Raw genomic sequence first — 71,444 nt, 5'->3', positions numbered from 1 at the left:
GTTTAGAAATAGTATTACTTACACATTAACTGCAGCTATTAGTAAGCACTGAAGCATAGTGTGTCTGTGCTATAGTTACACATGGCTATGTGACCCAATCTCTTCTTTATGTTCCTCTCTTCTCCTCGATACCAAGCGGAGGACTCTGTGTCTTGCGAGAACCCAGGGCTCCCGGAGAATGGCTACCAGATCCTGTCCAAGAGGCTGTACCTGCCAGCCGAGACCCTCACTTTCATGTGCTACCAGGGCTACGAGCTGGATGGCGAGTTCGCCATCAAGTGCATTCTGGGAAATCCCTCATTCTGGAGCGGCCCACTTCCTCTCTGTCGAGGTAAGAGGAGGAGGAGGAGGAGGAGGAACGGAGCCGTTAACGGCAGACTCTTGCATGGGTCTGGCTCAATTCTGCCACAGATGCCGTTAGATTCCTCCCAGGTGACCTCTGTGACAAGACTACACACTTTGAGATAACTTCTTAAAGGCCCTGACAGTGCAATATGCTCACGTAGCAGCTTCTAATCTTGGGTTGTATTCAGTTTGGTTGTTCACTTTAAAATGTTGGACTGAAGAGAAACCTTTTGTGACTTTTTGCCAATCTGTGTCTCTTGCAGCCAGGCCAGACTGCTTTGGCAACCATGCTCTGGAGGGTAAGTCTGTTCGGTTGAAAATGCTACCTGCACTGCAGCCACTGATTCGTTTATCCCTTCCTGTTCATTTCCTTGAAGATATACTGAATCTATCTGTCCTCTATTGTTTCTTGTTGCTCTCCTCTTTCCCGCTCCTGCCTCTCTCGCCTCCTTGCGTTCTTCCTCGCCTCCTTGCGTCCGTCTCCGCTGTGGCGTGGGCTAGTGGCAGAGGCGGCTGCTAGCTCGTCTCTGGACGGGGGCAACATGGCGCTGGCCATCTTTATCCTGGTGCTTCTGCTCTCCGTGCTGCTGGGCGGCGTCTATGTCTATGTGACGAGGTCAGCCTTCCTTCTGAAAGCTGGGAATGTGTGTGTGCGTGTGTAGCGTGTGTAGCGTGCGTGTGTGTGTGTGTGCGTGTGTAGCGTGTGTGTGCATAAGAATGAAAGACAAGAGAGTGACAGACAGTGGGCTTTACCTTTAATGGATCACAACCTTAGCCTCCAAACATTTCCAGATAAAAGTATAACTTGTTGTTGTTTATGTCTATCTATCTATTTGTCTATTTATCTGCCTGCCTGGGTTTGTCAGCCAGTCTATCTATCTATCTATCTATCTATCTATCTATCTATCTGCCTACCCACATCTGTTTGTCAGCCAGTCTATATATCTATCTATCTATCTATCTATCTATCTGCCTGCCTGTGTTTGTCAGACAGTCTATCTATCTATCTAACTGTCTGTCTGTCTGTCTGCCTGACACTCTATTCATCTCCTACATGCTCTCATGGTTTCTTTATCTGTCCTGCAGGTGTCGCTATCACTCAAACCTGCGCCTGCCTTTGATGTACCCCCACCCATACAGTCAGATCACCGTGGAGACAGAGTTTGACAACCCACTCTATGAAACAGGAGGGGTGAGAGGCATTTTTCTCAATCCTGCCCCCACAGAAATCTCCTAAATCAGCTAATCATTTTTATTTCATTAGTGTAACTGAAATAAGAACTGTATATCGGAGTGATACACTGAGTTGTTCAATGAAGGCTTTGGTCTGTGTTCGTCTCTTTCAGGACACAAGAGAGTATGAGGTGTCAATATGATGAGCCCACCAGAGGATTGGCCCCAGCCCATCGTGATTCCACCCCATCAGATGATTTGTAAATAGCCCCGCCCCTACCCTGTCCTCAGCCTCATAAAACATGTCTGCAGTATGCACAGCTGCCGCTAGGGGGCAGACAAACACAACGTGAGAGGGATGCAATGACAGAAAACAGGAAGAGAAGTAGTCCCAGTGAAGAAAGAAGAACTAGGTGAGAAGTGACAAGTACAAATACAGAGAGATAAGAGTTTTTGTGTGTGTGTGTGTGTGTGTGTGTGTGTGTGTGAGAGAGAGATAGTGTGTGTGTGTGTGTGTGTGTGTGTGTGTGTGTGTGTGTGTGTGTGTGTGTGTGTGTGTGTGTGTGTGAGCGAGAAAGAGAGAGAGTGAGATGAAGAGAGAGAAAAAAGAAGGAATTGGTGTGGTGATGGAATCAGTTAAAGTCTTTGCGGTATTTGTGAAACTTGAGGGTGGCTTACTTGGAGCATAACTGTGGTTATGATTCTGAAGTGATAAAAAAATTAACATATGCACTTGATGTAGGAAGGCATCCATTTCTTATTCAATCATTCAGTGAAAGAGAGAGAGAAAAAGAGAAAGAGAGATGTGTCACAAGATATAGTTTATTCTGTAGAGTCCTTGACATGCATAAGTGGCACCTTACGATCTGTAAGACGCCCAGAAATTCAACTTATCAGTCTGTTTACACCCCTTCCTGCCTGCAGTCATTTTTACAGCTTTGTACTTCAAACAGTTTTTAGAACAGGTTTTGGTAGTCAAACCCCCATGCAAGTAACATAAAAACAGGAAATCCACATGAAAAAAAGATGTATTTATTTTGATGTAAATGTGATGTTTTCTGCTGATCAATGTACATTTTTGGTTTTGAAAATAATAAAAGGAACATGAAACTGATTTCCCTAAATAAATGGTAAAATAAATACAACAATAGATTATTTCTTACGAAACAAGAAGTGTCCTTATTTTTTTCACTGTGTTGATTGAGATTGGGAGTGTTTCTTTTTTTATTTTACATTATATTTCTTGTATGGTTTTTCTTCTGAATCTATACTCATACAGCAGTGTATGTGGGTAAATCAGTTGTGACTTTGGATATCAAAGAGTGTACAGTTGTACAGGAGGGGTATGTTTGTGTATTATCATCACACATCTGTGGTTCCTCTATCGCAATTTTGTAATAGAGCGATTGTAAACAAGAAGGCCTTTGTGGTGGTTGTCTGTACTTCGACTCCCCAGGGAACTCCATAATGAACATACCTCTATTCAGATCTGCAGATACACACAGGCTTTTTAAATTGTTAAGGGGTGCCAGACTCCTCCGAGGCCAGGATCATAGAGTTGCGGCACCGAGGTCGGCTCCAGGCACTGTGAGAGTGACACGTTGTTTTGTTGGGGAGTAGGAGCACTGCTTGTGGCCTGTTAGATTCAACTTCAAATAGGCTAGTGACAGGAAGGAAGAAAAAGCTGAAAATACCAACTAAAATTTGGCTTTATTAATAGTTCCCTGCAATCTTCACTTACTCAAATGCAACCTTGCTCTTACACAAATTGATGTTACAGTAATCAATGTAAGGCAAGGATTATGTATTAGTTCACTACTTATTCATTGACACTTGATAACCTGATTTACTTTGCACAGAGCACATGTAATCATTGTATGGTCCATCAACAAATTTTAACAATAACAAATGGTTATACTTGTTTTATACACAAGCTTATGTGTAGATCTGGCCGTGCTTTTGTACTATTGCACCTTTTGGAGACCGCCTTTGTTCAGTCAAAATATCCATCCTTTGTGTAGTCTATATACTCTCCCTAGTGTACTATATACAATGTATGCATCACCAATGTTCTCTTCAACTAGATGGCTCTCTTCTCCGAGACAATCTCACAGACAATTTTAGTGTAGGTACGCTTGAAAGGTCAGGGTAGACATAGGAGTCCCTTTTCTGACCTGTTTCTCATAGTGTTTATTAATGGAAGAGATTTAGGCACAGCAATCCACCAACAAAATCCTCCACTGAACAGTTCTCACTCCTTAACTATGACTGCGACCAAAATACTTTAAAGGTACAGTGTGTATGGAATATAGTTATCATTATTATGTTTTCATTAGTGTATCATTTTTTACCTGTAACTATGAATCGTTCGAGCCCTTCGTGTCTACATGGGGCAGGTTTTCTTCCGCAGAGTCCATCATTTTGCACCGCCATGTTTCTAAGGTAGCCCAGAACAGACAAACCAAAACACTGGCTCGAGATTGCTTGATGGATTCTTAAAAAGGCTAACTGCCTGCTTTTGATTTCACATTCAAAGTAGGCTATAGGTTTTCGTTAGTTTAGAATGAGCCCTTCGTATAAGGAGCGGGTCCTCTTCCACACAGTCTGCCATATTTCTACAGAAGCCCAGAATGGACAAACCAAAACACTGGCTCAACACCAACTTTTGCGTTGTTATGGCATCTGACAACCACCGTAGGTACTTACATACGCTTGTAAAGGGAAAGGTATTTAGCTGGTTGCAATTCAGAAACCTCACCACTAGATGCTACTAAAAACTACTCACTTTACCTTTAAATAAACAAATCCAAATAGCACTCAGGTTTCCTAAGAATCTATGCATTTTAAATCTCAAAACTCTGTCTACAACATAGAAGTCGACAATTGTAAAATTCATGAAGTATTAGACAAGTGAACCTCACCACATAAATATGATTTAAAACAGTTAACTGATTAATATTTTAAGTGGCTTATAGAGTATATATCTCATGGTACTGTTTGACACATGTCCCATTACTGTTTCCTATTCGGATCAAAGTTTAAGAAGATAATCCCTTATTACAACAGCAGACCAAGAGTGTGGTTTGAGCCTGGTTTCCTCTTCACTCTCCATTTCTTCATTTCTGTGAACAGGAAGTATTGTGTGTTTAGATAAAAGGGGGGTTCGAAAAACTGACCTTTGTAGATAAGCATCCACGTAGTGGGAGCCAAGTTTTTTTCCCTATTTTGACCTGCTCCCGTACAGAGCTTGGTTTGTTGCTGATGTCAGTGAATTGTAGAGGACTAAACGTGATCGTCAACTGGCTGAACTACTTCCTTGCTTTTCTAATCTCCTCTGGCAAGGAACGTCAAGCTACTGGTTGCACTCTGCCTTCTGGTTGAGGCTCGCAGCGCTGCAAAGGTAGTATCATTAAACTATGTAGTTTCTTTGCTTTCACTTTGTGTCTGTTTTGTCTGTTCACTGTTCTGTCGTACCCTCTACCCTAATACTACCAGTTTCAACAACTAATGCTCACAGTAATTTGACAATTAAGTGGTGTGTTTGTGTTTGACAACCTGAACTCTGTTTCACATAGCCAGAAATGCTTGAATCTGGACTTTGAATGCTGAATCTTTTGAACTTGGTGAACTTGAATTGTTTCAGTGTTAGATTGTAGTAAATGTAGTTCCTGTTAGATCAGCTGTGCTGGTTTCATACTTTCAGTTTCTGTCAGAGTAACTGATAATAGCAGGTATTGTCCTGTAGTGATCTTTGCAGACACACACATATCCTGGGGTAATTATGGGCCCTCTGAAAATGTCAATCTATATTGTTTAAATGTCAACAATCTATACTACCTGCCATGTTTCAGAGCCACTGTGCAGTGCCGGGCCCCTTAATCTTTCAGGCTTTCCCCCCTAGCTTCAACCCTATAGGTAGACCTCAGTCTGCATTTACCTATGACCCTGTAAACGTTCACAGCAGTGTCTTCTCCCCTTCTTCATCTTAGCATGTGTTTGGAACCTTAGCCCCTCAGCCCCTTGCTTTGGATCGGTCAAAGCTGATTGGTGTGATGTGGAAGGCAGCCATGTTGCTGTAGCGTGATGCGGCTGTCCCTGAGGCGTGGCGCCACCTCTCTGCTCTGGCTGCTGTTCCTGGGGCTCCTGCTGAAGGTGCTCCAGTGGCTTCAGGACTGCTCCAGTGGGGCGCACGGAAGCAGCAATGCCTACGTGCTGGTGCGGGACAGGCAAAATAAGGTGCACGGTTACAACCACAGCTCGCCGCTGGTGTTTGTGGGTGGAGTGCCGCGCTCTGGCACCACCCTGATGAGAGTCATGCTGGACGCCCATCCGGATATCCGTTGTGGGGAGGAGACGCGCGTCATCCCCAGGCTCCTGGGCCTGAGGCAGGGTTGGGCAGTGGACCGAGGGGAGAGGCAGCGTCTAGAAGAGGCGGGAATTACCCAAGAAATACTTGACACCGCGGTAGCGGCCTTCCTACTGGAGGTCATCGCCCGCCATGGAGAGCCGGCCCCGTTGCTATGCAACAAGGACCCTTTCACCCTGAAGAGCGCCGTCTATCTTTCTCAGCTCTTTCCAAAGTAAAATGCAAATACTGACACAACAGAAAGGCATTTGGTCACTACATCCCACCTGTCTCATGCCATTACTTTCAAATACCAGTTTCATGATCATTACTTTTTTGTATGAATCAGTGTTATCAGTTGCTACACCTGAGTCTTTCCCTACTAAATTAGCTGTATTTGTATACTATGGCACAGTATCTATGCAAACAGTGTAGTTCCATAAACTATATATTTTAACACTTTATCCTTCACAATAATTACCCACTCACCATCTATTCTCTGCCCAATATTGTTTTGTTGTTATTTCCACGCCGCCATTCTCCCCTGCCTTTACTATCCTCTCTCTCTGCTGTCCATCAGCTCCAAGTTCATACTGATGTTGCGGGACGGCCGGGCTACCGTGCACTCCATGATCTCTCGCCGGGTCACCATCTCCGGCTTCAACCTGTCCAGCTACAGGGACTGCCTGACCAAGTGGAACCGGGCGGTGCAGAGCATGTTCTCCCAGTGCTCGCAGGTCGGTTCCCACCGCTGCCTGGAGGTGCACTACGAGGACCTGGTGCTCCACCCGCGTGCTACCCTCCAGCGAGTGCTCAACTTCCTGGAGATCGAGTGGCATGAAGGGGTCCTTCATCACGAGGAGGCCATAGGCCAGCCAGGCGGTGTGTCCTTATCACGGTAAAATGAATACATGAATATGATGGACAAATACATACAATACATGTACATGCACAATACATTAATGAATCAATAATGGACTCTTAAGTTAGTAATTATTTACTTCTAACTGTGTGTGTGTACATGCCTATTTATGTGAATAAAATACATATCTACATGACAATCCAGAGAGTAATGCCTTTTGGTGCAGGAAGCAAAGTAAAGAGGAAGTACCTTGTGGAAGTAGTTTGAAACCAGGATGTTTCAGACACATATCCTTTTTCAGCTCAGGGTTTCAGTTGCAACTGTGTTTACCTTTGCATTTGAAATTCAGTTATGGAGAGCCTTTTTCTCTTACTGTGTCATAACAGCAACTGAAACAGCTCTCAGCAATGTGAGGTAAATAATTGATGGTTATCAACGACAGGACTTCAGAAAAGTAAAAATGAAATCATTGATACTGTGTTGGCCACTGTTCAAATGCAGGGCAATAATTAAAACAACATTGACAGCACTGCACATGACTCTAAATGCATCTGTTGCTGGAAGAGGATTGGGTTCAGCTCATGCATTCATTAAAGTCACCAGAGAGTGAATATAGCGTTTTTTGTAGAGATGACCTTTAACATTTCAACATATAGAGATAGAGATATAGCCACACATTGTGCAGGGATGCGAAACAAGTCAGTAAAGAATTTTCCACTGTCTACCTCACACAAGAAAATAACATTTAGGTTGGTCAGTTACATGTCCACTTTATGTCAACTTGTGGCCTAAAGTAACTTTTGAATCAGTGAAGGTAAGAGTAACTAGCCACAAATATGTAAGGGTTTTCTCACATGAGCTCATTTTGTTTTGTACATCACTGAATTAATGCCTGTGTGTGTCCAATTACTACTGCAGCAGGAAGTCTAACTGAAAGATGAATGTGATGTGCCTTACTTGTATAGATGAGGTTCATATTTGTGGTTCCTACTCTTTGTGGTTTGTGTTTTCAAGCATTGAGCGCTCCACGGATCAGGTGATAAAACCGGTTAACCTGGAAGCTCTGACTCGCTGGGTTGGACACATTCCAGAAGATGTCTTGGCCGACATGAAAAGCATCGCACCCATGCTCAGGAGGCTGGGCTACGATCCAAGCGCCAATCCCCCCAAATATGGCAAGCCAGATGCCGTAGTGATCAACAACACAGATCGGGTACACACACCTCACTGCCAGAATTTCAAAGAAACTGCGTTATTGTCATGCTGCAGATCAGTGCACTACATTTTAAGACACAAGACTGTACACTGAGAACCAGCAACACACCACAGTATGGGCTTGGCATGGGTATGACTGAAAACAAACCACTTTGTTGCCATGTTAAACTGCAGACTTACAAACTGTAGGCCTACAGTAGGCTACACTGGGACACATAAAATCGTTAACATATAGGCTACTATATTCATCTTGATTTTCTATGGAAACATGAACTCAGCTTCATGTGTGTCAAGAGCCCTTAATCTGAGACAGAACTGATCTCTCCTTAACCTGTTGGTGTAAAGAAGACAACCCCAGTACAGTACAACTATACTAACTTACTATTTCCTCAAAATCCAGGAAAGTTTCTGTACCTTATTGGGATTTATATAATATAGTTTCTTAACAAGATTACATATATCACTGTTTACACAATGAGAAGCTATTTTCAAGTTATTCTCCTCCTTAGGTGCTAAAGGGAGACTTCAAAATCCCATCAAGTCTGAAAGGCCAACCACAAGTAAGTATAAAATACTTTTTGATCATGTTCATTAACTGATAACCTTGAGTCACAACGTTATCTAGTTGTTAGCAAAATATTTGCTTATGAAAAAAATCAACCATTCACTGTGGTCAAGAGACATAATGTAAAACATAAATGTTGATATAACTGCAGAGTTTGAGTGTTGGTGACATTCCAGCAGGTACACTTTAATGGGACTGTCCCAGGGAGGTGAAAGAGAATGTGGGCCAGGTCATAGCTGTGCACGGAGTAACAGACTGACAAAATAGTCTACAGCGGGGAGGAAAACATCACGCCACGCAAGACCATCCGTTCAGAGTCCAACGGAGACCAACTGTTATGCCAATTAGAGATCGGCCTACTTAAAGGCAGCTTACCTGCTGTTCATGTGCATGTGATTGCAAGAAATCTTTTAAATAAATCTGTTCACCTGAAATGTGACTGTTTGACTCAACTGCAATATTTGTGTGTAAAAAACTGGACTATGCTGGAACATTTGTATGTCACAGATAACAATGTAGTTTCTGGAAAGGAAAAAAAAGCTATTCAGAGACAAAACTATGAGAGAATGGCTGAAGAGTGAGTGAGTGATTGGAGAGAGAAATGTAGCGGTGAATTTTCAACCTTAATAAACCAGTGAGGTGAGGCACAGAAAGGGTTGCAATTGCACAAGAATAATCTCTGCGTTCAACGTGACTAACTTTGAGTACGTTTTGTTTGCCTGAAACAACTGACAATAGCAGGCTGCTTGACAGGAGAATGTTTCTCATTGTTATGCACAGTGTAGAGCATTCATAGTTAACACCTGTCGGAGAATACAGGCGTATGCAGAGCAGAGTGCTGTTGATCAGTGATCAAAACTGATTTAAATAGCCAACAGATGGCAGACAACCACAGGACAAAGGTACAACTTCATGTGAATACATCGAAAAGACGGCTACAATGTAATAATCTACAATACACAATGAAATTATCGCTCTGTCCGGTACAGTCCTGTTTGACTGGATTTCGGCTACTGAAACCCTTATGAAACCGGGTAGCTGCAGTAGGTGCAAAGTACAGGACATATCTATGCTGTTAAGAGGGTAAATCAGCTGTGGTTGGAGGACTAGGTTTTTCAACTCTCGATACATGAAGCTAACATAGTAGCAATAATACACGCCTACAATGACCCTCGAAATATTCTTCTAGCTCCCCTTAAAACCCTCATCCACCTGTTTTGTCGTCCAGACAGTAAGATCACAAATGAGAAAGATTTGGGTATCGCCGATTTAAATAAACGAACTGAAACCAAACGCCGATAATCATGTTATGGGTAGATGGTGCTGATATTTTCGCGATGACGTTATGGTTGCAGCAAGTTATGCAGGGGTAGGTGTTGCGGCAGTCACGCGAGCCAAACTTCTCCAATCCTGTTGTGGTTAACATGATTTGGAATCAGTGGCCCATATTTACTTGATAACAAAGTTTACAGTACAGAAACTTTGTCGTAACTATTTTAGTTATCAAATACACAATTTCACATCACCTGAAAATTACATAAATAATAACGACCGTCATATGAAGACTAAATCATGATCAGACCTGAAGCTTACTGTACATTTGCGTCGTATTCTCGAAAAAAAATAGTAGGCTAGTGACTGAACTGTCACATCATGTTGTTTACATTAGGTTATTTACATTATGTTACATTATCTGATCTGTCATTACATTTAAAAAAAATAGTTTTAGTATTTGTTTTTCCCTGCACACTTCGTGGATTTTATAACTAGCTTGAGGACAAAGACATGCTGCAAACTGAAAAGCTGCCCAATTTCTAGAATCCTGAGTCATTTGCAGAATGACTATGTTTCCTCAAAACGACGACTCACTTACCTATGGGATTTCTACATCCGCATTTTTCGACCCACATTCATAATGGAAATCCCTTCTTTCAATCTAAACTGAACAAGAATATGTTTTCATTTAACTAAAGGTTTTTGTAATGCGTATGTACACAGGATGGGATAAAATTAATTTAATTCAAAACAATACAGTCGAAAACCGCAGTTTCTAGTGCGATGGGTGTAGCGGCGGAGGGATACAATAACAGCTTGGTATAAATACAACCGCCTTTTGTTTTCGACTTCAGACTCGTTCCCTGAAGACAGAAGAAGTACTGCGTTTGTCGCCACCTTAAACAAAGAACATTTGTTTGTGAGTATTTGTCAACACAAGAGCATCCCAAATTTGAACATGGCCATCTACTGTATAGTCTTTTATTATTTTCCGAATTGTTATGTTGAATGTACTCGCTCGCCACCGGCTTTAAAGGCGTCGAAGCAACTAAACAAAGCTAATGCTATCCAGGCTTATGTTCTTTTTGGGTTTTGCATGCCAGCTTGTTTTGTCAGGTTACGGGAATGGGGTAATATGTTGTCTTCGGAGGTAGTACACTGCAATTGGAGTTATGTATTGTCTCTACAATAGAGAAACACACGTCCGATGATTTTTCGTTAGCTGACGTTCACTGGCTAACAGGCAAAGCTAAGTTAGCTGTCGTTAATTAGTTGGCGTCAAATTCTCTAGTATTGGCTGCCCTACCATATAACCGACGAGTTAGCTGGTGGGTTGTTTGCTAGGTAGCATAACTAAGCTAACGTTAGCAGAGTTCGGTAATGCTGGCTCGGTAATTGAGTAGCATTCGACCCTTTTAGTTAAGCGAACATGACACTACTTCAGTGAGAATAATTCTTGTTTGTATTAAACGATTTTTGTGATTTTCAGTGGGAAATGTACAGTGCATTACTATAATTTAATAAGAGATATCAACCGGCTTTCGAGAGGCTTGCTAACATTGGCTAAAAGATGGAGTTTCAAAATGGCGTAGTGAGGTTACCAGGAAACGTCAGCTGTTCTCTCGCAAATAGGGTGGAGCTTCTGGTAATTATCTGACAGCTAGTCGCTGCCCTATTTTACTGGGGAAAATTAGCTGTTATTGACTGCTTGTGTTCGGTTCAGTTAGGATAATCCTCAATTTTGTTTTGATAACACATTGTATGCTTATGTTTACTGTATGCACCTATACATCAGAACAAATTCCAGGTAGGTGTAAACCTACTTGGCAATAAATACTATTCTGATTCTGATGTATATGTAATGTTTATCTTGACATGATTTGGCATTATGTCTCCTTTCAGTGTAAAGATGCAGATCTTCGTGAAGACCCTGACTGGCAAGACCATCACCCTTGAGGTGGAGCCCAGTGACACTATTGAGAATGTCAAGGCTAAAATCCAGGACAAAGAGGGCATCCCCCCTGACCAGCAGCGTCTGATCTTCGCCGGCAAGCAGTTGGAGGATGGTCGTACCCTATCCGACTACAACATTCAGAAGGAATCCACCCTTCATCTTGTGCTGCGCCTCCGTGGTGGTATGCAGATCTTCGTGAAGACCCTGACTGGCAAGACCATTACCCTTGAGGTGGAGCCCAGTGACACCATTGAAAACGTGAAGGCCAAAATCCAGGACAAAGAGGGCATCCCCCCTGACCAGCAGCGTCTGATCTTCGCCGGCAAGCAGTTGGAGGATGGTCGTACCCTATCCGACTACAACATTCAGAAGGAATCCACCCTCCATCTTGTGCTGCGCCTCCGTGGTGGTATGCAGATCTTCGTGAAGACCCTGACTGGCAAGACCATTACCCTTGAGGTGGAGCCCAGTGACACCATTGAGAACGTGAAGGCCAAAATCCAGGACAAAGAGGGCATCCCCCCTGACCAGCAGCGTCTGATCTTCGCCGGCAAGCAGTTGGAGGATGGTCGTACCCTATCCGACTACAACATTCAGAAGGAATCCACCCTCCATCTTGTGCTGCGCCTCCGTGGTGGTATGCAGATCTTCGTGAAGACCCTGACTGGCAAGACCATTACCCTTGAGGTGGAGCCCAGTGACACCATTGAGAACGTGAAGGCCAAAATCCAGGACAAAGAGGGCATCCCCCCTGACCAGCAGCGTCTGATCTTCGCCGGCAAGCAGTTGGAGGATGGTCGTACCCTATCCGACTACAACATTCAGAAGGAATCCACCCTCCATCTTGTGCTGCGACTCCGTGGTGGTATGCAGATCTTCGTGAAGACCCTGACTGGCAAGACCATTACCCTTGAGGTGGAGCCCAGTGACACTATTGAGAACGTCAAGGCTAAAATCCAAGACAAAGAGGGCATCCCCCCTGACCAGCAGCGTCTGATCTTCGCCGGTAAGCAGTTGGAAGATGGTCGTACCCTATCCGACTACAACATCCAGAAGGAATCCACCCTCCATCTTGTGCTCCGTCTCCGTGGTGGCAACTGAGTGGCCTGTCTTCAGCCGCAAGCGATGTCTCACTCCCCTGACCTTTTAACCTTTCCCTACCCTGCACCACTTTGCCCCACTCATATCACCCCCAACACCTTACTCATCCACAATCACCCTCCCATTACATTCCTTTTTTCATTTGAATAAAGTTCAAGCATTCCCGCAAATGTTTGAGTCTTGTTTATGTACAATTGTCCAATTGATACTGGCCAGTTTCATTTAGTATTTATTATCATTTGACCACTTCAGAAAGGAAAGCAGGATGTCATGATGGCAGTTTAAATCCTAATGCGAGTTAAGAGGCCCACTGGGTTCCTGAGATGACAGCAAGGTGCCAGTGATGAGTTAGCATTTGGCACCTAAGAAATGTGTGCTTTATGAAAAGGAGTATGTAACCTACGCTGAAGTAAATCTAGAAGGAAATCATGTGCTGAATGCTCCGAACGCTTCTATTAAATGCATGATTATAAATTAGCCTGTAAGAGAACCAGGTTTTTGTGCAGTGAGAGATGAAAAGGGTAGCGGTGTAGAGCAACCAATGGCAAAATGCTGTCCTATGAGTCAACACTGACCGCCAGGTGGTGGCAAATTACTAAACAATCTAAACAACTCGAGTTTGTTCGACCTGCGATGAATAAGCGCTTGAATCTTATTTGTACACAATACACATGTGGGTCACTCAAAATACGATAAAAATAGATCACACAATATACGTTAGAGGCTTCAACGCAGACGAATGGGGTGACTCCATGCGTTGCCGAACTGTGTTTCCGTTGCGTCGCATGTCTTGCAGTAGAAAGTTGAGGGAAGATCAACTTCTCAAGCAGCAGCACAGGCGTTAGCCAATCAAATCGCGTTTATGCTAATATCCAAAGAAGGCGAGACTGAAAAACAATGGCGTACCACTCCGTAAATAGCCGTGTTTGTACATACATTTAATTTATTCAGCATTTCCGTGTTTTGTGAGGCGTCTGAGCCAACTATATAACGTTAGCAAGGTAACCACTCACAAGATAAACAGCTCGCTAGCGATATTACACATCGATCAGCAATTCATAACGGCGTGATGGTTTGTTGACCTGTCAACACACCCAGTAAGGTCGGACAAGCTCACTGTCGCGTACGTTTTGTGTGACACCTACCGTCTCACAGAGTGTAGGCTATCGCTACGTGAGTATGTTAGTGAGAGTATACAGTTCTAGGTCATATAAAAGTTCCATCTTTTGACTCCGGATAGCGTATGTTATAGGAAGCTCCGGAGTCAGTCCAACAAATGATCCCACTATTGCTGAAAGAGACCTTGTCCTTTCTAACAAAAACATCCAACTTCGTACTTTATATGATATAACACCTGTAAAGGATTCTTGAGATTTGAAACGAACGCAGTTCCATTAATAAATACCATTTATTAGGGTTTAATGGTAAGTCTTGTTCGTAAAATGTGATGATTTTGAAAACATTCAATTATGTGGGCAAAAAGTGACTTATAAGGCGATAGGTGTCATACTTAACACCTCCTTAGCTATAGGCCAACTGCTATCATGATAAACCTGTAGCATATATACACAGAGATGATACATTATGCTATTTAGTGAAGAGTAGCCTAATTGACGTGATTCAACTCTCAGACCTCAAACTACTACTAGGACCTACTGCAGTCTCACATGGCTTACTCCACTATAGGTCTGGATCTGCCGAATCAACAGATCTGGGACACATCCTTTTGCACCATCCGTGAACGAATGTTATTTGTGAGGTCTCCAAAATTCTCACAGTATGTGCCAGAACATTGGCAAAGGCAAGTTTAATTATATCGGTATAGAATATAGCACAATGTAGCACAGTTAATACACTTTGGTAATTTACAGTACTTTACAAAGGAACAAATACAAATAAAAAATGAAATAGGGTGAAGTGCATTAAACCAGTTAAAAGAACATAAAAGATCCAAGACCCCAAACCCTTGTGCACAAATAGATGTCTTCATTACATTTAAGTAATTTAGCAGACACTTTTATCCAAAGCGACGTACAAAGGAGAAAACAATCGAGCTACGAGATAGAGACCTAGTGTAACAGTAAATACTAGGGCGGTCAATAGATTACAAAAAATTAACTAATTAATCTCACATTTTGAAATTCATTATTCTAGATTAATCTCTATTAAACGTTTGTTTTTCTTCTAAAGACTCAATTTGACCCCATTCAATGTTTAACGTCTCTAAATAAATGATTGACATAATTATTTTTGCTTCATATTTAATTACTTTTCCTAATTTAATGGGGACAACTGCATGGTAAACACAAAATGAACACGATGATATGTTTTCAATGTCCTGTACACATGTTGTACGCATAGGTTTTGTTTGGGGTCAATTTGACCCCAGGCAGTTTTAATTGTATAAAATATATAAGAAATATCAACTTTTTTTCATCACATTGTTACTATTCCTGATAACAGAAATGTTTTTTTATTCCAAATGTTATACATAACCACAATATGTACTTAGAAATAATATGGGTATTGTTTTATTTAAAGTGCTATTTAGGTAGTCAACAGTAGTATTTAGAGGTCGGTATATGTCAATATTGATCGATTAGGGTAATAAATGTGTGATACACACATTCATAAAAAAGGTGACAAACTTAAACCTGACAACTATAGAGGCATCACACAAGGCCGCAATTTAGGGAACTTATTTTGTGCTATCCTGAACAACAGAATAACACAATTTATCCAGGTTTAAGTTTGTCACCTTTTTTATGAATTGGTGTGACGTGGCTCACCTTTCCATTGTTCTGGAAAGGGGCCTGAAGACAGGATTAAGTTGAATAATTTCAAGATTGCCTCTCTTAATTTAGGTGTGCTGTGTTTCAACATTTGATTGTACCCTCCATCTACACCACATGATTTTTTGTTCTTGAGGTATTTCAATTTTGTATTCAATTTGTTTTCTCAACTTCTCAAGTCGTTTTCTCAACTGAGCATTTAAGGCTTTTTGTTCAGAATTTAGGTTACCTTTTTGTATAATTTTCAAAAGTTCTATCGATTTTCTACCATCAACTAATGGGATGACTTTTTCTTTTTTCTTTTTTTTTGTTCTATCGAAGTTATTCCAGTGGGCCCCAAATGTGTTGTGTATACACAGTTGCTTAACCAAGTGGATTTAACACCTTTCTCATCTCTTACTGTGTGTGTGTGTGTGTGTGTGTTTGTGTGTCTTAAATGTATCACTCTGTTTTGGGATTAAACTAAAATATAGTCACATATTACACAATACCCCTGTTTTATTGTTTATAATATAACTATTAGTATACTGTGTATCTGTCTCTGTGTGTGTGTGTATGTGTGTCTGTGTGTCTGTGGGTCTCTGTGTCTGTGTGGTGTTGACACTAAAGCTTCTTTTGTTGACCTAGCATTTCATGAGCTAATGGCGTATGTGGACATCCTTAGCCGTTATGTTAAACAAAACTAAGTATTTTAGACTTGAATAAGCTGGTATCATTACCATTGATATTATGTTAAAGTGTATATCATGTTAAAGTTTGCTATAATAGAATGAAAGAATGACATATCACAGACTGACAAGACTTTGGTGTGCTTAAGCACCTGACAACTAATGACCGTTTGGGGGGCATCCACTGTTCTCAGCCCTCACAGGCTCCCCCACATCAATAGATTCTTGGTTTAACTTCGGTTTACGACCTTATTCTCCAGGTCTCTGTTATCAACCCAATGCTCTTACCTAGACCAGCCATCCATGCTATCCCACTGTTATCACACCAGGCCTGTCTCTGCAAAATCACAACTGGGGGCTTTGGGGAGAGGGGGATAGCCCTTGGTTTAAAATATGACTTGTCAGACCACCATACAGATACATCAGAAATTGACAACCGATCAGATAACAACTAAATAACAAAGGGATTCCCACCATTATCACATCTCAACTGTCTCTGAGGAGGGGGAGAAAGTGGGTGATATATTTATGACTTGTCAGAGGCCCTTCTACATACATCAGAACATGACAACCGCTCAGATAGCCACCAAACAACAAAGCGTACATCCCTCAAATATGACACAATTATCACACATTTATTACCCTAATCGATCCATTTTGACATATGCCGACCTCTAAATACTACTGTCAACAAACAAACCTAAAGTACCTGACACATAAACTTAGGTACAAAAAGTATTATATATTATAATAATGTTTTGGAGGTTTAAATTGTTGGGATCAAATTGACCCCAAGCATAAAAGATGTTAGTAAATTTGAAGGTAATAGGAGGGTTAAACAGAAACTTTCCGCCCAACAATCCCTCAGCTCTCTCCATCTTCAACTACCGTCTCGGTCTCTCCTATCTACCTGACTGCAGGCACGCGGCAGTTTCGTGTCAGGGGTCAATACACACTGGAAGGAAACAAAGTTGCGTTAACAGCGTTAAAATATTTGATCAGAATCAGAATCAGAATCAGAATCATCTTTATTGGCCAAGTACATTTTCACATACAAGGAATTTTTTCTGGGTTTAGTTGCTCTCAATGTACTTAAACTGAAAAAATATGCATTATAACACAACAGTTTAGGATAAAATAAATAAATATAATATATAATATAATAATAAAATATAATAATTTGTCAACTGTTCATTAGAGTGACGGCAAGGGGGGAAAAACTGTTCCTGTGTCTGGTGGTTTTGATGTACAGAGATCTGTAGCGCCTGCCAGAGGGGAGGAGCTGGAAAAGATTATGTCCAGGGTGTGAGGGGTCTGCAATGATTTTTCCCTGCCCGTTTGCTGGCTCTGGAGGTGTACAGATCCTGGATGGTGGGCAGGTCGGCACCAATAATCATTTCTGCAGACCTGACTGTCCGTTGTAATCTGTTCCTGTCCAGTTTAGTGGCCGAACCAAACCAGACAGTGATGGATGTGCAGATAACAGACTCAATGACTGCAGTGTATCTGCATAAAAGATGTTAGTAATTTTGAAGGTAATAGGAGGGTTAAACAGAAACTTTCCGCCCAACAATCCCTCAGCTCTCTCCATCTTCAACTACCGTCTCGGTCTCTCCTATCTACCTGACTGCAGGCACGTGGCAGTTTCGTGTCAGGGGTCAATACACACTGGAAGGGTTAACTGCGTTCAAATATTTTAAACCAGACAGTGATGGATGTGCAGATAACAGACTCAATGACTGCAGTGTAAAACTGGATCAGCAGCTCCTGAGGCAGGTTGTACTTCCTGAGCTGGCGCAGGAAGTACATCCTCTGCTGGGCCTTTTTGATGACTGTCGATGATATGATTTATCGCATTAATCTCGGCCACAATAATCTAATAGATTAACGCGTTAGCTTTGACAGCCCTAGTAAAGAAACATAAGGAACAAAAGCATTCTCTACAAAAGTTGCTGAAACTTATACCCATAGCAAATCATAATTAAGGTTTTTGTTTGTGCTTCTGTGGAGATCAGCCTGAGGTCTGATGTACCTAACAGATAGTAGCTACACCCCAGATAATATCTTCTCCTGGAATGCATCTATCCTGGATCTGAGCCCTGAGCAGGGCTGAATCTGTTTCAGACTCAGGTGATAGATTGAGTCTATATGGTACAGAGAAAGAATATATATATATATACAGTATGATGTATAATAATATAAATGATAATATATAGATGACGGAAGAGTAATTGCAGCTTTACTGTCCTGAGAAAATAAAGATAAGCAAGGTGCAAGACAACAGTGTGGTGTAGGCCTACTTTATGAAAGTTGGCAGACTACCAGTACAATTATATAAGTTAGGTTCTTATAGATTTGCAGTGTTTTAAGATGTTTTAACAGTGTAGTTAATGAAAGTTTGGTAACTGTTTGTAACTTGTCCCCATTTTATGCACTTTTTCTCGATTGACAGTTTCGCTTCTGTTAAGTGTTTATTGAAGTTAAGTAATAATGTTTTTAGTACATCAGTGTTCGCTGATTACATACAGGAATAACATACTTATATATGGTCTCATGATAAATAAGATGAACAAATAACATTTAAAAATATGATTCAGGTCATCTCTGAAATTAATTATCACAGAATAAATCAACAAATATCTGTAGAAATTAAAAAAAATGACACTCCAAAAGTTGCCGATCGAAATGGTCCAATGCTCCAATTTGTTGGAAATATATAATATATAAAATAAACCTCACTATTGGCTCAGCATCTGTTGAGCTTCCAGCTCAAACAACAACTGACTCTGGAACAGCTCTGGCACAGATCTGCTTGGCAGTCAGCACAGAATTATTCAACACAAAATTTCTATTAAAATAATTGTTTACTGGACTGGCACAGATCCACTCTGTAGTACTTTGCCGTCTAGGTCAGTCTCCGATAGCTATGTGACAGGGCTTTGTTGTGCAGTACAATTAAAAATAGTTTTACTGTACAACTTTAAAAATGTATTACTCTTTTATTATGTTGGGCTGTTTCTGGCAATATCATGTTATCTTTGATTAGTGAATTTGACTGGCCCGGGGCTGTATCAGGAGCTAAGGACAACAGGATCACTGTCAGCTTCTGAGAACTCACGTGTGGATACACACGACCACGCCCGATGAGGAAGAGAGGAAGGGGAACACCACAGATTTGGCACAGTGATCATCTGAAGCCAGTCAGATGATGTTGCATGGGCACGGTCCCTGGTTCCTCTGAATCGTGAAGGATCATGTGTTCCTGCGGTTAAATGAACTGCCATATGGACGCTTTCATTTTCTACATCCCCATAAGACATGGGATGTGCTTCCAAATGTCAGTGGTAATGTGTGGTTTCTGTGTAGGTGAAGATCTCAGTTCTCCCCAAAGAGTGAAAATATTCAGCATGACTTCCAGTCATCTAAATGTTAATCAAAATTTTCCATGCAATTTATTTTGGATCATGTGAAGAATTTATTTCTTTGCCCTTTGATTTTGTGTCTGGTTGCGACGGTATATGAATTAAAACTTTGAAGATGACTAATCTAATATTCTACACTTTTATGCCCATTACCAACTGATTGAGTGTGAGACTGTATCCTCATTTTATTTCCTTCAAATTCTTTCCCCATTCATAGCTGAATTAAAGGCATGAATGAGATGCATGTAGGAGTTATTGTTAACTTAAAGTGAATAGTTGCCGTTGCCTGTTTTGATAATGTCTGTTTAGTCATGACAGTCATGTGACAATATCTGATTTATCCAATTGATACATATCCTTCGGATTTCAGTTGTAGGTGAACAAAAGGAAAACAACACGAAAAGCTTCAGCTGAAGAAGACCAGTAGGAAAAGATGAGGGAAGGCCTCAAGCTCAAAGCTTAGTGAGGTCTCCCCATGTCTTTTTAGATGTACATAGGCCTATGGTTGTGAAAGACCCACAATTACCAGGGAGGATAAAAACCCTTCAAGTTGTCTGCAATATGGTACAGTATTATACGCATTATAGTCTAATTTACTTTAAATGTTAGTCTAGTCATTAAAAGTGGTACCTTCTTCTAAGGATATCCTTCAGTATACAAGCTCTCAAGGCTGTCAACCTAGGTACAGCCTGCATTATTGGCCTATACATCATATTTGTGATTGTTGTTTTTGTATTTGACAGACATATGTAGGTTGTTTGTCACAAATTAAGAAGTTACTTTCAACCTGGTTCTCCCCTATTATGTCCGTCCATACCTGCATCACTGTAACTCAGACCCCCTCAGCCATTGCACCTTGCAAATGGCCCTGCATACCCTCCACCTGGTCCTGGAGAGAGAGAGAGCGAGAGAGGGATGATGAGAGTTGTCTTAAATAATGAGGATAAATCCACTGGGTATAGGGGATGGATAGGGCAGTGTCATCTCTCAAATAAATTACTATTTTACTTCAGGCCAGTCGCTCTAACATCACACATCTGTAAGACCATGGAACGACTGCTACTGCACATCATCAGACCCCAGGTACGCCATGCACTTGACCCGCTGCAGTTTGCCTACCAGGAGAAGGTGGGCGTGGAAGATGCCATCGTCTACCTAATGCACAGGGCTCCCTCTTATCTGGACAAGGGGAAAGGTGCTGTGAGAATCATGTTCTTTGATTTCTCCAGTGCCTTCAACGCCATCCAGACCCTCCGACTGAGTGACAAGCTCATGCAGATCGGTGTGAACGCCCACCTGGTATCCTGGATCACTGACTACCTGACGGAGAGACCACAGTTTGTCAGGCTGAAAGACCGTATCTGAGACTGTGTTGTGCAGCACCGGCGCTCCACAGGGGACTGTGCTCTCACCTGTCCTGTTTACCCTGTACACATCAGACTTCACCTACAACACGGAGTCGTGCCACATCCAGAAGTTCTCTGATGACTCTGCTGTTGTGGGATGTGTAAGGGATGGACAGGAGGGTGAGTACAGGAGCCTGGTGGACAACTTTGTGCAGTGGTGTAGGCATAACCACCTCCAGCTGAACACCACCAAGACCAAGGAGATGGTGGTGGATTTTAGGAGGTCTCAGCCTCCTCTGCTACCAGTCTCCATTGGGGGTGTCAGTGTGGAGGTGGTCAACACCTACAAGTACTTAGGAGTTCATCTGGACAGTAAACTGGACTGGTCAGCCAACATAGATGCCATCTACAAGAAGGGCCAGAGCCGGCTCTACTTCCTGAGGAGGCTGTCCTTCAATGTCTGCAACAAACTCCTTCGCATGTTTTACCAGTCTGTTGTTGCCAGCGTCCTTTTTTATGCTGTGGTGTTCTGGGGAGGCAGCATAAAGAAGAGGGATGCAGGGCGACTAGACAGGCTGGTGAGAAAGGCAGGAGCTGTTGTTGGCACGGAACTGGACTGCCTAACATCAGTGGCGGAGAGAAGGACCCTGAGTAGGCTGCTGACCATCTTGGACAATGACCACCACCCACTACATAGTACTCTTAACGGACAGAGGAGTATATTCAGTGGCAGACTCCTGTCACTGTCATGCTCATCGGACAGGCTGAGGAAGTCCTTTGTCCCCAGGGCCATACAGCTTTATAACGCCACGCAGAAGGGGAGGGGGAGGGAGATGGACTTCTCTGCATGAGTCTACCTCAGTCTCCCCTCCTCTTCTCATCTCATTATATTCCATCCCACTGTCCATCTTTTTACTGGCTATACTAGCCCCTTGCACAGACTTTACTATTTATATCACTTTGCACTATCCTCACACACACACAAGCACAAGTACTCTATCTTTGCACTATCCACACAAGCACATGAACACTATCTCTCTGCACTCTTTGCACTACTTTCCTCGTGGACATCAACACTGTCAATGCACACTGTAATATAGGGCCAGATCTATCCTGTATCTGTATACACCCCACTCCCTGTGAACATGTTCTCCCTATGAGTATTGTTTTTTTTACTGTGATTTATGTATGTACGTTTGTGAGTTAAGTGTATAAGCTATTGGATGACCTACATTTCCCACGGGATTAATAAAGTATCCATCTATCTATCTATTTTAGATCTAAAAAAAATAAATTGTGCCTACTTCATTAGAGCAAAATAATACTTATAAATTAGACTGCACTTTAATAATATTAATTAGGATTACAATAACGTACACAAATATGTATCTTAAACATAATTTAAATCACCAAGCACATATAGCCCATGAAATGACAGCCAAGAGATACCGGTTTTTTGTTAGGCCTACTTGTCAAAATTAGTGCACAGCCTACAATACCCAGAAGCCTCAAATTTGGGGGTGTGGCTACAGTGGTTTGATAAACATGTCTGGCAAGCTGCTGTTAACGAAGTCTTATCTGCTGTACTGTGGACTTCAATATATACATCTCATAATGACAAGGGATTGCAAGCATGAGTCCAGTTGCTAACTAAATGGCAGGAGTTTTAGTTCACTTTTTCGTCTCTTGCTGATGCCTCTACACGGAGAACAAAAGCCAGCAAGTCATTCACAAGAGCAACATACAACCAAAGCAGGCTACTAGATTTCGCGTTTTACGACTAGAATTTATTCGTTGTGTCCAAACCATGGCTATATCTAAATCTAAAATTGCAGTAGGGCTTCTAGTTGGGGGGATTCTGACTGTGGTTTTTGGGACGGTTCTTGTATTTGTCGGACCTATTATTATTGATGATCAAATTGCTAAGGTAAGTCACTGTATATTCCCTCTTGACAATTCGATGCAATTAAAGTTAACCTGGTCAGAATGTTTGACAACGTTCGTTATTGTGGTTATAGGCTATAGGTTATGGTTATAGGCTATTCCTTGTAGTCTAGTTCAACAACAATTCTGTCAGATTAGATTACAGGACTAATTCGTATCGTATACCTACTTCCATTGATCTGGTAGTGGTTTCAAAATGTGCACTCTCGTGATGGGTCAAGGTTGCAAAACATTTAACACTCAGGCAGGCTAGTTGTCTTATTATTATCGGTAACTTGTGATACCAATGAACTCAGCCAGCGTAGAAGCCTATATGGCTGGAAATCCACTTTATGTAGGGCAACAGATACATTAAGGGCAGCGTCTTCACCTGCCAGTATAGACGGAGGTAAAAGTCGTCAAAAAGAGTTTAAAATGCCTGTAAACTTTGACCACGTTTTGTTGTCTTCCAGAATGTCGAGATCAACCCTAAGAACGAAATGTCCTACACTATGTGGAAGGACATCCCCGTTCCGTTCTTCATGTCCGTGTACTTTTTCAATGTCCTGAACCCGCAAGAGATTTTGAATGGCGAGAAGCCAATGGTGGAACAGAGGGGACCATACGTTTACAGGTATGAGGTCAATACGTTGCAAATCTATCGCTACTGCATTTGCAAGACCTTTCGCTCATTGTATTGTGGAAAGCGGTCAGGGAATCTGCCGATCACTTTTATCCCGTTGACTTTATTAAGATAAGCACTGACAGTGTGGACTAGTGGCCTCATGCTGTGCTCTGGTACATCCGAAGAAAGCGTCTGTCAGTGCGATGCCAACCCCTTCTTTCTTTCCATTCTTAATGTCTTCCATCTCTTTCTAACAGGGTCATTCACTTGCAGCATTCATACATTTTCATGGAGTTATGGTATTCATTAATTTTTAAAGGGATCTCAACTTAAAGATTTTTGACATTAAAGTTACTCAGACTTGTAATTATACCCCCCTTATATTTGAGATGTAACCAAAGGTTCTGTGGTGGGATCTCTACAATTTGACACAATTCAGGCTATTTCTTCAAAATAAACTATGACTTGCTGATCACCTTTCTTAGTTGAATCCTTTCCTGATTGTTGAGATTTGTTTTCAAATTGTAGTTTTATCTAAAGCAAAAGTATTGTGTTTCATATTCAGCATAATTCTTCCCTTACTGATCTACAAGGTTATCATGATTTCAATGTTTGTAGTTTCGATGTGTTATGGTGTGCATGGGATCAGACTCTCTAAAGTGTGTCGCTGCATTTAGCATGCATCTCGGGTATTGTCCTGTGAACAGGAAATCAAAACTCCCCGAAGTGGATCTGAATATAATGAGAAAAATACACTCCCAAAGTTCTCCAGAATAATATGATGTCTTATCTGACTGTTTAGTTATTTCTCAGATAATTTTGTCATAGCTTAAAAAACTGTTCTCTACTCTACTTAAGGAACTAACCAAAGACACTTTCTGATAAAGTTCTACATTTTGCTGCCACTTCTTGAAAAATGGGCATAGCTTGATATCAGATAAAGTTGCAGTTAACCACCCCTTAGCCACTCTCTAGCTTATGTGTTCCATTCTGCGTATGTGTGTGTGTGTGTGCAGACTGTCGGGGCTAAGATGGAGACATGCTGATCTACGTGTTAGAGAATGAGTGGGTGTGTGTGGAGGTGGGGTGTACATGCATTCCTACCCCATTCTGGGGGCCTCTTCACTTTTACATAACTGGCTTCAGATTACTCTTATAATTCTGGCCCCACGTGCCAGTTCTGGAACATTTAAATGAAAATGAAAGAGGGAGAAAGAGAAAAAACAGAGATTGCAGGCCAGAGAGAACAATTCTGCCATTTTGTTACAATCCGGAACTTTAGTAATTGCAGTGGAGGTGGAGGCAATTACTTCATTTGCAGCAATCGTGCAGTCCAGACACTTAACCATTTGTCCTGATCTGCTCCCCAGCCTCAGCGTGCTGATACGGATCAGCATAAACTGCACATTTTATGGTCCTTTACAGTCTTTTACAGATTCTAGTCAGAGTTATGTGCCTTGTCATAGATACCATGTCTGCATTATTCCTCTCCCCCACAGATTGCTCACTGCCATATGCTGAGAGTGCACTCTGTCACAGGAATAACATGTGGAATTATTAGGTGGAATTCACTGTAGCTGATAGCTCAGCCCTCTCTCACACTACCAAGAAGTATACACTCTCGTATGCTATTTAGGAAGCCTATATATAAGACCCTGAGAGTAGCCTTTCAACCAGGGCCTGTTTTTTGGGGGGCTCTTTAATGTCTTTATTTGGACAGGACCGTGAAGTGTTATGACAGGAAGCGAGGTGGGGAGAGGACCGGGAAACGACAGCAGGCCAGACTTGAACCTGTGACCCTGCGGGCAATGAAGCCCGTAAATTGGGGGGCTTATCGGCTTGCACCACAGTGCCCCCCCCCCCAGGGCCTGTTTTTTTGTGTGTTTTTACATGTGGTTGTGGTGCAAGGCAAGGTAAGGTGAGGCAAGGTCAGCTGTGCTTAAGGGTTGGGTCTCCCTGTCCATTCTTGCCATGCCCTGTCATGCCATACCTTGCCCTGGCCTGTCATGCACCTCCAGGACTTTGGCTTCCCGTTTTGGAGAAAAGGCCTCTGGTTTGAGGAAGTCTGTGTGTCCCCCCACCTCGTAATGCACTTCATGACAAACAAACACATTGTTCTTTCAAATTTCCTCTTTCTCCCCCAAACTTTATGCTGATGCATTGTTGTGGTCATGGCCACTTTATCAGTGGTCACGGAGCAGTGGTCACAATTCAAATATTTCACCCAGTTATCTCTAGACATTTATTAATAAAATCAAAGTGTCATTTGACCCAAAGGGTATACGTGTGCTTGATTAAGATATGGAGGTGTTTGATTAAGATACTCCAGGAGGAGAACACATGGCTATTATGTAATTCCCATTTAAAGTGGTTTCTAAGTAGGTAAATGTTAAAGAATTTCTCATCTTTTTCAGATTGTTGGAGCACTGATTTTGGCATGACGTTTGACTCACAAGTACGAACTATCATTACCCAGAATTCTTCACTGCGCTCAAATTTTTGACATTGTTTTCTCCCCTGCAGTGAAAAACGGTGGAAGGACAACATCACTTTCCATGAGAACTACACAGTTTCCTACAAGGAGTACAGGCAGTACCACTTTGAGAGGGACATGTCGGTGGGAGACGAGTCCGACGTCGTCACCATCCCCAACATGCTGGTGCTGGTAAGATCCTGTGCTCTTTTCTCTGCTCGTGGTTTGGCAGAACTATGAAAGACACAGCACGGGTTTGGTAAAATACTGAAGGTCATATTAAAAAAGAGTTGTTCTTTTTGATAGCCAAAGGTTTTAACTGGGTTACACCAGCAGGCCAGCAGAAAGAGCCTCAAAGAGCCTGTTTCTATTTAGAAGACCAAGTCTCTCTTTGCAAGGTCTTATGTCTCTCCAGAACATGTACACATCTGTCACTGTTGGCTCTGAACAGTCAGGACATTGTTATGTCTATCCAGAACATAAATCTGCTCCTGAGTTTGGCTTTAAACAGTGAGGGTGCTCGTAAATAGTAAGGGTGTGTAGAAGATGTACAAATCTATCCCTCTGCTTGGGTTATAGTTGCTGGGGAGGTCTTGAGTCTATCCATAATAGATAGAAATCCGTCCCTCTGCTTCAGTCTGGATTGGTAGGATATTGGTATGTCAGTCCAGAATATGCACATATACTGTCCCTCTGCTTAGGTTTTCAGCTGAGAAAGGTCTCTGTCTGTTCAGAGTTGACATAAATCTGTCCCTCTTCTTCAGTGTTGATCAGTGGGAAGCTGTCAAGTCTGTCCCTCTGCCTGACACTAACTAAAAGGGAGCTCTTATACCTGCCCAGAATATATACACATCTATCCATGCTTGACTCCTTATCAGCAGGAAGGAAATCCAGGATGTAATCAAATCTGTCCTTCTGCGTAAGTCATAGTTGATAGGAAGTTCTGTCCAACCTCTTTATTTAGGGAGCAGCAATCATGATGGAGAAGCTGCCCTATCCTGTGCGCATGATAATCAGCGCCTCCTTCAAGGCCTTCAAGGAGACGGCCTTCCTGACAAAGCCTGTGGGCGAGCTGATGTGGGGATACGACAGCAAGCTGGTGGACTTCCTCAACAACTACTTCCCAGGCATGCTCCCCTCCACAGGCAAATTTGGCCTTTTCGCTGAGGTGAGAACACACACACACACACACACACACACACACACACACACACACACACACACACACACACACACACACACACACACACACACACACACACACACTTCACAGTCTGTAAGAGAAGCACAGCTATAGAGTAGGCAGTAGTGTCTGATGTAGCACAGCTATAGAGTAGGCAGTAGTGTCTGATGTAGCACAGGATTAGAGTAGGCAGTAGTGTTGCCCTGCCCATTAGAGCTCCTGGAACACGAAAAAAATGTGCAAAGAGGTATGGTTCCTTTTATGTCTTTTGCTGCATTCTCTGTGGGCCTACCTGATGAGACGGGTTCTGGAACAGATGAGTGAGATGAGGACACAGCACACAGTCTGTGAAACACACATTATTGATGACCTGCTGGTCCTTGCTGGTTCTTGCTGGTTCCAGATATCATTTTGTCGTTTGTGTCTTCCGTTCGCAGTTCAACAACTCCAACACAGGCCTGTTCACAGTCAACACCGGTCAGGATGACATCAGGAAAGTGCACAAAGTAGACTCCTGGAACGGTTTGAAAAAGGTTAGTGGACACTGGTCATAGCACACCAGGTATGTGATTGAGCTGTTGATCAAGCTGTGGATAGTCTTTCACCAGGATCAAGGACTGTACCTTCAAGCTCTATTACAGATATGCAACCTGATATACTGACAGTTTGGGTCTAAACTGCATGCCTGGTTGTCTGAGTTCTGGCAGTCAACAGTCTGTCATCTCACCTTGTTGGTGAAAAGTCAACCACAGGCTCTGCGACAACTACATGCCATTTTGGCACTCAGGCTGATTATAAAAGTGTATTGTCTCTTTTGGAGAAACATTAACATGCTTTTTCGGAGATATCCTGCGATATCTCTGATAACCTGACACGATATGCCAATCATGCACAGGGTGTCAGGTTATCGGAGATAAAACATTAGCACCAGCCGCACCCTGTTGTGTTTTTCCAAAAGCGCTGCTTGATATGCAACCTGATATACTGGCAGTTTGGTTTTAGCTGGTCTCCTCCTCCACCTCCTCTGTGGTTATCTTCCTCTGTCCCAGGTGGACTACTGGAGGACGGAGCAGTGTAACATGATAAACGGCACAGCTGGACAGATGTGGCCTCCGTTTATGACGCCCGAGTCCACCCTACCTTTCTACAGCCCAGACGCCTGCAGGTAAGCAGGACATCCCTCAGCATCTCTCTGTGCTCAACCCCAACAGCCAACCATGCTGATCAGGCAGCTCTAAACTCAAGCAGGTTCATTATTAACTTATACTAATAGATTTAAATTATTTACTTATTTACTTATACGTATAGATTTTAACTATTTAATTATTTACTCATAGATTTAAATTATTTACTTATTTACTTACAGAGTTATATATGGGGGCGGTGGGCCTTTGCCAGAATGTGTTTGCAGAATATATTTACACATTTTATTGATGACGCAGTCAGTGTGTGGCTTAATTTGTCTGTCTACTATACCCATGGAGATACTGACTCTCAGCCACAGCACTGGGGGCATTATGTGCCATGTGTTGCAATAGCATTGTGAAGAATCACAATTCATCGAGTATTGGATTGTTCACCCTCTAACGTGAGTTAGGTAAACCACTGTTAGACAGGTTAGTTTTATCCAGCCGATGATGTGTTGCAATGTTAATCCTGCTCGGTACGAGAAGAACCACAGGCTCAGGGATGTAAAAGTATATGTCTTTGCTAACTCTCACACACTGTGGTTACTGATCTTTCCAGGTCTATGGAGCTGGTTTATCAGAGGCCAGGGAGTGTCGGTGGCGTTCCTGTGTATCGCTTTGTGGCCCCCACAACCCTCTTTGCCAATGGGACGGACTACGCCCCCAATGAGGGCTTCTGCCCCTGCAGGCAGTCTGGACTTCTGAACGTCAGCAGCTGCAGACAAAGTGAGCACCCAGTTCCCACTCCAACGAAGGAGACCCTCTCTTGGGAGAAAATAAAGGTTCCTGGTGTAGGCTTAAGTAATTTAGAGTAATTTAGAGGTTTTTCGTTCAATAATACCAGGGGAAATAAAGGTTCCTGATGTAGGTGTAATGGTAGCCAGTGAGTACAGTACAGTGCTGTGCAGTGAGTAAACCTCACTCCCTGACACCTTAAGAGACTTGCTAGTGACAAACTGGTTTTAGCCTCCTTGCTAGCACACCTGCCTACTATGTCTAAGGTTGAGAGTTCTGATCCAGGACTGTGCTCGTCTACACAACGTAGGTTACATAGGCATCCAAAATAAAGGGGTAAATAATTGTTCCTGGCACCGTTTTTAATCATTTGGGGGGAAATAAAGATTCCTGGTGTATCATTCATTACCTTACACCTCCCATACAGGACATGTTTTCATTCAAACCATAGTTCCTACTGCAGAAATGCATTAGGGCTGAAAACTGTTTTTGAGTGTTTACATTTTATCTGTACAGATACGGCACTGTACATTTTATCTTTATAGATAGATGATCCATTTTTTACAAAGATAGTAGCCAGGGACACTTAAATGACCGTTCTAAAGAGTCGGCGTGGTTTCATCAGACGATGTGGTTTTAAATGAGTGCTTTCTCAAGATCTTTGATTATTTTCAAGGACACGTCAACATGCCAAAACCGATGTGTTTAACTGTTACAGCAGCATAGTTTACCTTTAAAATCAATCCATTATGTTTTTTCCTTGACATTTTGTCATTAGGTAAAGGAGTCGTTTACACCTGTATGATGTCTTTGAGTGTAGAGTCCTGCATTCATCTGTTAATAAGAGGGAGTTTGAGGGAGCTTCAAAACATGCATTTCAAGATTTCTTTCCCCAATTAGACTGTAATGTGAACATATTTTGGCACACTGACAGACAGTCATGTCATAGTTTGGAGACCGCACAAGCACAAGTGTGTATTTGAGCGGAGACATTTTGAGACATGGAGCCATTTTGTGTGCTTGTGTTCACAGAGTCTCCGGTGTTCATTTCCCATCCTCACTTCTTCAATGCGGACCCTTTCCTGCTGAGTACAGTGCTTGGCCTCAGTCCCAATGAGGATGACCATGGCCTCTTCATCGACATCCATCCCGTAAGTCAGGTCCCTCAGCTACCGAGAACCCAGACCAACGACACAAGCTAGGGTTGAGGTGCAGTTACCAGAGTAGAAGGCCTCACATTGTTTTGCATCAGTGGTCAATCTATTCATTTTTTAACAGTATTTCAACCAGTCACACTGGTGTTTCTAATTCTGATATACACACACACACACACACACACACACACACACACACACACACACACACACACACACACACACACACACACACACAGTATATATATATTGTCTGTAGGGACTTAAGGGCTTTCTTTGAGCTTCAACAATTATGCATTAGCACACACACACACATTAGTTTGAACTTCATAAAAGAGTCAAATCCATGGCCAATGACATAAGAAGACTGTTATGTGCTTTAGAACCAGCAGTCAGAGGTCATTCTTGGCTGTGGTTTTCATTGTGCCTTATCACTCAAGGTTATCATGACCACAAACTCCAAAGACGGTATTATCTCCTGCAAGCACTGTAAAACTGTAGGTATTCCTTCTTATCTAAATTTGTTGCATAAACATCTCATTACCGGACCTCATTATCTGATGGAAGCTTGATAGTTTCATCAGAAGTACAACCTGCCCTGGCGTCTCCTCACTCATAGCTTTGCCCCAGCCTGGTGCTATGGTTATGGCTATGGTGAAAAGTCATTAAGGTTATAGTAGAGCCTCATTCATACTGCAGCTATCTCGTATATGTCAGTTGTAAAATGGAGAGGCGATCTGATAAGCTAATTGAAAATCAGATATGGTTGAGGATGTGTTTGCAGCTGTCATGATTGTATAGCGCCTGTAAAGTTTGATTGGTGTCTATAATGCATTAAAAGGTCTTGATTTGGTGCATCCAATCTGCAAACGTGGATCTAAACTGCTTGCCTGGTTGTCTGAGTTCTGGCAGTCAGCAGTCTGTCATCTCACCTTGTTTGTGAAAAGTCAACCACAAGCTCTGCGATTAGTTTAGGAGCAGACATGCCATTTTGGTCACTGTGGCTTTTGGTTTGTAACAGACTATGACTGCCTCTGAGAGTATGACCAGTGGGACTTTTGAAATTCCATATCGAATGTTAAGTCCGGACCTATAGCGTTTACTTCAGGCTGATTATAAAAGTTTATTGTCTCTATTGGAGGAACAATTACATGCTTTTTCTGAGATAACCTCACGTGATATGCCAATCATGCACAGGGTATCGGAGATAAAACATTAGGTAACACCAGCCGCACCCTGTTGTGTTTTTCCTAAAGCGCTGCACAGCAGTGTACAGCAGCACCCCTGACTCTGGACCAGTCCATCTCACCTCGGTCGTCTCACAGAGATGTGTTTTTAAGCCTCCTTTTTTTACGAGGCATGGTGAACACTGTAGTTGTCCTCAGATAATAGAGCAATGAGCCTGCTGTGCCAAGCTGGATAAATAGTGAGGCTCTGCAGGCGTCGCTCCCCCTCAGCAGGGAACATCCAGCTGGGATGAATTCACAGCATGACGCCAGAGGGGCCCTTGGGAGAGCAGCTACCCAGGCCATTAATCTGAGCTGGAAACAACACTTTGGTTTTGGTTTGTCCAGCGTTATGAGGACACAGTGAGCTTTTCTGTTTGTGTGTGTGTGTGTGTGTGTGTGTGTGTGTGTGTGTGTGTGTGTGTGTGTACATATGTGGATGTGTGTGCTTGTATGTGTGTGTGCTTGTATGTGTGTGTTATGTGCGTTTGCCTGTGTGTGTTATGTGCGTTTGCCTGTGTGTGTGTGTGTGTGTGTGTGTGTGTGTGTGTGTGTGTGTGTGTGTGTGTGTGTGTGTGTACGTATGTATTTGTGTGCACGTGTGTGCTTGTATGAGTGTGTGTGTGCATGTGTGGGTGTTTGCACGTGACTGAGTCTAGCATGTGCCCTGATGTGATGCATACACAGCAACACCTCGCAGCCTCTGTTTCCACTTAAGCATGGAGTTTGGTTCTCACTTCCTAAATCCAGGCTCTTTGTGTGTGTGTGTGTGTGTGTGTGTAAGTGTGTGAGAGAGCGATATTATGAAATTACAAACTGTGTGGTAGCCATGAAAAGTTCGTTTTTTTAGAATCTACCAATTGGGTCAATTTGTTGGGTATTTTGCTTGTTTAAAGCAACTGCACTTTATCCTCTAAAACTAGTGTACTAAGTAGCTAATGAGCAGCAGAATAACAACAACAATAAAGAACAACAACAATAACTAACTAACTGGTGTATTTTGGCAATATATTATTATTATATATTCCTGGAGGTAACAGCAGTGGGTTCATCTTAACATGCCCAAGTGCCATTAAAATGAACTAATAATCGAATTAAGTTTAACTTCCTCTGAGGTAATCCCTATGTTTTCAAGTTCAGTCCTACAACGTGGGATTTTTGTTTGTCTTCAGTCTTTAAAGACAGCTCTGTTTATTATCTTGAGTTAATCATCTTAAATAACCTAAAGATGAACTTTTCTCTCTGTGTAAAGTCATCTCCTAATCAAAGTCCAGGGTCCTCTACCCTGTTATTGAAAGGCAAAGCATTGTTATGAAAAGCAAAACACGAGGAAATCATTAGTTGACATCAACTATGATTTACTGAGCAACAGTGGTGTATTTTGATTTTGGTGTCTAAACACATATCAAAATCTATTATTTTTTTAATACATTTTAGGCACCTAATGTAAAAGTGCTAGTAAGCTTGTACTGTGAAAATACTGTGTGAATTACAAAAAAATGTAACTGCCTGGGCCACAGACGTGGGCATTTGTGGTAACATTATGTGGTCTGATGAGCAGCGCAGGTTAATGTGTCTGTTCTGTGATGGTATGTAATCTGTAAGGCCGTAAGGGATGCAAACATCACATCATGCCATGAACAGGAACTAGAATTTTTACATTTTCTGACTAACAGAGATATTACAGGTAACAATGTATAGCCTATAACTATAAACTGGAGAAAGAGTTCATGTCCGCACACTGAATTTGTATTGCTCTGGTCAGGTCTTCATTAGGCAAACTTGTGTGTGAGAGTTAGAGAATTGTGTGATTTTGATATTACACATTTGGTATGCGTATTTCTCTCACAGAGAAGTGTGATATGAAGAAATGACTGTGAATACAGAGCCTTGTCTCCTGTTTGACAGTCTGATTAACTGGTGTGTTGTAGGAGACCGGAGTACCCATGAACGTATCTGTCAGGCTGCAGCTGAACCTTTACATGAAGGCAGTGTCAGGAATCACGTAAGTGAGACGGCAGGCACTCACACACTCCCTCAGTCACACACACATTCACCAAACTTGTTTTTATCAAGCCAACACTGCCCATATAAAAACTCCCCCGAACAAGATATGGCACAGAGTCTGCATAGATCCGGCAGTAAGTTGGCCGTGTACAATTCTGGTGGCATGTGCTACAAACCAAATGACCAGGAGCTCCCATCCCTCCCTGCTTCAGACCACTGGCTACATCCTCTCTCTTTAACCTTCTTGGTACATACTTCGAGGTCGTGCTCTGTGTGCTATCGTGATAGACAGGGTCATAGATGACTCCTGTCCTTTCTGGTTTCGTATTTGCTCTTCTGTTTCTGCCCTTCACAGTGAGACAGGCAAGATTTCTGAGGTGGTGATGCCGATGATCTGGTTCGGAGAGGTAACTATCAGAGGGGCCCAGAAAGGGCAGAAGGGATTATCCCATTGGAGGCTAAGGGTCTATCATTGGTGTTTGAATAGCAGGGTTTAATCCTGGAAGTATCTGAACTGTTTCAATCAACCCAACTTTTTTTTTTCTGTCAGGCACTTGGTGAGGTCTAAAGTTTTTTTATTTTTTTTAAATTTTTTTATTTTTTTATTAATCAAGACCCCGACTCACAATGGGTTGCATAATCACAGTCCAACCCTGTAATTTAAGATGCTTTCTCTGTCATCATCTGAAATTCTCTTTTGTGGTTCTCTTTGTCTGCTCCAGAGTGGCTACATTGATGGGCCGATTCTCAAAACGTTCCACACCAACCTGGTGGTGATGCCTGCCATGATGGAGTATATGCAATACATCTTCATCAGTCTGGGATTGGCCACCATTCTAGGAGCCGTTATCCTGAAAACTCAGGACAAGGTATGCCGTGTGTGTGTGTGTGTGCGCGTGCGTGTGCGCGTGCGTGTGCATGTGCACGTGCGCATGCGTGCATACTGAGAAGTGAATTGTTTGTAAATGTGTTTGCATGGCATGGAATGTGGCATGGGAGTGTCTAACCAGTAACTCTTGGACTGTCAAGTCCAGCCTTTATGCATCAAATTACCCCTGGATGTGAAACTATGAACGTATCCTTCCACTGCAGTTGTTCTTGAAGACTTTGGTTCCGTCTACATGTTGTTTACAACAGGTTTTCAGTTAGACATAATAGTATTATAATGCCATTTTTAGGACTCTGTTGTGTCATTTTGATTCACAGCGTCGGACCCAATCATCCACTAACCTGACTGAAAAACAAGACCAAATGGTTTGTTACTTCTCAAAGGGGGGCGCCTTCAAACATTTCCAAAAAATTATCAAATCTAAGCCAGACGTACGCTTGAATAGAGTTTTTGTTGAACCACAGATACAAATATGCCATTGTGCAGTTCCTTTTAATTAATCTGATCCAAGACTAGTTGATTTTTGAGCATGCATACAGATGTTTCAGAAATGAAGCTCTCCGTGGAATGTCCAAGAATTCAATTCTACTTCTAATTCTGTTGTTTAATTGAAGACATATGTTTTCAATTTTCAAATGAAACACGATCAAGATTTTGTCAAAGACCTCTCTCTCCATCTTAAGCATGTTGCAAAATGTCGGGCATGCAACCTCTGACCAGCCAATCCCATTGTTTCAAACATGTACACTGCATGGTTTAACTAACATAACATCACACGACATTTAATCCCTTACGTTTGACTGTCTAATCACAAAGCAAACGTTCAGCCCTCTGCCTAATTGAGCGATGCTTGGTCAATCGCGCCACCGTTCCAATCATGTCTGCCCTGCCCCGCCCCAATGAAGTGCTCAACGAGGTTTGACTGTTTTTTAGGACGACATAAATGAGCCAAAAGCCAGCTCGAGTGGCAGTGAGAGGCAGGCGGAAAAATATGTCATAAACGACTCAGGTGGGTTTCCTCTGCTGCCCTCTCAAGTCTTCTCTCCTGATTTTACCCTTCAGTAGAGGAGAGTAGCTACCTTTAACTTAAAGCCGCACACACGCACACACACAAACACACACACTGGCACACCCTGGTGTACAAGTATGTGTGCACACACTCTCTTTCCCTCATGCACCAACCACACACACATTTGGGTCACTCACACACACATTTGAGTTGTTTTTTTTGCAGGTTTCTCATCCATTCAAAACTAGGCCAGATATGTCTGACCACAACACACCCTAGGAACAATGTGGCCCTGTTTCGGGCCAGATGCTAGCTTTGCCATCAGTACCGATCAGTCACAGCTAATATTTGAATTGGCACTTCACTTTACCTTGATTCCCTGCACTGTCTTTTTGTTTGGCATGAGATATGAAGCTCTTTGCCAGAAGTGTTTCTCATGTGGACTGAAGTTTATTTTTTAGGCGAGGTGGTGAATTCAGGGACTGAATGATTTGTGATCTGTGTGATTTGTAATGGGCACAGTCAGATCGGGCACAGTCAAATCAGAAGTATCATAAAGTATTCTGTCGAAGGTTTCTGGATCCCCGGTACATAAAGCACAGGTCTTGATGGACAGATCCAGATGTTGGACAGATGTTGAATACATCACACTGTAGCTAGCCTGTTGAATACCAATATGCTGGTGAAGCAGTTTAGGAGATCCCTGTAGACGAATGAAAGTTCAGTCCTGTGTTGTAAACAGAAGCATGGATTTTATCAGATATTGTCACTTTTGTCCTCAGTCTAGCCCATGGTGCGTGGAATGTGTGTGGTTTGGGTCTGAAACTGGGAAGGTAACTGTCATTTATGTGGTTGTGTGGAATCTCCATGGGTCTATGTTTACAAACCAAGAAACACATGCTAAGTCTGCCACATCACTAAGCTTTTCCACAGTGCATCATTGGGATTTTAACACCTACTGCACATTATTTAATGTTTTTTCAGGGTATGGAAGGCACTGGGTGTGCACTGTTGAGGCAAATTATGCAATCCGTGTTCAGAATTTTGACTGGATGTTTTCATTGTCCTTGTGCTTGAATGCATGTCAGTAAAAATGGGATGGGAAGGGGGATGGTATCCTACAAAGGCACAAACACACACACACACACTCACACAAACAAACAAAGATTTAAGTAAGACTACTTAAGACTACTAAATAACTGTCCGGTTCTGCTCAGCAACGGATCCAAAGCTCCAACAGGCTTGTGCATCTTTGTGAGAACACACCCCTTCCCCCTCAGACCTCTGTGTGTGTGTGTGTGTGTGTGTGTGTGTGTGTGTGTGTGTGTGTGTGTGTGTGTGTGTGTGTGTGTGTGTGTGTGTGTGTGTGTGTCTGTGTGTGTGTGTCTGTGTGTGGGGGGGGGTGTGTGTGTGTGTGTGTGTGTGGGGTTTCCGGCTCTAATACCCGTGTCCTTTTGTGTGGATCTCCTACCCTCTCTCTGTCCCTCACAGAGAAACCCATGTAAGAAGAACACCCTGCCCTGCACGCAAGAGGAGCCAGACTCGTTAGTGAACGAAACCACCCCTCTGATTCAAAGTTGATGTGGGATTGGATGCTCCCTCTTTTCCTCCAACACTTTTTCTCTCTGTCTGTCCCTCTCCTCTTCCTTTTCTCCATCAGTCTGCCCTTCTCTGTCCCTGTCTCTCTTACAATATCCATTTTTCGCTCTCTCTCTGTCTGCCCCCCCTGTCTCTCTGACACACTCCTCTTCCTGCAGTTATATGACAGTTGCCAAAGTCAAAGTCAGGTACATCTGTAGTTACCAGGCACTTCAGACTTCAGGTGACCTCAGCTAGTGAAGCTGAGCCTTTTCTTTTACGGGCCTTGAACACTGTGAACACCATGAAACTGGACTCACCCCTCAGACGAGAACACAGCAGTGAGGAGTCACAGGGGACCCAAAGGGGACACACCTGGGTCCCTGCTGTCTTGGACAGATTCCGTATTACTGCACAGGCCACTGGAGCAGCACTGAGTTGCCATCATTGCTTCCATCCACACTTCCAATGACGTTCATGTTCGCAGCAACGGTGATTAACTTTTAGTCCTGATACCGGTTCTGAGTCTAGAACGGATCTGACCCTGAGGTATGGCAGATTCAGGACACATCGGTTCTAGTCGGCTGCTATGGGATTTCCACAAGTTCTCCTTCATCTCCTTCGTTGAGAGATCCTCAACACTTTTCAGTAACACTCCAAACCTGGATGGTTTACTAAGACAATGCCTCATCTGTATTTCAAGACCACTACACTGTTTACAAGAAAAAATCCCAACATTGGATGTGCCTTAAATGGTTGATGTATATATGGTTTGTAAGAATGTGCACAAATTCAGAATCTGAATTTCATTAGAAGTATTTTTAATTTTGAAGTTTTCGTTGTTCTGTCCGCAAGAATCTGTCATGTAATGGCGTGGGATTTTGGGGTGTAATTCAGTAAGAGAACCTAAGCATTAAAGCTGTGTTGAGTGTGTGATAGCTCCTCTGACATTACTTGCAGAAGAGCTGTCAAAGAACTTTAATGAAGTGGATGAATACACTCATGATGTAACCTAAAATGAGTAAAGAATTCTCATGTTATAAAATTTCTCAGAACCACCTCATGTCTTTCTAAATCTCTTGGACGTTAAACTCCACCCTGAGCTCCCTCTGCTGGCTGACAGGGGTACATACCTTCACAGTTGTATCGTTCTGCTTTAGAACAAACAGGTTATAAGGAGCTATCTGTATTCCGGACACCAAGTGTTTACAATTGGTACTGCATTCCAAATTCAAAATATTGGAGAGGGTCATCTCCCCCTTCCCCCTCCTCCCCAGACTCGAATCTGACATGGGTTGCCAGGTTTCGGCCACTGAAACTAAACAAACCAGCTCAACATTAAACTTTGACAATGGCAAGCAACGAGTCCTACACACTATAAATAGATCAGCCAATGTATACATTTGCAGAGTTTCTATTGTTTGCAAATTATAAACCAGCTCATATGAATTTGTTAGCTAGATGTATGGCTGGCTATGTACGTTAGCCAAAGCTCAACCTATTTTCCCGAAAACAAGCCCACTGCTCCGAAAATAGGCTACACACTGGACAACACCTCTTTCCAGGTCCAGATAATAATAACATTTTTATCAATTTAACAGATAATGTATAAATAATTTGACATCTATTTAGGAGTAGTAGCCTACTGTTCTTCCTTGTTGCGTCCTGTGTCAAGTGAAGCCAGTGAGGGTTTGTCAGGTGCCACTGATACGAGAGGCAGAGCGTGGACAGGATGAGCTAGAGAGAGGAGGAAGAGGAGAAAAGAGTGCAGATCCTAGTGGTACAAGAGGCAGAGGATCTAGACTGTGGACCCCCAGAGTCCCTGGAAGCCCCTATTGCTTGAGGCCCCCAGAAACCCTGGAAGCTACCCTGGTTCTAAACACAGATTAATTTAATCAAAATATAATATAAATCTCTCGCTTGTGGCCAGTAACCAACAGTTATTTACTTAATTACTTTTATGCACACTTACCGAATCCAAATGGAAGGAATGTTTTACATTTAATCAGTATGGTTGCTTTTACAACAATGACCTCTAAGCATCTGCTACTTCTTTGCTTCACAGCTACAAGTATTTAGTGTTTGTGTTTTGCAATACATGTTTGATATTAGCACCTGTAGTAACATGCTGGCACAGTAGAGAGCAGCAGAGCAAAGCTTTTAAGAATCTGTAGTTAGGCTCACCAACATATAATACACAAAGAGGTAACAGCCTACAGCATTATGTATGGTGAGGTTTTTATTGGAGTAACAGAATTCACTGTCTTTTCAGTGACGCTATGAAAGAGTCTGAATTCCTGCGCACTGAGTTTCCGTCCATCCAAAAGGCCACGCACAGGAAAGAGGAGGAAAGAATGAAGGCAAATGTCAGAGACCGACATGTGAATGGAAAGGTAAGTAAGAAGTGATAAGCCAGTCATCCAAACCAACCCCCCTCATCTTTCTCTCTCGCTCACTCACACGCACGCACAGACAAACACACACACACTCTCTCCACTCTTGATCAATGGTGACAGCCCAACGCAGCTGTGACCTTTCCAGGGGAGATTGAGGACCCCCACGCATCCCCCCTGGGGAGACATACATCTTCCAGTGTCCTTCTCGCCTTGGCCCTGGGTGCCGATGGCTGGACCACTAGTGAGTGGTGACTGCTGATAAGAGTGTGGGGATGCTGGGGGCCAAGGGCAAGTAGGGATGGTGGGAGGTAGCAACACAAAGATTACAAATACAGCAGGATGTCTTGGTATTTGTTTTGTTTGACTTTCCACTCAACTCCGCTAAACTCTTGAGCTTCATGCTGACCCCAGTATAGGCCTCAGAGTGGTTAACACATGTCCATTAGTCTGGTATATACACCCCTTCATTCCCAGTTTTCTTCTGTAGGTTGTGGAAAATGTGTTGTGTTGTAGTGTAGTATAGTGTGGTGTGAGTTGAGTTGCGTGTTGTGTTGCATTGTGTGGTGTGTGTTGTGTTGTGTGGTGTGGTGTGTTGTAGTGTAGTGTAGTGTGGTGTGTCTTGCAGTCATTCTGCTAACTGTTAAAATATTAAGCAGTGTGTATACAGTCTTATAATACGACTATAACAACAACCTCTGCTCATAGTTTTGAGAAAACAATACGAAAGAAGAAGGGCGAAAAAATGTAATCGTTGCTCTTGGATTTTCGAGTACCTGCAGAACCCCAACAGTACCACAAGGAAATGTGCAAACACCAAGTTGGAACCTGATGTGGATGTGGACTTTGGAGTGGTCCTGGTTTTGGTCCACCAAGATGGAACCGACTTTGGAGTGGTCCAAGTTTGGGTCCTGGTTTTGGTCTGAAGGGCCAGATATGCTCCAGCCTAGCTAGCTAGCTGTCTGCAAGGTCAGATATACACCTAGATAGATACTGATTCTGGAACAAATCCAACCTTGATGTCACAATAGAACCTTCTGAAACTGATCCGACAGCTGACGCCACAGCAGAACCTTCTTCTGAAACTGATCCGACAGCTGATGCCCCAGTAAAACCTGACTCTGGGCAGACGTAGCACAGGTAAAAAAAAACAGAAGCCCTCTCTGGAACATATTGGGCATGGATACCCAGATAGAACCAGTTACATGGCATCTGTCATACCCGTCCACTACCAAAACACGCACTGCATGGTAGATTAGTAAAACTGGTTGAAATGGCAAATGGTCATAGTGTTCAGTTACCATAGTTACCATAAAGCATGCTATTGAAAACTATTTCAACTCGAGGCTAATTTGTTTAGCTATATATTGAGGCAACAAGCAGTGGCAGACCCCATGTCATGAAATCTTCCATCCGATCCTCCAACCAGGTTTATGATGGAAACAAACCTATTTTAACAGTGACAGAAGGGGGGATTCCCTAGACCCTCAATGGCCTTGGAGGTTGCTGGATGTGACAGGGGCTGAATTAATTAACCCTAATAAGTTCTCACTCACATTGATCTTCTATCAGCTGTGGTGAATTGCCTGTCAATAGGAGATAACTCTAGTGCAGATATGCTGTGATGGGTCTGTTACTGAGTTATAGTAACTGGTTTGGGCAGATATGTGTTTCAAGAGCTGCTCGTAGAGGGAGGGTGCTCCAATGTGCTGTAGCACCTTTAGACTGTGTGTGTGTGTGTGTGTGTGTGTGTGTGTGTGTGTGTGTTTAAATTCATCAGTGGGCTTGTGTGTGATGTTTTTGTTTGTGAGTGTGTGTGGAGTTTTTTCCTCATACACACACTCACACTCTTGGCCACATACACACACACTTGCACCTTTTTAGTGGGATTTACTCGGCTATTCTTTGCTGCTTGTGTGTGTTTCTTCCTGCTGTGTGTTAGTATGATTTCAGCCTGGCCTGGTTTGTTCTGCTTAAACATGACTGTCCAGCAAAAGCGACAGGCTTTTTTAAAACATCAAACAGCAACTCAGAGGACGATTTCCCACCCAAAACGCCTTTGAAGTGGAGAGCTGAAACACGATGAAGGGAATGAAACCGAAGTGTCTGCAACAGTTGTGTGGTAGAGATACTGTGTTTGGAAAGGGAGGCTCCAGTGTTGTATGTTACGATCCCTTTCACATAGCGGTGTACAAAGATTTGCAAAATATTTGTTCTCCTCCTACACACACTGATAAACAAACGTGCACATGCATTTCGCACTCACACACTTTGGCAAGGATGATGAAATTCAACACACACACACTCACACACTCGCAAAGTCTCACACACGGTGACGAAATTGTGTCAAAGGTTTATCTCCACTGTACCACAGGGGCTGCCGAGGGAATGAACAACGGCATGTAACGTCCTTCCGTCAGTCTGGCTCCACCTGCCTCATGCTCCCACTCCTGTCTTCACTGGGATTAAACAGTGGAGATGATACAACTGGGCTTAAACATATGTGTACAGTTTATAATCAGGAAGTGAATGTGTGTTTGATATTACCAGCCTATCTTCCGTGGGGAAAATAATCTTTCAGAGGAAAATTAAATTAGAACAAACTCAATTTAGCTCTGTTTTTTCCTTATCTGGCTTTCAATGCAATGAGGCTCGTCAGCTTCCATGGAACTGTTTACTCGGTCTTAAAGGAAATATGTTCTATCCTGTAATTTTGTATCAATTATGTCAGGTAGAGCAGGGGTTTTCAACTGGTTTTGTCCCGGGGACCACCATTCTGACTAGAAAGTAATACGCGGCCCACTGATGTGCCAGTGATTCTCAAAACATTTTACAGTCCCGTACTCTTCTTTTTCATGTTTGTAACCGCCGCCGCCACGCCCCCTCCCCCTGCACACATATTCTGCCTATAACACTTAAATATGTGAAATTATCAGGGTAGATCACTAACAGCCGCCGCCACGCCCCCTCCCCGCGCACATATTCCGCCTATAGCACTTGTCAGTGTAATTTCTTCGCTGAATATGGGTCTACATCAGTATTTTTGGCAATGCGACTTGGCTATTCAGACTATTTAGATTTACACAAATATGTCTATGGGCCCATGTATATTTATAAAATAAAAAAAGTCAATGGTGAACTGATCAACATAGGCTCATGTCGCGGACCCCCTGGACCCCTGGTTGAAAACCCCTGAGGTAGAGTATGGTTCAGGATCTGTGCTGAGACCATGATGGCCAAGCTCTTCAGTGAACTTGTGTAGTCATCAGTCTGTTACACATGAATGTACACGTCTCCAACCATCAGGAATCCTCTGTGCAGGAAAGTAATTACACCAACATATGCAACAAGAGGAAGTTGTAATAGTTCATAAACATAGTTATTCAAATATCCAATACCATTGCCAGCATGTTTATTTATGAATTGATTTAATATGGCAATGGTAGTATGTCTATTTTAAACTAACCTGTGACCATGAGAACATGTTATTTTAAGTTAATTTCTTGTACCTATGAGAGAAGAACATACCTATGTATGAGAGAACATTTGTTTATTTTAAATTAATATCGCATAGCTGTGTGAGTTTGCTCTCATTATCTGAGCCTTGTGCCCCTGGTCATGTCTCACTGGGTTGTGGTAAACTCCTAGCCTGGATACCAGACCGAACTTAGCCCCGCCCATAACATTTGAAGTCGGGAAGTTCGGTCTGGCATTACTCCATTGGGGAGAAATTATCTCCGGACAGAAATTGCCGGACCAATCAAATTGTCAAGGCGGGCTTTATACGATGATGGACAGATGATCAACAGTAACGTAATCAACACACGGGTTGAATTAGTTTTCAACAAACATGGCTGCCGCTGGAGAGCTGAAATGTATAGATTCGAATCCATTTAGACATTGACAGTGCATTCATTTTGAAAGAGGAACAGAGAAACGCGATCAAGGCATTTGTCAATCGAAAAGATGTTTTTGCCTTCCTTCCTACGGGATCCGGTAAATGTTTAATTTATCAGCTGGCCCTGGTCACATACTACGTTGTTCTGATTGGTTGTAGGTAACCAATTGAGTGAAGAGGCATTTTTTCTCCTGGTTCGGTTGAAACACGCCCCATAATCACAGCCCAATCGAGTGGTATCAGACTCATATTCTGACTAGAATTATGAGTATGACATCGTCAGGCTAGTAAACTCCAGCTCCTTTGGAGGAATGTCACTCGTTCGCTCTCTCACTCACTCACACGCTCACTCACTCATTCACACGCTCACTCACTCGCTCACTCACACGCTCACTCACTCACTCACTCACTCACACGCTCACTCACTCACTCACTCGCTAACTCACACACACTCCCTCGCTCACTCACTCACACGCTCACTCACACGCTCACTCGCTCACTCACATGCTCACTCACTCACACGCTCACTCACTCACTTATACGCTCACTCACTCACACGCTCACTCACTTACTTATACGCTCACTCACTCACACGCTCACTCACTCGCTCACTCACTCGCTCACTCACACGCTCACTCACATGCTCACTCACACGCTCACTCACTCGCTCACTCACACGCTCACTCACTCACACGCTCACTCTGGAGAGTATTAGTCCCTGGGAAGTTCAGGGAGCTGTTCATGGAGAGGGTTAGTCCCTGGGAAGGTCAGGGAGCTGTTCATGGAGAGGGTTAGTCTTTAGTCTTAGGACTAATACAGGATTCAGCAAGAGTTCTGATCATTCTAAAGATTCTAAAATTCCACATTATTTTCAATGGACCCAGATATTCTTTAGGCCGTTCATTCAACAACATTCTAAACGCATCGGTGTGACGGTACCTGATAAAGGGTTAATGAGCATTAAGCACACTATAAATTTGCCTTCATCTGTAATTGCTGTTTAATTGCAGTTGATACACTTAGACACACCAACAAGTAGTGCTACAAAGGGTATATGTGAGTTAATGTAATTTAGAGTTGGTTTGTTTGCCTTTTTCTCTGTGTCTCGGTTTATTTAGGTTTTCAGGTTTGTGTGTTACTTTGTGTATTCGGTTTGCTGTGTTTGAGTTTGATAGTGGAGCCTGGCTCTGGAGAAGGCAGAGAGAGAGAGGGTTGGAGAGTATTTTGAGTCACGATCATGAAAGCTTAGTTTCAGCCTTAGAAGTTGGTGTGACTTTAGTAACAACTCGTGGGAGGCATGAAAAAAAGGAACAAAGAGGCTTTGTTTGTTTGTCAGCGCTTTGAGGCGATACTTTCTTCCTCATGGCTTTACAAGGTTTTGTCACAACAGACCCAGTGGGGATACACAAAGCAAACAGCACATTTAAAGTGCATTTTAAACACACAAAGATGGTGACAGGCTTCTCTGAGGCGGTCTCGCCTTTTGCCTCCTCGCAAATGGGAGCAGAGTCAACACAAATTCAACATATAAATTTCATATACTACATAGAACCACAAACAGCACCTCACACATATAGAACATATACATTTCATTAATACATAGAACCACAAACAGCACCTCACACATATAGAACATATACATTTCATATACTACATAGAACCACAAACAAAACCTCACACATATAGAACGTATACATTTCATATACTACATAGAACCACAAACAAAACCTCACACATATAGAACGTATACATTTCATATACTGTATATAGGACCACAAACAGGACCTCAAACATAAAGAACATTTACATTTCATATACTGTATAGAACCACAAACAGAACCTCAAACATACATTTCATATACTGTATAGAATCCCAAACAGGAACTCACACATATGGAACATACACATTTCATATACTGCATAGAACCAAGTCTTGCACTGTGTTTGAGAGGGCTGCTTTTAACCTGATTTTTGATCATACAATCAAATGCTGGTTCCTGTGAAGCTGAGAGACAGACAGAGGAAGGGGACACTGACAGCTGGCTTGGAACTGACAGAAGCTGATTGAAGCGGCTCTGTGGAATTTACCCCCTTAGGTCTTGGTTGCGGTATCTGATGTTGGATAATTACATTTTACCAAGGCTGCTTCAAAGCTAGGCAATTAGAGTGAGCTGAATCACCTTTACCTCTTTGCCATTAACATTTTCAGACTTTTTCCTCTTTCTAAATTATCCTCTTTTTTGTGTGTGCGTGTGTGTGTGTCATGTCTGCGGGGCTTCTGCATTTAGAAGAAGCTCTTTCATTCTCTCCCTTTCCCTCTGTCACTTTCTAGTTGTGTGACACACACACAGGTTTTTTGGGCCAGACGTCTCGCTGAGAGGTTGTTGGAGGTCTTTTTCTAAGCACCAACTGAGAAGCGTATGGCCGATTGATAACGAAGGCTCTTTCATGGGGCTATAACTGCAAACAGACACCTGACACACCTGAATCCAGCAGTAGGGAGAGGCTGTTTTTTATGGGGTGGATGAAACTGTTGATCTGTTGGCTTTTTGACTGCTTAAGAGACTCGTTTGAGAAGCTGGGGGAGGTTTTCTCTCATCATCGTTTCATTAGTGGCCCTTTGTACTAGGCTTAGAAGAAGCAACAGAGTTGTTTGTTAAACTTTTTAATGAGGTCAGTTAAGATGGCCATTTGGAAAACCCAAACATAAGATATTATGGGTTGGCTCAGTTGTTACTGCAGAGGTTTACATTTAATATGCATATTATAAATTGATTAATGATATTATGGGGTTCTTTGCTGTTTTGGGGGTAGGGGGGTTGTTGTATCAAGTTGCAGAGGATGGCTATGTGGTTTTAGGGGTGCCATGGGGAGGGTTTTTTAGTTGATGGGTGGATGTAAGCCTTGTGGTTGAGGGTTTTGTTTAAGTGTGTTTCAATGGTGTAACTTTGTGAGAGTATATGCTAATGGTTTAAAACCTGTTGTTAAACCTGTCTCTCACTCTCTCTCTCTCTCTCTCTCTCTCTCCATTCCCAGAGAATGAAAGGGCAGATTGCACTGGTTATTCTGTTGCTTTCCAATGTTGTACTTCCACTGTACTGTGTCCAGGTCAGCCATTTAAAGGTGTGCTCATGGATGATCCTATACTGAATGTGGCCTCAGCTGCCACTGCCATATTTGCTCATGAGGTGCTGACAGCAGGAAAGTGTTTTCCCTGAACACACTGCACATTTATTTTCACCAGTTCGCCAGTGAAAACATGGTTCCAATAGGCCGATTGTCACGAGAAGAGACCTTGTTACTGCTATGGTCATGTGACCCTGAAATGCACCTTCACAACCCAAAGGTTCAGAAGGACAGTTCTGTTAGTGATTCTAAAGTGATCATGAAGGGCAACAGAGAGAAGCAACTACAGCTTCAACTGAACCATGTATCCTAACCATGTATCCTAACCATGTATCCCAACCATGTATACAAACCATGTATCTTAACTATGTCTTAACCATGTTTGGTATGAATAGATGTTGTCTAATTAACCAGCTCTTGACGTGACGCTCCCTTTTGCACTTGGTCATTTCCACTCTGATTCCACTATCTAAAACTGCACCATGCTCCTCACTCTAATAGAACATACTTGGGAATGATGCTACATCATCATACAGCATGAATTTAGATTTTAGTATTGATGTCATTTTGTGTCAGGGTGCTTGTCTGGTGGGTGCAGTAAATAAGCTGTAGTGTATGTATATCATTAGCTTTCTGACACACACACACACAGACACGCACACACACACATACACACGCAGTCTCTAATTCAACCTGAGTAGTCAGCATCTGTTTGGAATGATGCAGAAACTCTGAAAGTGAGACGCTCAAAGACTTTCAATACAATTTTTATAATAGAGGTTACAGAGGTCCATATTTCCCTGAATTGAATTTATCAAATTTTGCTGTGGCTCCTTCAGATGTAACCATTATGACCCCACTTCTGAACAAATTGGGTAAGGAAATTACTGAAATGTGTTGTCACACCCGTGGATGCCGAATTGAAAACCTGAGATATTGGGGTCATGAGATTCTACAGGCTGACGATTCTACAGGCAGGCTCCAACTCTGAAATAACGTGGTGAATACATGCCGGATCAGAGCCACGTCCACTCTAGGGTCATTCCTCATCAGGGAAGTCAAAGTCCCAGTCTACAGTATTGCAATACATGTTGGAGAAGATGTTTGTCACAAATTCACCCAGTTATTGATTTTCAATGCAGCCTCTTTCAATTCCCATTGACCTCTGGTCCACATGATTTTCAAGAAGGTGAAACACAACCAGTCTCTTAAATGGAGGATGGGCGTGGTCTTGGAATTGGGAGCTTGTGGTTCTCCTCACCACTCTGGTGAAGTAGGGCGATGAGGAGCCACACCTGTAGGATTTGTTAGAGGCTCGACACCTCCCTCACAGGCTGAACATGTCTGCTTGTGATATTCTCCCTTCACAAAACAGGCCTCTCTGCTTGCTATGTGTTCCTCATTTTATGTGTCTGTGTTTTTTAAATTTAGAAATGGCTTTGGAGTTGTTGTGGGCATAAGCTGAAATAAGCATACATGCACTCACAATAAATACACACATGTAGGTGAAACCGGGGTCGCTACATTAGTTTAATTAAATCAGTCTCATAAAATTTAATATTTTATAATTAAATTACTAAAACAATGAAAAGCTCTAGTTGTACCACTATGCTACAGTCTAAGTATGGTATCACAATACTATAGTACTACAATATCACTACAAAGTCTATAACACTTCATGAAACAACCAGAGAAGTGAAGGCATTTGAAGTACTTGATTGGCGGAAAATGGCTTTCAGTGGAATATTGGAACAACAACAGACAAGACAATTGTTTAAGTCTAAATAAACAATTTATTAAAGGTAACAAACAGTAATTAATGGCTAATACTAATCATATAAACAACTGAGTATAACCATGAAACAAGGCACAAAGTGGAGTTGGGAATACAGAGGAGGGGGCATAAGATCCTCCTCGTCTCTGTGTGTGTGTGTGTGGGTGTGTGTGTGTGCGTGCGTGTGCAGGTATGCGCGGTTACGCGCTAACTGGAGAAAGAGGGAGAGGCTATGCGCAAGCGCACAGGCGATAGATAGTATATGCGTGAATGAATATAGTGCGCCGGGCATCACCTAGATTGGGGATGGTCAGCGGATGCGAGTGCAGATCCGAGGCCAGCTTTGCCTGTTTTAGGCGCCAATTTAAGTTGGAGGATGGGCACAAATGCAATGAGTAGACAATGGATTCTTATCTCGAGGGTAGAATCCAGGCTATAGGCCTTTAACGCAATACAAAATATATAAGCAGCACTTAAATCGCGATGTGTACGTGTATACGTTCAGATGGTGATTGAGGGAGTTAGAGAGAGAGAGATGGTACATGCACGTTCTAACAAAATAGCAAAGTAAAAGAAAGCAAGATAATGTCACGGTTACAAACCGTGCAAACTGTGAATTACAAAGTGCGCATTTAAATCATAAATTAAATAAAACAAGGATACTTTCACACAGATATTAACACACATATAAGACTAATCTCTGCCCAGATGTCAGCCTTACTTGATTAACGCTCTTGCTCAGCGTTAAACGGTGTATTACGGAATTCCAACTGAACAGCGCGGGACGCAGGTTCGGGGGGAGATGTCCGTGTCCTTCCTTAGCTCGTCAGCTGAAAACTCGTGCAGGCCTCGTTGGGCATCAGACGGTCTTGAAGGAGGTAGAAGTTCTGTTCGTCGACGTGGAGAAACTAATAAGGGAAGCCGGTCGCCTTATCTTACTCAGAACATTGCTGGGCTGCAGTATAATTTTACCGGTATATCTTAGGCTGCAACTAAACGAGTCAAAGTATTTTCGTAACTTCGGCCAAAAGTTCAATACGGTTCGTTGTTGCGTGGTCCTTTGTTCTTCTTCTGCAGAAAGGGTATCTCTTAAATGAATGGTATTTACTGTTGTAAACCCACCGCCAGAGAGACAGCTATGTGGGTTTTTCGTGGTTTTAAAGGGGAAAATGCTCACCTTATTTATCACCTTGTGGTGACCAATACGGAGTCAATGAAATGTAGACAAGAAAGTCAAAGTGATAAGAGAATTGTGGGTAATGTAGTCTATGGTGGGACATTCACTTACACACACACACACACATGCGCACACACACACACATAAAGAGCATACACTGACACATAAAAAGAGACACACACGTACACACACAGATACAGTTTCTCTCACTCTCTCTCTCTCACACACACATGCTCTCTCTCTCTCTGTCTGTCCTTCTCTCTCTTTATGTACAGTAATGCACAATACTCAAGCAGATTGAGATGCCTCAAATCAGTTACATACACATTTTTATTTTGTTCACACAAGTTATGATTAAGAATACCACTGAACTCAATACATATTGTTTTGTTGATTCTCAATTCACTCAATGAAATAGGTCCTATTAATCCTCACTCATATACCACAACAATCACTTTGGCCTTTTCCACAAAACGGTTGAATATGTAACTTTAAAACCTAAAACAGAAGGCCACCAAATTACTTTTGAATTGCAATTCATATAAACAGTTTCATAATCTGACAATGCAGTCCCATCAATTCCATTATTGCCTGTAAATTATTAATTTACTGAGAATAACATTCACATATGTTTTTCTTAAGAGTATGTTTGTCTTTTGATTCCCTTCCAGTTTTTACAGGTAGACACATACAACTTGGAAAAAGTGTAAATACATATTTCATCAGAGATTCACCCCCTGTGATGACTTCCTTTGATGAAGAAAGAAACTAAATATAAAGCCTTTCATGGTTAGAGCTGTTTGCTATACGATCCATCTCTGCGGACGTTTGCACATCATTGATGGCCCAAACAGATACACATACACACACACGCACATGCACAAACCTTTTCTCTGTCCTACGTCAGACTGCACTGAAAGATCTCGCTTAGACAATGTTATTGTTGCTACTCTGAGTGAGTCTGTGCCTGGGCGTGATGGTATTGACAGCCAGGTAGCAGCTGGTATGACGGTCAGACTGCTGAGGTGGCGACCCCCCCTCTCTGTGCTGTGGTGTGAACATCAAAGCAGCTCCAGCATCTGTCTGACAAAGCAAGAGAGGCCATTCTGGGCCTCTCGCAGCTGTTGGTAAGCTGGACTATAAATAAGTATACACTAATACACACACTAACACTCGAATGCAAACACAGACTACTGTCTCTCTCTGTCTCTCCCTCTCTCTTTCTATCTCACACACACACATACACACACACAAACTGTGAACCTCATTGTGTCCTCATAACTCTGGTCAAATCAGAACATACACAAAAGCACCCAGATGTCGATTCTCTCCAATACACTCAGAAGGAACATCCGAGCAAATGCTATTTTGAATGAGCTGCATGGCTATTTATAAAGACAATCACATCTTTGTTTATAGCCAGTCCATTACGCTGAACATACAATGATAGAGGTATTGGGGACCACATACTGAGTTCCTTAGAACACTCACAGAACAACAAAGTGGAAATGACATAAAATGATTCCATTTCACTACAGTATTTCAATCCATTCAGCTCTCTTATTACAATCATAACACGGTCCATATTTTGCAGTGCATACACACATCGTAGCTTGTCTGTTCTCTCCCTCGTACGTCGCTTTGGACAAAAGCGTCTGCTAAATGACTAAATGTAAATGTAAATGTAAATAAATGCTTCTGTACACCCCCCATACATGTCTGCCGGTGCATTGTGTTCTATATTTAAAGGCTGCGGCTGGGCAGCACGGTGGTCTGCTGAGGGAAGAGCACTCAGGCTCTCAGGGGCCGCTGGACGGACGAGCTGCTTCTGGAATCCGAATGCCTGGATGCCAGGGGCTCTTTCCAATACAGCCAGAGGCCGCAGGGTTTCATTGCATCACTGCCGGGAATGTGGGCAAGAGTGGAGGGGGGGGGGGGGGGGACAATGCCAGCAAAACAATCACCAAGATGGAGGCTGGCGTAGGCACGCACATACATTTACACTCACCAAGATCAAATCCAGCAGGCACTCACAAATACACAAACTTACAAGGATGAAGTCCAGCGCAGGCATATGCTTCTACAATTCTTCTATTATTCACACACATTAAGTTACGTTTTTAAACAGGTAATGCATATATTGGTGCAAATGCAAATGCAAATTTGGTGCAAGGTGCAAGGCATGTGTGTGAGTATGTATATTGGTTAGTCGATTGCTGGCTATGTTTGTGTGTGTATGAGTATGTGTGTGTGTGTGTGTGTGTGTGTGTATGAGTATGTGTGTGTATGAGTATGTTTGTGTGTGTGTGTATGAGTATGTCTGTGTGTATGAGTATGTGTGTGTGTGTATGAGTATGTGTATGTGTGTGTATGTGTATGAGTATGTTTGTGTGTGTGTATGAGTATGTGTGAGTATGAGTATGTGTATGAGTATGTGTGTGTTTGTGTGTGTGTATGAGGATGTGAATGTGTGTGTGTGTGTGTATGTGTATGAATATGTATGGGGATTGGTGACTTTGTTATGGTGTGAAATGCCTTTTGATTGTGCAAACCAATTTCCCCACAGGGACAAATAAAGTATCTATCTATCTAGTTAACTAACGAATTAACACTTATGAACAGACACACAAACAGAAACACACACACTGAGGCAAAATGGAACACTATTTGCCAAATGGACGTAAAACACACAGACATGAAATACATTCATGTATAACTTGGGCCGACGGCTCAGAACATGTCTGGCTTATGTAAGTAGGATCAGGGTGAGGTTATTTTGGTGGAGACCTTGGCCCGGTACAGTGGGATAGAGTGTCTGTTTGTGTTTCATGGGACAACACAGACGGGCTGTGCAGTGTGTCTCTGCTTTGTGCTCTGCGTCTTTCATCTCCTGTTCCTGGCCGTGTAAACCAGTCCTGCCCCACAGGTCAAACCCTCTTTCCCTCACCGTCGCCCCTAGTTTAACTAATCTACAGCAACAGGTGTGAATCTCTGCGCCTCAGACTTCCGTCGCTCTTGTCAACGGCTTTGATGGACAGATGAGTTCTGTTGCTATGTTTGCCCGGGAAGGGCAGACTTGCAAACCAAACAAACCGCGTCACTTTCCCGAAATCAGTGCCGTATATATCGACTGCTCATTCACTGACATCAGGATGGGTTGAGAATGCCTGCACTGCTTGCCTGTTATGATTCATGCATCTGGTGTACTGTATGTGCATGTGATGAAATGTCTTTATGCTGTAATTTGCCATGCACTTTACTATTTACAGTTGATTAACTGATCCACTTCCTCGTCAATTCCATCTCCTCACTGCGTCCTTGGAGACAAACAGCCCTTAAAACATAGACAGGGCTGAAGCTCACCAATCTCACCAAGACCTGATACATGTAGGTTATACCTAGAGTAAGGAGTCCCAGGGTGCCAAGTTAAATCACTGACTCTCAAAGCGAGGTTTTAAAACCTGCACGACCTGCTGGATGAGATTTTGAAACCCATGGCAGTGCAACACTGGCTTCCTAATAGGGTTCCTGTATCCGTGGAGCTCCCATCGTCCCAGGCACTCTCTCCCACCTCAGGGCCCCCTCAGTCCTCGCTGGTCCAGGTGGTGGTGGGGGACGGGGCAGGGCTGGTCTTGCCAGCGTTGTGAGAGGAGCCGTTGGGGGTGAGGTCAACGGTGGTGTGATTCAGGAAATCCAGTTCCTCCTGACCTGATTCCGTGTGGTCCGGGGTTCCAAAGGGCATCACCGTGGATACAGTGGTTTCCATGCGACTGACTCGATACATGCTGACCTGTGTCTGGAGGTGGCGGGTGAACTTGAGTTCCAGACTCTTGTAGGAACCTTCTGGAACACACGGACACCAGTTGAATGCCTGTTGGAATCCTGCTCGGAACCTGGAAGAATGTTGCATAAAATTCTTGAAATGAAGGCAGTCAGGAAAGAATATTTAACCACACTTACCTGTATAAACTCACAACAGTAAATCCCTCAACCATACCATCAGAAACCGCTCAACCATTTACCACTTCCCCACTCCCCAACACACACACACAAACATGCTCAAACACACACACACACACACAGACATACAAAATATGTGAACATGTTTCCACACACACACCAATACCCTATACCCATGTAGGGTTATATATTTCTCAGAGCCTGAAGTAAAAAACTTCATCAGCAGTGCTGTGCAGATGTGGGGCCATTTGCTGGTTAATGAAAGGACTGACACGTTTAGGCTAGCGCTTGCTGTAATATTAATGTGCAATTTGAGACCCCGCTCTCCCTGGTGGGCTTGTACCTCTCACTGTAATTTATGATCAGAGCAACCAATTATAACCTATCAGAATTACAGGCACACTAGACCCAGGGTCAACCAAAGATGCAATAGGGTTTTATAAATGGGCCGCACACACACACACACACACACACACACACACACACAACACACACACACACACACACACACACACACACACACACACACACAACTTTTTCTATATTTTACCAAACAAAAATCGTATTTTTTAAAAGGATCTTCCACAGACATTAGTTGGTCATTAGTCATCTAAAACTCGATTAATTAGCTTATTTAGCGTAGGTTGTTTATTTTGCATTGAAGAGCCTATCACTGGAAAATATGAACACAGAGCTTTAATTTAATTAATGATAAAATCTCAAGACTGAAATTTCCCCATTATTGTTATTGCATTATGAGGGATGTAGAGCATTAGTTCCTGCCTTGGTCTCTGTCTTTAGAAATATCAGAAGAAAGGAGACACACAGAAACCAGATGGGAACGAACTCTGAAGCAGAGAGAAATCTGCCACACCCGCATCGGATCGGAATCTGAACTAAATTAGGGCCACACCTGGGTTAGACCAGTCCCAAAGCCATACCTGGGTTTGACCAGACCAGTCCCAAAGCTATTGCCGGAAGACATGTAGGGAAGACTACTGACGAGACATGGCCTCCATTACATTTAACAAACGTTTTTCTTTAAAAAAAAATAACCTTCGTAGTTTCACTAATTCTATAAGATATAAAGTGTTAGATATGGGACTTCCTGTTGTCCAAGAAGACATTGTACTGTTTGTTTAGGGGCTTGCCATGTTTGCCTTAACTAATGCAGTCTGGCACTGTACTGATGTTGAATTTAAATTGAATATTTTCCTTCTCGACTTGAGGAGAAACATAGGCACATTCGTTTATCACAAGTCTTTTCACTGGCTGTCACCTCCAAGCTCAGCGGCAGACACAGTTACCACCATCCATCATCGTGCAAACCACAGTAAACACCACTCATTCCCCTGGATCCTCTGAGGCCAGAGAAGTTTTGGACCAAAACTTCAATAAAACATTACTGAGTACTGAGTAGTGCTGTTCACTGTAAAACATTACTGAGTACTGAGTAGTGTGTGTTCACCTAACTGTCAGTATTATGTTCTGTTCTTATGGTGACAACGACGAGGGCACTGGTTTTTTGATACCTGACTCCTCAATGCAACACAATGACAGAGATAACATGATAAATAGCTCCTATTTTTGGGGAGGTAACAGTTTAAATCTAGAGCAGTATTCTTCACTGCCTTTTGTTGTTTATTGGGGTTTTCTTGGCTTTTACTCTCTTTAATCTGCATAATTTTTCTTCTTCTGCGTTATCTTATTGTGTCTTATTGCCTACTATTTTCATTTTTATTTCTTGGTATTAGTCTAGTAGCCAGCCCATAGAGCCCCATTGTGAACCCGGAAATGTTAAGTACACCAAAGTTTTTTTGCAGAAATGTGAAGTATGGGTCCCCAGTATACAGAAACTGCCGGATGCTAATTTGCATATGTTGAGCAATTTGCACATCTAGCATAATTAGCATTATTAGCTTAATCGTCCAATTTGACCACATATTTTGCACTGTGTGACCAATTTCTACAATATTGGAGTCTTTTTAGAGGTTGTAGAGGATGCTGAATTCAATTCTGGCACTTTCAGACATCAAAATGGTAATTGTATAACAATTTTGGATACATTTAGACAGGTTTTTGATTAATTTCCGATGAAATTTAAGGTTATTTTCAGGGTGAACACAATAAACTCACATTTCAGAATCACAAGAGCTCCTACGCTTTTGATGTGAATGTTGATAACCTACATTTGTTTACATTTGTGAGGTACGGTCATGTTTTTGTGCAAATAAGCTGTTGTAAAGCAAGGGAGCATAATCTAGATGGATAACTTGGCATATACGTGAAATGAAGCACCTTCCTTTCATTGCCAAAGATGACCTTCTTTCCGGAAGTCATGTGTGCCGCCATTCAGATGGTGCACTTGCAGTGAGTGCAGATATGTTTGGGGAGCAGACATGCATCAGGCAAGGGAAGGGAGCAGGGGGCATGAAGGGTATTTCAACCAACCCTAAACAGGTTGCAGTTTGCATCCAATCATTTGGCATATGTTCACATCTTTCTCAGTCATTGGATGACATGTACAGTGATAAAGTAGCATCAGAGAAGACTCTGTCCAACAGACACAAAGAGGAGGGTGAAGCACGACGGGAGTTGGATGCTGAGGACCGCTCTAAAATTGTGAGGATGCTGTGGGAAAACACAAATCTACTCTTGACAGAGAGCACTTTGCTCTACCACATCATAAATGGACAGGTGGCTGATGAAAAGGTGAATGTGCAGGATGCGCTGAAGATTGGCCAGGCTATGTGTAAAAAGTTTTCTTCATCACTTCCGGAGGCATTTAATGCACCCATCTCTCACAAGGTAGTGACTATGAAGTTCCAGAAAAAGGGAATGAAGGTCAGTGGGAAGGTTGTTTGTGACCTTGAGTCATTATTTGCTCGATTGTTGGTGGTGGTAGGCCAGAGAAAAGTGGAGCTCTCTTCTCTCTTCAAATATGAGCTTAGCCCAGTCCCCTTGTCAATCATTGAAGACAATGGATGCCTTCCGAAAGGGCAATATGTCAGTGCTTGTCCAGCCGCTTGGAATTCCAGTTTGCAATCCCCAGCCACCAGATGTTGTCATTGTGGATGCATCTCAGCTCATTTATCACGTGGTTTGGCCATCGTCTGGGACAGTGGCAGATCTTGCAGCCAGCATGGGACATCGGCTTAGTTGTTACACCCAAACATTTGTCATCTTTGACAAAAAAATGTGCAGGTGTCTGCCAAGGACCATGAGAGACAAAGAAGAGCAGGGGAGAGCTCCACAGAGTACAAGCTCTCATTGACTACACCTCTACCTAGTCAAGCACAACAAGCAAAGGCTGAGTGAACTCCTGTGTACTTTCAATGTAGGAAGTGTTACGTCCCTGAACATTTTCAATGGCCTATGTATACTGTTGTGTGCCTTTTCCGTGTTTTACAGACAGCCCAGCATAAGGCTTAATTGCTGTTCTATTCCCATTGGGTGCCCGATCAGAGACGGCCCCTTAAAAAGGGCTTGGTGACGTCACCCAAGAAGGATCGTTCTGGAAGAGACGCAGTTGTCGTTGTGGCGGCCACCAGGATTGCCGCATGATCTAGGAGCCTCGCCGAGGCCGTGAGACCTACCTGTCTCGGAGTGAGAGTTCGAGAGGGAGGCTCAGGATTCTTGGAGGCTTAGTTCTGGAGGCCTGTTTGTTGCTTTGTTTCTTTGCTACTTTGAGCTTTTTGTTGTTTCTATTTTTGTTGTCTCCCCGTTTTTCCACTATTCCATATATTTTTGGTTTAGTTTAAAGATAATAAATTAATGATTATTTTTGTCTTATCCGACGTTGTCTGCCCGTTTTCTTATTCCCACGAACTTGTTTTTGTTTACGTTGCCTGGCCCTAGCAGGGAACGTAACAGAAGTAAGATCGTGATGGTCAGTAAAGCTGACAGCATTGAGACTCATGATGAGGCTGATATATCAGTTACAGTATATCTTACATGTTAGATGCTGTCAGACATGGGGCTTCAACTGTTCACATTCTTAGTGATGACACAGATGTCTTTGTGATTATGGTTTATTGGTGTTGGAAGGCTGGTATCACAACTAACCTACAGATGGAAAAATGGAATGGCACTGTTCTCAGCATAAATGCAACTGCAAAGAACCTGGGTGACCATTGTTGTTCCATTCTGGCCATGCATGCTCTTTCAGGATGTGATACCACCTCATATCCTGTTGGGAAGGGGAAGGTATCTGCACTCAAGGCCATGACAATTGTACCTGGCAAGCTTCTCCACTGTATTGGAGAGGCAGAAGCCACAGATTTACAGATCACCAAAGCAACAAGGACTTTCTTTCTGACTCTGTACAATCAGAGTAACTCTGTGACCTTGGATGCAGCTCGGTATGACATTTACCGAAAGCGCAAAAGGCCCCCAGCACTGAAAAAACTACCTCCTACAGAGCGTAATATGCACCTTCATGGAAGACGTGCCCACCTACAGGTGCTCTTATGGAAAGCAGCAGACCAGGCTGATCCACCGGCTGTGGATATCACTTTGTTTGGATGGGACAAGAAGATGGGCCTAAAGGAAGGAGAGGAACTGATTATGCCCACCCAGGATTCAAGTCCAGTTGCTCTTCCGGCTTTGTTAGATGTCGTCAGCTGTGGTTGCAGAGCCGGGTTGAAACCTTGCACATCAGCAAAGTGTAGCTGTGCAGCTGCAGGTCTGGACTGTACCAGTTATTGTTCCTGCAAAGGCAATGATGGGACATGCTGCAACATACTCACTCAACAGCAAGAACACAAAGAGAGTGATGAAGGATCTGGAGAAGATGATGACAGAACAGACGAGGATAGTGAAGATGAGGAGGCTGCCTTTTGTTGATTAATTGTGAGGCATAGCCGTTTGCCTGAAGGTGGTAGCCAGTGTGTGCTATTTGTGGTGCAGAGGTGAGGCCCTCTTGATTAGTCTTGCGTCTGGCGGGCTGACCCGGGTTGCCCAGACTCAGTTTTAACTTTTGCGTCTGGCGGTGTTTTAACTGGGTCCTCGTTGGATCTTGCGACTTGCGGATCAACCTGGGCAGCCTTTCTGCCTTTCGGGCATGACCCTAGCGACTTAAGGGGCCTGTCTTGTATGGCATGTACAGTATATAGTGTATATTTGTACATAGTTCGTTGATCGCACACGGGGGACATTCAACAGAGTTACATTACATACCTGTTCGTCATGTGGTTGGTGGTTACGATGCACACCGGTGCCCAGCAGCTTTTGAGGTAGTTTAACCGCGTTTAGTGGGTGTGCCAGAAGTGATACCCAATCACCATCAAAGTGTTTACATTGTGACTGTGGTGACATCTGTTCACCCTAGCCACCTCACAAGCAGACTGGCCTTCTCATCTTCACCGCTCACATGAGGCAACAGGGTGTTTAACCCCAAGGAGTTTATTGCAATTGCAATGCTTTTTCCTCCAGCAATGCAAATTTGAATCAGGAGTCAAGTATCAGGAGGGGATTCAGCTTCACCACACCCTGAAAAAAATGCTTTAACATTCACAAGAGCATTCATGATTCTGAAATCTAAGATGATTGTGTTTACCATGAAAATAACCTTAGATTTCGTCCAAAATTAATAACAAATGTGTCTAAATGTATCCAAATTTGTTATTCAATTACCATTTTAAAGTATGAAAGTGCCAGAATTGAATTCAGCATCCTCTAAAACCTATAAAAAGACTCCAATATTGTAGGAATTGGCCATACAGGGCAAAATATGTGGTCAAATTGGACGATTAAGCTAATAATGCTAATTATGCAAATTATGCAAATTGCTCAACATATGCAAATTAGCATCCGGCAGTTTCTGTATACTGGGGACCCATACTTCACATTTCTGCAAAAAAACTTTGGTGTACTCAACATTTCCGGGTTCACCTAGTTGGCTACTAGACTATATGGGCGATGAAGCATTTGAGATTTTATGCTTGAAAAAGCTGTATGAATAAACGTCATTTTTATAAATGTATTTTTGCATTAGGCCAGATTGAGGATGAATGGATTGATCTGTATTGCTCCTTTCATGATGACAAGGTCAAAGAAACTGATAATAAATTAGAAATACCTGTCGTTGAGCAGACAGTAGATGATGGGGTTGTACATGGTGGAGCTCATGGCGAGCCACATGATGCCCAGGTACACCTGCTGGATAAAGCGTTCCTCGAACAGGTGGGGGTAGAACTGGTGTAGCAGGAAGTAGACGTGATAGGGCAGCCAGCACAGGGCGAAGGTGCACACCACCACAATCATCATCTTCACCACCTGAGTGTGGAGAGAGGAGGAGAGGAGGAGAGGAGAGGAGGAGAGGAGGGGGGAGAGTAGGAGAGGGAGGAGTGGAGAGAAAAGAAAGGGAGAGTAGAAAAGATAAGAGAAAGAAGGAGAGAAAGGAAGAGGAGACAATAGAAGAGCAGAGAAAGGGAGAGGAGAGAAGAGAGGAGATGAGAGAAGTGAAGGGAAGAGAAGAGAAAGAAGAGGAGAGGAGAGGAGGGGAAAGGTTGGAAATAGGAGAGAAGACAAGTGAAGATCAGGGATGGATTACCGAACGGGGCCCATGAGCTCAGGGGGCCCCTAAGCCAGAGCCTTTGCGTGAAGTCGCTGGGGTGACCAGACGTCCTTTTTTACCCGGAAAAAACTTCGTTGCAGGGGAGGGGGTGGGGTCATTTGCATGTGAAAAATATGAAAAATATGGGAAAACTCGGTCAAGGGGGAGGGGGCGGCGTCATTGCGTGGGAAAAATATGGGAAAACTTTGTCACGGGGGAGGTGGCGTGGTCGGTATTCTATAAACTGCCCCGCCCCCTCCCCTCGCGACGAAGTGTCCTCCTTTTCACAAACTCAAATCTGCGCGAAGGGGAGGGGGCCTTTTACATGTCCAGGCCCAGGGGCCCATGGTTTCATAATCCGTCCATGGTGAAGATGGTGAAATTATAATGATAATATGAAGGTGAAGTGATGATAATAGGAAGAGAAAAGCAAATGGTCATTAAAGCTGAAAACTTCACACAGCCAAAACATGTCTAAACACCTCAGACAGACAGCCAGACTGAAGAGAGACGTCGTCCGGCCCAATCAGCCGATGGGCACCAGAGAGCTCATTACCTTGCGCTTGGCGGTGAGCTGCTCGCGGTAACGATCGGTGCAGTCGCCGGGGATCTGACTCGCCCAGAGGTTCAGTCCCACCACCATGTAGGCACAACCCATGATCAGCAGCGGGAAGACATAGATGAGCAGCACCACACTGATCTGGTAGCTGAAGGACAGGAGAGAGAGAGAGGGATGGAGGAAGGAACGAATAGACGAAAGAGAGGGAGTAGATGAAGGATGTGAGAGAAAGAGAGAATAAAAGAGTGGAGACGGAGGGGTGAAGATGGAGAACAGAAGAGGAGAAAGAGCAGATGAAGACAGGGAAAAAGAAAAAAGATGGAGAAGAGTGAGGAAGAGGATTTTGCAGGAGAGGGAGAAGTGAGGAGAGGGAACGACAGAGGAACGTTAAGCAGATGGAGAGAAAGAGAGAGAGAGTGAGGAGCAGGCTTGTCTGTGCTCTACAGACACAAGACAGCAGCAGCTCAGCTCTCTTTTGTGAGCTGAATTCCACACAGACAGCTAATCACAGAGCTAGCAAAGCCCTCCACTCCCTCAAGTCCTGTGGCAGAACACCATTGTGTCCCAACAATACCATCTCAACACACATTATCAGCCGGTCCACATGCAAGGTTTCCATGGTACATAAACATAAACCATAAACACTGCCTCGCCACCCATTTCCCACCCCTGACCCCACTACAGGTGTTTTTCACTGAGGTAACTCTGACTCATATTGGACTTAGTCTTTGTGAGGACATTACCCCAATAGCATTTGACTGGGGCAGATCTGGGCCTAATCTGGAAATAATCTGGGGCAGATCTGGTCCGAGTCAGCTTCCACTGAGGTAATATTATGATACCCATTATCGGTCTGCGAGTGGTCAGTCTGTGACAGATGTGAACAGAGCTGATTCATACCCCACCAGGAGGTCCTCTACCCTCATATAAAAATACAGGCATGATTACAGTGTGTATCTGTCTCTCTTACGCTCTCTCTCTCTCGCTCTCGCTCTCTCTCTCACACACACACACACACACACACGGCAGGGAGAGGCAAGAAGAATAATTATTCATGTCAAATACCTCAAGATTGACATTCAAGGCAGACAATCAATAATTTGGAGAATTTAATTATTAATATATGTGTAATTTGAATTTCTAAATATGTCTGTACCAAAAGAACACGCACACTTAGATAGCCTTGAAACTGTGAATGCACCAGCTGCACAAGCATGAACATTTTAAAATATCTATTTGTGCCGGTATGTGTGATACAGCAACTCATTACAGAAGGATCAGTCGTCTAATTCCGCAAATTACTTTTTCTTAAGATTATTCTGTATTACGGGTACAGGCAAATTAATGATATACTCAATATTCAATGCGTTTGTGAGTATATCTATGTGTGTGAGTATGTGCGCACGTGTGTGTGTGTGTGTGTGTGCATGTGTGTGTGTGTGTGCATGTGTGTGTGCAGTTGAGACTTATTGCATGCCTACTTAAGCCCATTGGAGCAACAAAATGAGCAGTCCTGACGATCAGCACTGAGATAGAAACGGATGTGCTGTTTATAAACATCCCTGCAGACATCTGATCTCCATAGATACCCATAAGGTGACCAGCCAGATGTCTGCCAGATCTGGACCATTTCTGTTCCAGAGTCAACTGCCTTCTGACAAGCTCGCTGGGACACACACACAAAATCAGTACCCTGACTACTGTGAGAAAAAAAAACAAATCTACAGCTCTTAAAATGTTCTCCACACACTCTTCAGAAGCTACCCATGCTCCTGTAAAAATAATTCTAGTCTCATTTCAATTCAATTTGATTCAATTGTATTGATTTATATAGCGCTAATAACAATAGACATTATCTAAAAGGGCTTTACAGAGCCCAAAGCCTGAACTCCCCTAGAGCAAGCACAATGGCAATGGTGAAAAGGAAAAACCCCTTTTGAACAGGAAAGACCCTTGAACAACTCAGGTCAGAGAGTATCAATGGAATAGTTTATGAAGGTTTTATTAAAGAACCCTCTGATGTAGGGTAGAATTCTCTGTTGGACCCAGGTTTACTATTCACCTACATGTGGTTTCAAAGAAGGAGCATTGAGCACTTGAACTCTCTCTTCACTGTAATATTGCTAATGTGAGTCAATCTGGACGATGCTTCTACAGAAAGCCAATATAAGGGTATTCAAACATTGAACCTGTTTTTTTTTTTCTCATAACCTTCTTATCGCTACGTAATTCGTATTTTATACCTTAAGTTGTAGCCTACCTTGACGTTTTTCCCAGGAAGCTTGAACCACTCTCATACCTTAATACAGTTTTCAGATAACAGTTTTAGAGCCTAAAATGTTTTGTTAAAGTCTGAACCTATGCACTGACTGCGATGTAAGACCAAGTTATGTGTTGCATTACATATTGTATTAATCCCTTAGGAATACAAATGTATGAGTAACAGCTAGCCTACATCCGTCCTTATTTTGGAACTTTTTTATTTTGACTTGCATAGTATTTCTTGTTGATGTTCTTTCCATTTATGATCACCTGCGCTCCAATCTTGTACTCATCTCACGCATGCTCAAACCTATGTGCATGACAATAATGGATTGGATTCAGCCTCTTAAGCTATACGTAGGAAGGTTTCTTGTTTGGGAACCACACACAGAAAGGTAAACCACTTCAGTGAGGTATACCTGTCAAGTCTTTATAAAATGATATGGACCTCTCTTAAATCCACCCCTGATCCATATAATGGTAAAGGTAAGTGGTGGAAGGTAAATGGTAAATATTTAGCAGACGCTTTAATCCAAAGCGACTTACAAATGCATTCTGCAGTGGCCAGGAATCAAACCTGGGTCAACCTGTTACAAGTTGGCATTAAATAATAGATATACATATGTCTTTTGTGGGGCTGTGATAGGAACCACATGGCTTATGTGGGGCTCTGATAGGAACCATATGGCATACGTGAAGTAACACCCCTTCCTGTGAACACCCTGCAATTTGATTATGATCATGAAGATTCCACACATATCCATGGCTAGGGGCTACGGCTGGGGTTGTTAGACCACCCAAATGAAAGAAAGATTTTGTAACATAGCAGACCCCCCATTCTCAGACAAAATGTCCACTGTTGCACACACACTTTGGGGAAAATGTAACCCAAGCCTTTTAGTAATTTGGCTAAGAGACCTTGAGACCAGCAAAGACCTGTAGGGCAAAGGGTATGTTAATGAGGCAGGTTAAACCCCACGGGTATTTACCCCGAACCTGGTACTGCCATCCTTCATCTGAACTATCAAACCCTAGGATAGCAGTGCTTATTTACACCTGTCAAGCAGAGGAAGAAAAATCCAATGCATAATATCTGATTGCAGGGTGTAAGGGTCAGTTGCTACCGCGGCTTTGATAGGACTGGGCTTATGTTTTATGTTGTCCTGCAAGCCTGAACTCGTATGTGTGCTGAATTTCATAACCAGCAGTCAAGCCAATCTCCATAATTGCCTGGCCGTCAGTGACACACCCAGCATTGAAAGGATTGTTTAAAAATAGTCCATTCATTTGTACAAGTATCTTCAAACCCTAGGAGAGGAGCACACTGATTTCCGCTTATATAAATAGAAGTAATTGGTAAGAAATAATTTCTTGAAAACAGTTCAATGAATGGTAACTATGGAAACTTCCACGTCTCTACATTTCAATTTGTCAAAGATTTTTGACAGCTAAGCTTCTCTTTTGACAAGTGTTGATATGCTGTGACCCTGACAAAATGAAGGAGGTCGGTTCAACTAGCATGTGTCAGATGGGCCAGTGAACAGTTAGGTCAGTCAGTGGAACACATTTTGCAAAATAAAACAATTTCACTCTTGGATTATACAATACTCACGTCAGTTTGAAATCCCATATCTCGTACTCAGGCCAATCTAAGTAGCAGACGATGCGATCGGGCAGTTGCGCGGTGCTGGAGTAGAAATACTGCGGGAAAGCGAGGAGCAGAGCCAAGACCCATATCACCCCCACCACCAGCTTGGTTTCGGTGGAGGAGAGGCGCTGCTGTAAGGGGTGGATAATAGCCATGTACCTGGGGGAGAACCAAAGCCAGTGGCGGTTGAAAAACGAAAGCATTACACGCTGACTTTTCTGCTTTTCGCTGCAACGCGGAATGGCATTTTGTTATTTATGCTGCATTTTGAAAATAGGGTGTAAGCTGTTTCTTGAACTGAGGCATTTTCGCCCTCCACAGAACTGTTCAAACAGCATCATTAAGACTTATTCATTTAAGTGAATACCAGATCATCAGGTCTTAACCTCTCTCTGTCAAAAGATATTGAAATAGCATATTTAGTCTTGGGGCTGTGATGGGAGTTCAATGCAAACTTATATTCCTCAACATTATTGTAGCATATTTCTGTGTGATGTATTGGTTTCCTTCACATAGAGAAGTGACAGACTGAAACAGACTAAATTAACGTTTGGAAAGGTAACAGGAGAGGATAATACCAACTCATGGATTTAGTTATTTAGACTTTTGGTATCATTTAAAAAAAACTAACAAGGGAGACAGAAGAGAGAAAGAAAGTCAGGAGGCCAGGAGAAAGAGAGAACAGGGAAGGCCCTTCCAAAGCAGGTCTTGATAAATACTCTGCAGCTGACTGTAAATTGATAATTTCCTTTATGTTATCTTTTATTATACTACCTTGCTAGTCTACCTCTTACACTCTCCCTCTCTCTCCCTTCTTCTCTCTCTCTCTCTCTCTCTCTCTCTCTCTCTCTCACACACACACACACACATTCCTGAAGTGCCTATTCTGTGGCTGTTGTATCTCAAATTGTCCCACAAACTGCTCCAATATACAAAACAATGAAACATTAGCAGCTTATTTCAGTGCAGACATGGCATCTATTTGAATATTTTTTTCCTATTAATGCCAAAAGTATAATTTGCAATGTGGCCCCCTAGACTGTGAAACACTACGTTAGAATGGCTTTAAGTATTAGTCTTCTAAATGTGTGTGAGAATGTTGCAGACACTTTTAACCTCGGTATTTTAAATGCATTTCCATTTCTGAGCGTACGTGTGGACGGTCAGTAAAATAGACTCGAGCCACAGCACAATTTATCGTTGTACAAAACTACCTCCATCATTTTGCTAAGTTCAAGTTAGGAGATAGGTAGGAGAAAGAATAAAGCTCACCTATCCAGGGCTATTGCCGTCATTGAATAAATACTTGCGAAGACTGCGGCAATTGGGAAGAAGTTGTGAAATCGACAGTACCCCAGTCCGAAGTACCACTCATTGTGCACCGAGTAAACAAAGTTTATCACGGTGTTGAAGGCTGCCATCGACGCCTCGGCGAAAGCAAGGTTCACCAGAAAATAATTGGTGACCGTCCTCATCCGTTTGTGCGCAAGAATGATCCAAATCACTACAATATTTCCAACCACTGACACAATTACTATACTGCAGTAAGCAATTGCCCACATGACAATCTGCCAAACAGGCTGAACAAACTGATTAGAATATAAATCCGTGAAGTTGGAAGAGATATTTCCCATGGTGTCGTTTGGGCCATCCATTGTTTTGTAGAGTGGATCCATATTCTAGATTTAGTCACCAGATTTTTTTACCAGTTACAGTAGTTTGATTAAATAAAGCTCCATACACTGAATCTCCTGAATGAACTCCTCTCGGAAATCAGTAAGAGCTGGGTAAAAGGTCCACGCAGTCGAAGATAGTCAGAATGCGCTGTGCGTTCGCTGCTCAGCGGAGACGTGAGAGCGCGCTGTCCACTATTTGGGCACGCACAAGTCTGACACTTATAGCGCGTGCCATGGCCATTACACCATGCAGAGAGAGAGAGAGAGCGAGAGAGAGCGATCATTTCGAAAGTTCAAGTCCTTTTTCCAAAAGCTATACTCAGCTTAGTGCAAATAATGCAAACAGCGCGCACACGTACAATACGTGTATTTAAAAAAGAATGAGCATTGTGATTTTTACTTTAGCATTTTATTCGCGTTGGTGGTTGTGCTGTTGATAATATTCATGCAGTATTATCGTTTAATTAGACTGATTATTCTATTTACTTTTGAGATATATTTCTAATGAGTCGGTGAATACTGCCTTGAACGTCTCCCCCTTGTGGTTCTGCAGTTAAAACGTGTTCAGTTTGATGAGTAGTCATCAGTCATTGTTAAGTTATTATTTGTCTCCAAAACCCTATGGCATTATCTTCCTTTTCCCATGGGTTATTAAACAAGCAATGTCACTCTTTCCTGTATGAGGGAAATCATGCATTGAATGTGTGTGTGTGTGTGTGTGTGTGTGTGTGTGTGTGTGTGTGTGTGTACAAGTGTGTAAGTGACCTGCTCACAATAATCTTGTGTTTGTCAGAGCAATCTACTGAGCCATAAACTGAAAAATAATACACACAGCAACACAACATACACCTCAGTGGCCTCTGCTCATTATTTTTCTTTAATTAACTTCAGTTGGTTTATGGTGCATTAGTCTTCCTGTTTATTTGTCTTTCTGCTGCTCCAACAGTCCAATCATGGAGAATGATCAGAATGGACAGCAGAGAAATAGTCTCTATTTCCTATTTCACCAGCTGCCTTGACTATGAATTACAATCCCCTTAGATAGGCTAAAGGAAGCATCAGATCTGGTTTGCCTCCATTGCAATCCTGAGCTGTTGAATAGGTAATACCCATCCCTTGACTCATCCCACCTCAACCCATCCCTCACGCTTTAAACACCATCATATGTGTGCTTTGCTGAATTTTGCAAGGGAAATCTTTAGAACTGGCAAAACCGCAAACAGTACTGCAGCCTGTCCACCTAAGCTATGCAGAGGTAATGGAATATCAAAGCAGCAGTAGATTGGGAGAGAGACAGAGTAAGAGAGAGACAGAGAGAGTAAAGGGTCTTAATGGTTATCCTCTTGAAATGAGTCTGTCATACATTAACAAAATAACCAGATGATTAATCTTCTCAGGTAAACCTTTACCTGCAGGCAGAATATTTCTTGTGAAGGATGTAGATAATGGTCAGCATAATATTTGTGAAATGAGAAACAACTGAATGTCTTTAATATGATGCACATATCAAATACCTTAAATGCATTTAAGGACATTTACTTTACAATGCAGTTTAATTGTGTTTCCATGACTTTTGGCAGTTACCTGGTAAGGAAGCATCCAAAGCTAATTATTTCTTGTCGTCATTAATTTTCATAAGGAAAACAACAATAAGAGCAACAAAAGAATATCATAACAACACTAACTACCTGATAAGGAGGAGCAAACAAAGGCGTTCGCATTCACTGCTGGTAAACAGACACACAAAAGACCCAGAGTCTTTTTTTGTCTGCTTACAACAAAAGCCGTGTGGTGCATTGAAGAGCAGCTTTGGGAAAAACACAAACACAAGACAAAGAGGCTGACTGGCTTCTTGGCTGATAAGAGCCAGCAGGGAGAAACACTCTTCCGAAATGTTAACACAGGTTACCCCCCCCCCCCCTCCCTATCGCCATGAGATTGTGGTGTGAGACTTGAGGTTGATATGCAGTGCTATGAGCATCGCTGAAACAAGACAAGATAAAGGATAGGATTCCTTATTCTTTTCTACTCTAAATGCAACAATGGATAAACAATGTAGGGCCCTAATTTCATTGACGGGCAAAAAGCAAAGCAACAAGCAAAGTCCGTCGCACATCAACTAAAGCTATAGTGTGGTGTGTGGGAGCATTGAACATGAACTAAAGCTATAGTGTGGTGTGTGGGAGCATTGAACATGAACTTAAGCTATAGTGGGGGGTGTGGGAGCATTGCGCTGTCCCACCCATGTTTGTGCTTTGGATCTTGCTCATGGTATTGCATTACCAAAATAATTTTGCCAAGTTATTAACCTAGCTTTAGTTCATGTATGGTTAATTTTGCTTGTTGCCAGTTGCCCATTAATGAAATTAGGGTCCAGAAATGGTTATACATGGAATGACATAACAATGACCACTCTGCAGAGTTGGTTGTTTCTGTGATAAATACACGTAGTATTCAGAGACAGCCATCAGTCTTGTGGAGTAGCTTAAGTTCCTACGGATGCCTGGGGCAATACTAAACATCATATGATGTTTGAAACAACCTTAGTTTACCCACTTAGCATAGGATCCAAGTGATCCAATAGTCCAAGTAAGTACAGCAAAAAACATGGAAGTCTATTGTGGACTACAAAGTTACGACACATCCTCACAGGTCTACTTTGGGCAGAAGTAACAAAAATCGCTTGCTCAGTCTTTTAGCAAGTCTTGACAACTGACAGGTCAAAAGATGACATTTACAGTTAGGTACACTGGGTTTCCCTCTAGCACCCAACTCAAAGGACTATACTTTTTTCTGATGATTTGAGGTCTAATAAGTTCCCTGTTGCAAGCCTGGCTGTGACGTTTGATGCGCATGCACCTCTGATTTAATTTGGCCATCGCCAAGGCACACATGAGGGTTGATTGAACAGCCAGGAGTTCCAGAATTGAAATATCAATGGCAATGTTCCCTGGGATTGAATGAGCACACACTCAAGCTTCATCGAAGTTCAGCAGAAAGGAAATGAAGGAAGTTGCATCTGTGACTGAACAAAAGCAATTACTTTCCCTGCAGAGGAAGGCTTGGGTGCTCAGTCCATGGATGTGGTGATTAAAGGAAGGCTTGGGTGCTCAGTCCATGGATGTGGTGATTAAAGGAAGGCTTGGGTGCTCAGTCCATGGATGTGGTGATTGAGAGGTGCTCAGTCCATGGATGTGGTGATTGAGACGACCTCTGTAGTGGAGTAGCGACCACTTCTCCTGCTATGTATGGAACGCAACACAAAATTGTTCCCACCACTATTTTTACATTCATTGTACTTGACTTGTGCTTTTAAATCTAATATAATTTCCATCTGCTCTGCAAAGGGTTAACTCCCTCATGTTCCCACTGGTTGAGAAACTGAGTTATAGGGAGGGAAATTAATCGAGTCAGCCCCTGGTTGTAGTGTTCCTAACACTTGGCAATATGAATGGGATTCTTCATAGAGATGTTTTTAGAAAAAAATATGAAATAAAATATATCTCGGTCCACATCGGAATGTTAGTGGAATGCCTTCCATAACATAAAGGACTTCTACAAGATAAACTTCATTGACTCTGGTGATCATCAGTGGTCAAGCTGATGGGGCATGTGCCCCACCAGATTTTTGTGTGTCTGAATTTTGTATATTATCATTATTATTTTGTATTATTATTATTTTACTATAATTTTTTAAATATGTATTTATGATCTCTTTTTTTTTTTAGAGTCACACACCCCCTTCCCTATGGTATCGTTCTTCCAAACGATGGTAAATGGTGCATTGCTGAAGTGGTTAGTAGAGCATCATTCCCTTTTTCAAAACGTGTGAAAATGAAATGCAATTAGTTATACCCACTTAACTGAATTTTAATCCAGCTGCTTCTGGCTCACTATAGCTAGTCGTGACTTGTGATAGTATATTCTATTTAATATAGGTAAAGGAGAGCTGTCTGAATTGTATGGCAGACAACTGATAATTTTGTATAACCGCCATCACAGGTTATAGTTAGCAAAACAATGAGACCACTGGATCCCCCATGCCAAATTCTGCTTAACTCTAATTGTAATTGTGGCTGGTTGAATATTATTCTAATAACAAAAAAATGCACATCTTGTGATGATAATCTTTATAGGTCAGGGCACGTGGAGCAGTGCTGCTACTCACAGGAGAGCTGACAGGTGGCTTCGGGGCTAACATGAAGGACAAGGCATATGCTATGGTGAGCAGGGCACGTGATTTGAGTTGTAGTCCGTTTATGAAACGAAAGGAGCAATTTCAAAATGCTGAAAGAAGGCATAATATCTCTTGAAAAGTTCAGTTAGTAGTTTATTACTGTACGAACACTGAAAAATGCTAGAAGCATTCCATTGATTTCAATGTGAAAGATCGGTAGCAGTTACACTTTATACTTAGTTTTAAATTCACAAATATTCAACTTTATTAACATGATGGTTTTAAAGAAATACATTTATTTTACTAACTATGTAAACTATGAAAATATGTATGTTACCAACCAAATTCGCCTCCAATATCACAATGTTGAGGACTTTGTTTGGTAGCTTGAATTTAACAATAGCTTGTAACAAGTAACTTGTTAACTATACATATAACATAGCTAACTAGCTATTTGTCCTTGCCTGTTGAAAATATGATTGAATGTTGTTCATGTGTGGGTGTAATAAGGTGTAACTTACATGTAGGTAATGTTAAGATATAAGCTTTAGCTTGCTACATATTTTTTTTACAGCCATTGACAACAGTTCAATGAGTCCGTTTGTGCAAAATATACAAATACGACCATTTATGGCGTTTGGTCCGCTATCTTTTTCTTTATATATTTGCATAAATGCAATTTGATTGGCTGACGCATTTGTTGTCTCTAGAAAAGTTAACTTTTTCCGCAAGCAGCAATGGCCTATAAACATCTAGCAGTCAATACATGCCTGTGTGGATGACCAAACTTAATGACATTTTGTAGGCTCATTCATAATGGCATATGGAAGTTATTTACCCAATTTCAAATAAATCAGCCAGAAGGCTACAATATGTTATCCTCTATTCCTCTCACATGATTTGGTCTATCTTCAAAAGTCAGTTAGACTTCAAATCCTTACGTAATATTAAAAAAATTAAAATGGTTCAAATTTGACCTGTTGAAGCAGTCAAATCATTCACCCTCTCGCTACTTGGGGCAGTTCACACATTCTGCTTAGACCCTGATGATGGCTGCTTGCGGCTATATATTTAAACGTATTATTATTATTATTATAGTGTATACACCTGTCCTGTTATTAATGTCGATACTTGTATGCCTATATGTAGCATTTACTCTACATTTAGTATTGTATTCAAATATATT

General features: G+C 42.5%; 5 protein-coding genes across 9 annotated transcripts in view; 4 read left to right on the top strand and 1 right to left on the bottom strand.

The window, feature by feature from the left end:
* The window catches only part of LOC105904575 (seizure 6-like protein), a 39,079-nt gene extending 37,162 nt beyond the window's left edge, over positions 1-1,917 (top strand). For both annotated transcript variants that reach the window (XM_031577218.2, XM_031577217.2), the window contains exons 13-17: positions 137-331; positions 609-644; positions 847-961; positions 1,432-1,537; positions 1,692-1,917. In XM_031577218.2, the coding sequence (XP_031433078.1) occupies positions 137-331; positions 609-644; positions 847-961; positions 1,432-1,537; positions 1,692-1,721 (482 nt within the window). In that variant the 3' untranslated portion in view covers positions 1,722-1,917. The remainder of the gene's footprint in view (positions 1-136; positions 332-608; positions 645-846; positions 962-1,431; positions 1,538-1,691) is intronic.
* A 1,303-nt stretch (positions 1,918-3,220) lies between these two features.
* Positions 3,221-8,944, top strand: tpst2 (tyrosylprotein sulfotransferase 2). The gene is made up of 6 exons (XM_012814677.3): positions 3,221-4,918; positions 5,508-6,098; positions 6,444-6,761; positions 7,740-7,938; positions 8,450-8,500; positions 8,682-8,944. Exons 2-6 carry the CDS (start codon positions 5,602-5,604, stop codon positions 8,715-8,717), a joined length of 1,101 nt encoding a protein of 366 aa, XP_012670131.2. The 5' UTR covers positions 3,221-4,918; positions 5,508-5,601; the 3' UTR covers positions 8,718-8,944.
* A 1,649-nt stretch (positions 8,945-10,593) lies between these two features.
* ubc (ubiquitin C) lies at positions 10,594-13,005 on the top strand. The gene is made up of 2 exons (XM_012816068.2): positions 10,594-10,699; positions 11,683-13,005. Exon 2 carries the CDS (start codon positions 11,690-11,692, stop codon positions 12,833-12,835), a length of 1,146 nt encoding a protein of 381 aa, XP_012671522.2. The 5' UTR covers positions 10,594-10,699; positions 11,683-11,689; the 3' UTR covers positions 12,836-13,005.
* Positions 13,006-22,582: 9,577 nt separating this feature from the next.
* Positions 22,583-38,110, top strand: scarb1 (scavenger receptor class B, member 1). Of its 4 annotated transcripts, XM_012817268.3 has the most exons (14): positions 22,583-22,990; positions 23,460-23,620; positions 26,135-26,276; positions 27,049-27,252; positions 27,705-27,800; positions 28,317-28,432; positions 29,014-29,180; positions 30,222-30,340; positions 33,501-33,574; positions 33,932-33,983; positions 34,299-34,445; positions 34,783-34,830; positions 35,399-35,474; positions 36,966-38,110. In XM_012817268.3, the coding sequence occupies exons 1-14, from the start codon at positions 22,871-22,873 to the stop codon at positions 36,977-36,979; spliced, it is 1,536 nt and encodes a 511-aa protein (XP_012672722.1). In that variant the 5' UTR covers positions 22,583-22,870; the 3' UTR covers positions 36,980-38,110. The 4 variants fall into 4 exon arrangements, with proteins under 4 accessions (XP_012672722.1, XP_012672738.1, XP_012672730.1 ...); XM_012817284.3 differs by lacking the exon at positions 34,783-34,830; XM_012817276.3 differs by lacking the exons at positions 34,783-34,830; positions 35,399-35,474.
* A 13,728-nt stretch (positions 38,111-51,838) lies between these two features.
* tacr1b (tachykinin receptor 1b) lies at positions 51,839-66,296 on the bottom strand. Its single transcript, XM_012842355.3, has 5 exons — positions 65,678-66,296; positions 64,370-64,564; positions 60,493-60,643; positions 59,460-59,656; positions 51,839-53,313 (listed from the first exon to the last, which is right to left on the bottom strand). Exons 1-5 carry the CDS (start codon positions 66,079-66,081, stop codon positions 53,004-53,006), a joined length of 1,257 nt encoding a protein of 418 aa, XP_012697809.1. The 5' UTR covers positions 66,082-66,296; the 3' UTR covers positions 51,839-53,003.
* Positions 66,297-71,444: the final 5,148 nt, after the last annotated feature.

Source organism: Clupea harengus, chromosome 12, assembly GCF_900700415.2.
Source record: "Clupea harengus chromosome 12, Ch_v2.0.2, whole genome shotgun sequence".
Lineage (NCBI taxonomy): Eukaryota > Metazoa > Chordata > Actinopteri > Clupeiformes > Clupeidae > Clupea > Clupea harengus.
This window is presented reverse-complemented; position numbering and strand designations above follow the sequence as displayed.

Coding starts and splice junctions, on each gene's coding strand:
- tpst2 (XM_012814677.3), top strand. CDS start 5,602: ATGCGGCTGTCCCTGAGGCGTGGCGCCACCTCTCTGCTCTGGCTGCTG. Junction 6,099..6,443: donor CTTTCTCAGCTCTTTCCAAA/GTAAAATGCAAA, acceptor GCTGTCCATCAG/CTCCAAGTTCATACTGATGT. Junction 8,501..8,681: donor GTCTGAAAGGCCAACCACAA/GTAAGTATAAAA, acceptor GTGACATTCCAG/CAGGTACACTTTAATGGGAC.
- ubc (XM_012816068.2), top strand. CDS start 11,690: ATGCAGATCTTCGTGAAGACCCTGACTGGCAAGACCATCACCCTTGAG.
- scarb1 (XM_012817260.3), top strand. CDS start 22,871: ATGGCTATATCTAAATCTAAAATTGCAGTAGGGCTTCTAGTTGGGGGG. Junction 23,621..26,134: donor AGGGGACCATACGTTTACAG/GTATGAGGTCAA, acceptor TCTCCCCTGCAG/TGAAAAACGGTGGAAGGACA. Junction 27,801..28,316: donor CCTGGAACGGTTTGAAAAAG/GTTAGTGGACAC, acceptor CCTCTGTCCCAG/GTGGACTACTGGAGGACGGA.
- tacr1b (XM_012842355.3), bottom strand. CDS start 66,081: ATGGATCCACTCTACAAAACAATGGATGGCCCAAACGACACCATGGGA. Junction 59,657..60,492: donor AGCTCACCGCCAAGCGCAAG/GTAATGAGCTCT, acceptor CTCCACACTCAG/GTGGTGAAGATGATGATTGT. Junction 53,314..59,459: donor TACTGTCTGCTCAACGACAG/GTATTTCTAATT, acceptor ACATTCTTCCAG/GTTCCGAGCAGGATTCCAAC.